The following is a 72,089-nucleotide window of genomic DNA, read 5'->3' as shown; positions in this document are numbered from 1 at the left end:
CTACACTTGCACATTTAGGAACTGGCATCACCGGAGCAAGCCATGACGAGCATCTATCAACCATTATATTCCAAGAGGAGAGGCTCTCTCTAAGGGTTTCTTTTAAAGGATTTTGAGATGGGTAAGCCTTTAATTCATGCTCATTATTTTTATTCTACAGGGTCATTTTGCCAGCTTCATCATTTGCACTCATTAAAAGTTTTCAAAGAACATTATTTCACCAGAAATTGTGTATCTGTAAGGACTTTTTAATCCACTGTCAGAAAACGTTTTTCTTTTTATTGAAAATTTTATATGTACATATGTTTTGTTCAAATCCAACTCTCATTCCCACTCTTCCTATTCCTTCACTGTTTCCCTATGTCACTTTCAACTTCACTCTCTCTCTCTCTCTCTCTCTCTCTCTCTCTCTCTCTCTCTCACACACACACACACACACACACACACACACACACACCTCTTGCTGTTGACACTGAGTTTGGAACCACAAAGCTCAAAGCCTACCCTTGTGTCACTTCTCAAAAGCCTAGTGTATGTGAAAAATGAGAAAGACATACCTACCTTCTAAACATAAGCATCACTGGGTGTTGCTCTTACAGCTCACGTTTCCAACACTTCATCATATTTAAACGATCTATCTGTCTACCTATCATTTATGTATCTCTATCTTTACACACATGAATGCACACACTCTCTCACTCACACACACACACACACACACACACACACACAACTACTCAGTATTAGTTGTATGTCTACGAGTGTAAATCGTCTGTTGGAATCACTGGTTACCTTTCAGGGGCAATACCCTGAGGAAAACTTACCCTTTGTTCTCCCAGCAACCATCAATTATCAATAGTTCCTCAACTAAGGAAGAATCCCAATGCCCCCAAAACCTATGCTTGGAATTTACCTGGCTGAATCTTGTGTGCATCTTATGCATGCAGTCACAACAAATGGAGTTCATGTGTGAAAGCCATATCATGTGCAGCAAATAATAAGTTATTGCAGACTTCCATTACTTCTGGAACTTGTATTCTCTCTGTACCATCTTCTGCAATGCTCCCTGAGCCTTGAAGGGAGTGTAGTAAAGATGTCTGATAAGCATTTCACAGTTTTGCATTTTCTGCATACTGACCAGTTGTGGGTCTCTATATTAATTGCCATCATTTGAAAAAGGAAACTTCTCTAATGAGAGTTGGGAGACCCAATAATCTATGGGTATAAAAATAAAAATTTAGAGAGCAGTTTGGTCTGAGTCCCTTTAGTAGAATTAAGTTCCATTCTAGGTCCTATTACCTAGCCAATCACAGGATTTTTGTAGTTAACATAATCAGATATGAGCTCTGTTTTTTTTAGACTGGGCTTTAAAGCCACACAGAAAGTGATTGCCTACTCCCATAGCATTCATATCTCAGAGGTCATATCTTGCCAGTCAACTCTTATTGTAGCTTGCAGGGTTCACACTTCTTGAGTAGCTTCTTCTCCATGTTCAATGACTCAAGTATGCTGGGCCTTCAGCAATATCATCTTACCATCAAATTCTGGAGGGTAATCAAGAACAATGAAAACAACATGGAATGCTTTCTGGAGACTATAGGATCACACCAGGTAATAGTTTAAAAGCAGGTATTCTACAGGCAATATTCTCTCTGCCCCATTATAGTGTAGCTCCATTTTAACTCCTTTCATACATGTTTATGTGCATGTATATATTTTAGAACACCTCTACAATAGTAGGTTTCTATATGACTTTTTCAAAGGTCTGTATTGTTAGCTAACTCTCCCCATATTTCCTACTCTATCCTACCCTTCCATTTTCTACCCTATTTAGTCTTTCCTGTGTTGTTGTTTTTCTTCCTCTCTTCATATCACCTTTGTTCCAGCCCTCTTTTCTCAGAATCCCCCCTTTCTAGGCTTCTGATTTATATGTGTATTCCAGTTCAAGTGCACACATCCAATGTTCCAAATTCGGATCCACATATGAAAGAGAACTTGCAGCATTTGCCTTTCTGCATTTCTGTTACCTCACTCAGGATGCATAACTTGCCTGGTAAATATGGCTTTATGTGAGTCTAATCTGACAAAACTTTTAAGAGGAAAGACTGCATCAGCATTCTTATCAGTCAAGTGAAATTCACATTCAAGTCTTTGACAAGGCAAGGATAACAAAAGTTTTATCTGCTTTGATTTCTGAAGGATATCTTTTTGCTTTATTGTGACTGGGTTAAGCCTGTCTAAAATTCAAATCCAAGTAAGGATGTGCCTGGTTTAGCCTCAGAAAGAGAGAGGTTGCTTCAGATACAAATTTGAGAGAGATATTAACAACCAACAGCTTTTCATGCAAACCACTGTTAGTATATCCTATGAAGAAGCCTCTACCAGGATCCCTATAAAATCAGAAATGAAATCTGAATACAAGAGGCTCTTTTCAAGTGTTTTATTGACAGTTACAAGAAAATCCATGTCTTTCCATGTTGTGTGATGACTTTCCAGAGAAAGTACCAATGACAGACCAAGGAGACAATTTCACTGAGGTATGCCCAGGTGAACAAATACGTTCATTGCGGTTATTTACTGTAGCATAGGTGAAAGATTCCTTACAGAAGCATGGGTATCCTAATAAATCTGCATCATAGAAAGCCAATTATAACACAGATGATGATTCAGAAAATCTGCATCCTAATGTTTTCTGTTCAAATTGAAGGCAACTGCATAGTAGCCTTGCCTACCCCACCAATGGCTGGTGATACATGTAACATTAAGGAGAGGCTTTGTGAATATTTTAATTTCTGCACTTCCTAAGTGTATTCATTTCTCTTTCTCTCTCCAGAAGGTAAAACTTCAATCCAGAGGAAACAGATACACAACAGATTATCTTTGTGATGGATGAAATCACTTTTTCCTTGGTCACATACATTCAAAGCAGAGATAATTGCCACAGGCTAGGGACCTCTACTTGGCAAAAGAGCTCTGCCCATCATATAAAACAATGACTGTACAATAGACTCTGTTTTAAGTCTTCCTCACCAAAGCATCTCATTTCATGCTCCAAGAAATAGCTGGTGTTAATGTATCATCCAGTCAGGAAGGAGTTAAATACTGTGCCAAGTCTGCATAGCATTTGAAGGATGATGTGAGAATCTGAACCCAGGAAATGAGACCCTCACTCTCCTATCCTGTGCATGCTATGTGCATGTCCTATATTTCAATGCAAGGCTATCTTATCTTTGACAGTGCTCAGAGAAAAGAGTAAATACTTTTAACCATGGAAACCTTTACCTTAAAGATGTTCTCTCCCCCCTCTCTGTCTCTCTCTCTCTCTGTCTCTCTATCTCTCTCTCTCTCTCTCTTCCCTTTGCTCCCAAATTAGAATTGTTCTGCCAATAGCAATGCTCCAGTTCATCTCTATCTGCTCCTCTAGTATGGCCATGTCTTACCCAAAGGCACGTTCTACCTGCTTCCTCACGTTCTTGAAGTGAACTAAGTTGGAAGGCAATCTTATCCTCTGCCAAGCTTCTACATGCTTTGCATAAGCAAATGAGCCACTGGAGGTCATTGAGGAACTAAGCAGTGCCAATTATCTCAACAGTCACTCATTCCTTCAATAAACAACTGCTGTTTAGTTAGAGGGATGGCTAAGTCATCACCGGTAGACTCTGTCAACTTTGATGATTCTGAACACTGACATTGTGTACTGTGAATATATCTTAGGTTATTACTTGTGTCAATTTGTGTGTGCACATAGGGGTCTAATATTTATTCATATACAAGAACATTTTGTGTCTCCTTGCTCTTAAGATTTATTATAGTCACCTTCACTTAGCTTAGTCATGGCATCCAGTACCCAGTTAGCAACTATACACATACAAGAAACTTTTAAAAAATACCTTTGTAAAGAAAATATCTTTGTTTTATGTGTGTTAGGATTTTGCTTATGTAGTAGTATATGTCTAGAGGTCAGACAACAACCTCTCTTTTCAGTCTTTGCTTTCGTCTTTGCAGGCTAGCTAGTTTAAGAACTTCCACGGGTTCCTCTGTGTCTACTTCCCATCTCATCACAGGAGTCCTGAGATTACAGATGTGTGATCTGTGTTCAGCTTTTGCATATGTTCTGGGGAACCAAAGCCCAGTCATCAGGCTGGTGTAGCATGCACTTTACTCATTAAACCATCTCCTTGGTCTTACAAGAAGATTTTTCTTTCTAGAAATTCCTAGATCAAATGGAGATCCATCTAACTTACATGATATGGTCACAACAAGGAGTATGATTTCTTCACAGTGTCTAGCCCATTAGTGACTAACTCCCTGGGACATTTGTTTAGGGTCAGATTCTGAGGGTACAATACCACCTGGATGAGAAGAAAGGACCAAGCTTGTTCTCCCCAGCAGCTATACCTTCAGACTTAATCAGTGTTTAGCACATACTAAGCTCTCAATAACAATTCTAGATAAGAATGATAAAGTAAACAGTAACATCTAAGAACCAGAACTGTCTCTGGTCATCAGAACAACTCTTGAGTCTGTGATCCCAGTACAGTTCCCAACATAGAATTACACTGATGGGAGATGTCATTCTGTATATGTTTCTCATACTGGTTAATAATAAAGCACTGTTGGCCAATAGGAAAGGAAGATAGGAGGGACTAGGAGACAAGGAGGAAATAGGAAGTAGTAAGGAGGAGTCAAGATGGAGAGTCTGGAGAGAGCTGGACGCCAGCCACCTCCCCGATAAGAGAAGGCCATGTGAAAATACATAGATCAGCAGAAATGGGTTAATAATTAAGACAGAGCTAGCCAATAAGAAACTAGTACCTGATCAACAGTATAATATCAAATACAGAGTCTCTGTGCATTATTTGGGGCTGGCAGTGTGGCAGCAGGACAAGACCAGGTGGCGGGCGGAAAAACCATACTCGTTACACTACACTACTCAAGGAACTAGCATTCTGGATACTTCCACATCCAAGTGTTTCAATTGCATAGCTCAGTGACTTCCCCAAAGGGCCCTCATCTCTTTGAAAGAAAGCATTAAATGGCAGCTCCCACCTGTAAATCTAGAGGAAACCTTCCTCCTGCCTAGAAAGGTTCCCTAATTGACTGTGATGGAATATATAACAACTGGAAGACTGGCAGGGGAAAAGTCACCCAAGTTTATTGTGACAATGAGCTACAAGGGAGACAGAGCACCCAGGTGGATGTGGAAGCTTGCACACCGTCTTTACTAGTAAGAGAAAGGCAATTTAGAGGAAGAGAAAGGCAGCTTGAGAAAGCTGGGATGGTGTTGGCTGTAATGACAACTACAGACCTACTTCCTGCAACTTAATCTTGCAAGTGTGTCTAAACTGTGGCCAAGAACAGCTATGAATGTTTTCCTACACAAATTATAAACTAATTCAAATAGTATAGTCTTTTTGAGGGGGGTGTTGCTAACTCAATTGAGTGACTGTTGAGTATGACCTTTATACATGATGATGTCATGTCACAAGTTTGACACAAGTATAAGTGGAACCAACATTTTGGTAGGTGAGTTGACTAGGGAGAGAGATCCTTTGTTGTTCTCTACAGGAGAAGGAAGTATGGAGGGCTTAAGAAGAGCCCAGTTTAGATAGATCCTGGCTTTTTCACTGACTAATATGCTCTCAGAATATCAAGGTGCCTTCCCCCACCCTGTTTAGTAATTCCAGATTAGTACACAGTGGTCTATAGCCAATCACAAACAAACTTCCTTGGGAAGACCAATCTAATAACAAACTTTAATACCAATAAGTATCTTTCTTCAGATGTATGTGTACATGTTTCTGTATCTGTCTGTGGTTGTAAGGTGCATCATAGAAGAAAACCCTCTCATGGAATCCCCATGTTCATGTCACTGCTCTCTGGACAGGAGTGAAAAGAAGTGAGAAATAACAGATAATTAGATATGAGTGAAAGGTATTAGGGGTTTGATGTTCAAGGGGGTTACTGAGGAAGGTTATCTCTTGGGGATAAGAAGTTTATTAATTAGAATAGCCATTAATGCCATAGACTGACAGACAGATATAGCATAGTGGGGGCTCTTAGGAAGAATCAGTACCACACAGTGAGAGTCTCTTCTTAAATCATATTTTTAGAGGAAGGAGAGAGGCCACAACACATAATTGACAGGTGGTTCATGGTGCTTGCTCAGTCAGGCTGTCTGATTGCAGAAACAATAATGAGGGTAGGGAGGGCAAGCCCCAGCAAAGAAAATTAATGGAGGAGTTTTACAAAATGTCACAGTCCTGCCTAACAACAGGGAGAGAGTTCACTGGGAAAGTGCTTACCTTGCAAGTATGAAGACCTGAGTTCACCACCAGCCCACATGCAAGAGTCAAGTGTGATAGCATGTGATTGTAATTCCAGGGTTGGGATGTGAAAATAAGTGCTTCCCTAGGGCTCTCAGAGCCTTCAGAATTGCACCCAAAGTTGCCCCTCTCTCCTGGCAAGAGCACACACACATATGAACACACACACACACACACACACACACAACAAGTATCTGTCGTGGCAATCACAGTGGGGCCAGCACTGCTGAAATGAAAATGGGATTGGCTGACATTTGTGACAACCAAGGATGTGGCCATAAACTCTAGCCCTTAACATGAGAAAAACTGACTGTCTCTTGAGAAACTGTGATTCTTATTCATAATGACACAGCCAAGGTTCAGGGTCACCCTCACTCCAAAGGAATCTTATGCCTGGCAAACAGAGAATCAATGGCTCGAAATGCCCAAGAATAGCATCCAGTCCTGTCCAAAGAATACTGTGTAGCCTGCTTGAAAAAGTAGCCTACAGTTTTCCATGCATTCCTGTTCATTTTAGAAATACTAGCATTTCAAGAAAGTCCTTTCAGATCTCACTGCCCTCCATGATCAGTAGAAAACAAGTTCCTCTTTGGAGGTAGAGGCTCACAAATATAATCATTAGAGATGCAAAGGGGACAGAAGAATGGGAGAACAGGAAACACATTTCTATTTTGGAAAGATTACAGGATGCTAAAATATCCAAATAATGATTAAAAGTTCCACTTTGCTTCAGTGTGGAGAACCCCCCCCCCAAGCCATCCTGCCTTGATAGCTACTGAACTTAATTTAGGGGGAAATGTCTACTAAGAACCCTCTATTGAGAAGGTCATAGGAGGAGCAGTGGGTGGTGTGTTCAAATGATAATGGAACACACCAGAACAGGGCAAGACTCACATTCCCTAATAGCTAGAGTTTGTACCACTAATAATAACTTTAAGAGTAAGAAAGTCTGAAAATGGGAATAAAAATGAAAAGACATTTTTTTTTGCCCTGAATTTCTTATGAGATGATCTTTTGTACAAAGCAGAGTGGAAGAGAGTGGAGAGACCTGGAGGCAGACCAAGAGACTCATCTCTTTCTTCCCTCATCTGCCCACTTCAAAATGTCACTTCGCTTCTCTTTTGATGGATTTAAAAGTAAAATCTTTATAAGCTATAAATCACTATGAGGAGCCATTCCACATCTAAACTATGGTGCCCAAAGGGGAAGAGAATAGCTTCAAGGAATGTGAAAGCTGCTGCAGTTTGCAGGTACTCTGTATTCAAGACACCTGGCTTCATCAGATTTCTCATTAGAAACACATGCCCCCATCAATGCAGGCTAAAGCATTCCTCTCACGCTGAGTGAATAGGAAATGTCAAAGTGATTAGCATAGACTGGCCCACGAGTGGCACATAACAGAAGCAACCTTGATAAGGTTCCTATCTCTGAATTGGAAGATGTGCACAGGGGAGATTTATCAACCGCCAAACACGTCTCCTGAATGCGTTGGGAGTACCAAATGTTGTTCCTGGAGAAAACAAGTGGGATATATGTTCTGACCTCTTACCACATGTCCCTGTCCCCCTACTGGGTATCTGCTCCAAGGCCACTTGAGAAAGGCAAATTCTACTTACTCTTCCCTCACTCCAATATCTCAAGCCTGCCCTTTGTAGAATGATGAAGCATTTAGGAAGTGCATTTGCTCAAAGCAATAACTGCTCTTGAGGAAACTAAAAACAAAATGAAACACATTTGTGCTTTGTTTTTATTTTATGCCTATGTCCTGAACTTTGGGTTAGACTCTTGCTTTGCATGGGCACGTTAATCGCTAAAGAGTGTCTACTGAAGCCATCTCATCCTTTTTCAAGGATGAAAGCACAGAGACAAGTCAATGTTCCAAAACAGCTATCAGCTTATATACTAGAAAGGGCAGAGCCACCCCCCCCCCAGATGAGAGCAATTATCTATGATGGCAAGGCTTCACCCTGGAGTAGGAGAAATCCTTCCTAAGAACCACCCAATTCTCCAAGGCCACTATTCTGGTTAATGTTTTGTCAACTTGACACAGCAGTGTCATTTTGGAAACACAATTGAGGAAAGTGTCCCAAAGATTAGCTTTTGGGACCATTTTCTTAAGTAATGCTTGATGGGCAAGGGTCCAGCCCATTGTGTATGGTACTGACTCTCAGCAGGTAGTCCAGAACTATGTAAGGAAGCAGACTGAACTAGTCTGGAGGATCAAGCTAATAGGAGGCTAAGCTCCATCATGGCTTCTGCATCAGCCCCTGCCTCCAGGCTCCTGCCTTGAATTACTGCCCTGACTGTCTTAAATGATAGAATGTAATTTGTGGGGTTAAATAAACCTGTTCCTTCCCAAGTTGCTTTTGGCCATAATCTCTATCACAATGCTAGAAAGCTAACTGGAACCAAATTGGAACCAAAAGTATTGCTTGTGACAGATCTGACTCTGTTACTTTTGAGAGAATTGTGGAAGGAATTTGGAAGTTTGGGCAGGGAAAGCCATTAGGTGCTTAGAGCTTAGTGTGTTATTCTGTGGGAGCTTGAAGTGAACAGTGAGAGCAACACAGACTATGAAGGCCTGGCTTGTCTGGATTTTGAAAGGGAAGCTGAAAAGTTCTCCAAAACCTCTATCATTTGGTGGTACTTTGAATCATGAATCTGGAGGTTTTGGTTCACTGGAGCTGAAGAATTGGCTGTGATTAACAAGAGACCAGCACCACTGAGGTGAAACTTTGCTTTAGGGGACAATCAATGCTGGTCAGCTGGGGCTGATCAATCAGCTGTGAGTGATTCCACTGAGGAGAATCTTCTGGGTGTATTTTCTTAGGGTCAGCACACAGAAGCTGTGATCCGGCGTGTTGTGGGGGGACCAGTGCTGCAGCTCATACTGACAGCCTAACTTGGTACTGTGTAAGAGTGTCCTGTATTGCTGGTTTTGGTGGGATGAGAACAGGAGACTTTAAAATGCTTATAGGAAACTGAGAGGCCAGGAGAGGCCATTGATGAAGGTGAAGCCTCAGTTGTAGTAGAAACCTCAGAAAAAAAGTTGAGCCTTATCACCATATAAAAGTGCCAGAATCACTGAAAAAAGCTCAGGGGAGGCTATCAGTGAGGTTTCAGCATAGATCCCAGGACACTGGAGATGCCAGGTGTATGAGATGACTACCAGGGCAAGCATCTGGTGTGAAGATGGAGCCAGAAATCATTTACATGTATCCATCTTCATTGTACCAATCTCATAGGTACCTAATAGGTAATCACGGGGTAATAGTGTTTGCCTCATATAACTCAAGTGTTGGAATTGTAATTCCCAAAGTCAACATGAATGGCATTTAGAAGCAAGACTTTGGGGAAAGTGATTGAGTCATAAAGGTCTTGCCCACGTGAAAAGATCAAACCATCCATGCTTTCATGAATTAATAGGCTGTCAAGGGAGGAGGTTCTCCTTGCCTTGACATCTCATGCTGTGATGCACTTTGCCTTTTCATGACACAGAAAGAGGTCTCTTACACACAGACAGTAGTATGAGAGATAATCTTGGTCTTCTCAACCTCCAGAACCATGAATGTGTGTATCCTTATAATTTGCTCATCCTTAGTCATTCTGCTACAGCAATAAGAAACTAAGATACCATTAGCTCAGCCCCACATGTTACCGGACAGCTTCCTAAACCAAAAGCAGCCCAGTGTGGTTCTACTGCAACAGAAGTGGATACTTTCCAGTTATTCTTTGAGTTTAGCCCAGCATCTTGACTATACTCATGGTAGACAGAAAAATGCCCCTATAGGTATCTGTGTCCTAATCCCAGAATCTGTGAATATTTTATGTACCAGTGCAAATAGGCCATGAAAGATGATTATTAGCTCATCCCACAACAAGGAGACTCGTGTGAGTTGGTAGAGGGGCATAAAAATTATAACATAGGTCCCTGAGAGTAACAGAGGGAGATGGGGGATAGCTGTCTCTGTTATTTGATATGTTAAGAACTCAACAAATTTTGAAGACAAAAATTGGCCACTAGGAAAGACAAAATAGGAGCTTGGAAAACAAGGAAAAACAAGAGATTGGCCTTTTCCTCACAAAAACTTTGGAAGGAAGGTAGCACTATGGCCATTTTAATTTTTACTTTTGGAGACAAAGTCAGACTTCTTACTTCTGAAACTATGAGATGATAATTGTGTTTGAAAAAGCCATCTTTTGATAAGGGTTACAATAGCAACAGCAAAGCTAAATCACATCTTGGGAACCCAAGAAAGACTGAACATGCTGCAACTCAGCCAGTGCATATTAAACTGTTTCTTGTCCACTTACCACCACATTGGTTTTGGTTCACTGGAGGTAGTGCTACCAAAGAGTCCCAGATACATAGTCATGCCTTACCCTTCACATCTCTACACTTAGTTTACTTCCAGTCCATGTAAACTGTGCCTAGCTGTGCCATCACATTCTTTCCTTCCTCACTCTGAGGAGAATTGGGATCTCCTCAGCACTCGCTGAATTAGTCAGGTGTATACTGCTGTGGAAAAAAGAAAAACAAGAAAATCAACTTAAAGATTTTTCTCAGTTTCCAAAATTTGGGTCCATAGTCACTAGACTAGTGTTTCTGAGCTGTGGGTATCCATAAAATCAGCAGGCAATGCAAGCAGATTGAAGCTGCTCTCTTCCTGTGGCAGGAAGGGAGGAATAATGAAAGATAGCACTCTTTAAAGGCCCATCTAAAGTCCTGCTTCCTCCAACCAGCTCTCATCTCCTATGGTTCTACAGCTGGCAAATAAGTTGTTCAAATTTGGAATCCAACAACAGATTAAACAATTTCTCAGGTCAGAGCACCCATGATCTCACTGCTTCTGGAAGCATCCTCACAAACACAAACATAGGCTTTATCAAACTTGTAAGTGGCTTTCAATGTGATCAATTCAACAGTCAAGATGCCTGGGCCATCACACACTTGACACATTCAACACTGTGTGTGTGGTTCTTTCTGTGTGGAATGAATAATTTATGCTGGCTAGAACTACCTTCTTTTAGTATGAAGATCCTCAGTTCTAGAAAATTTGGAATGACTGGTTACCCTACAGATTCTACTTTCAGCAGAAGCACAGAGCTTGGCATATAGTACATTCTTAATAAGAAAACAAAACACCCATACATAAACACTGAGTCGAAGTAGAACCCAGATGCAGATGGAGAGGTCAAGACCAGGCTGAAAAAACACATAGAGACAGCTTACCTGAACAAGGAGGAGCTAACGAGCCACCAGACTGATAGCTGGGAAGCCAGCATGGGACTGATTCAGGCCCCCCTGAATATGGGTATCATCCAGAAGGACTGAGCAGTCTAAGGGACCTCAGACAGTGGAGCCAGGATGTATCCCTGGTGCACAAAAGGACCTTGTGAACACATCCCCCATGGAGGGATAACTGCCTTAATCTAGAGACAGGAGAGAAGCCCTAGTCCCTCCTTCACATGACCTGTCAGATCTATATGACCCCAACTGGAAGGCATTCCCCTACATATGGAATTGGGGTGGGGGGATGGGAGGGGAGGGTGGTTAGAGTGTATGTGAGAGGGCAGAGAGGATAAAAGGGAGGGAAGGAGGGAGGGAGGGATGGAGGGAGGGAGAGAGGGACAGGGAACTGGGATCGACATGTAATATAATAAATTAAATTAAAAAAATACTTTGACTCCAAAATTTAAGTTCAAGGACAAGTTACTGGGAAAAGGATTTCTATTTTTGTTTCCACAGAAAATGAAAAGCTGTGGATTTCTTCCAGACTAATGTGGTTTGATCAAGCCAGACCGCCTGAAACAGAGTACCAGGTGATCCTACACTCAAAACAGCTGGACAAAGCAGACTTACAGACTACAGCCAGGATTTCTGCTTCCCCTTCTTAGAATCCCCATGACATCGCCCCTTACCAGCAGGAAGTAGTTTGGAAAGAACGACGCCCAAATTCCCAAATATTGTCTATAAATGTTTGTTTTCATTTAAATGGACTTGGTTATATAAAATAAATAAATAAATAAATAAAAACAAACTATGGAGGTAAGTCTCCATCTTTGCCACGAGGTCACAATTCTAATCAAATTGCTTCCATTTCTGACCCTTCCATTTAACCTCCTAAGCCTGCCCATGGCTCCTGCTCTCTGTGAGCTAACCAGTTCTATGATTATATTGGTTTCACTGACGGCCTTCCTTGGACCCTCATTCCTTCCCCTGGGTTATGAAGGTTGTGTGTTCCTTGTTCAGACATTCAGTGACAAAACCCTTGCTCACATATGTTACCTTGGCAGGAAGTTGGAAGCAGGTTTTGATAAATGCCTACAAGATTCAAAGTGTCCTCTGCTCTCCAAAGCAAGCACAAACAATATTACTTATCACAATTCTTAGATGTTGGACAGACATGCACTCCTTGGAGAAGAACAGACCTTCTCAGGTCTCTTGGGTACAATTGTAAGACTTAGAGAAGCAATGAATATGGAATTACACAGTCGGGCAGCCACACTGAGGGATTTGCAGCCTTGAATGCACTCTTTAAAAGAAAGCAAGGCTGTGTTCAGTTCAAGTGTTTCATGGGTATAAGGATTATTCTTTGCTTTAACTGTATTAAGCTTCAGTTCTCAAACATAAATATTAATACAAGTCAAGTAACATGCCTATAAGAATCAGATTCCCATACATGCACACCCCTGGATCTTCTTCCATCCTTTCCTTCATTTTTCTGAAGCATATATGAAAAGAGAGTACCTAGATCCACACTTCATTCCCAACATACACACTGAATGTCTCTCCAGACACCACTGCACACAACTCAGATCCTAGGTGAAAGCTGAATGGTAATTTCAGTTATTAACATGGAAAGGAGGCTGATAAACTTTAAAATTTGATAAGTTATCAAAAGAGTAACATTGTGTCTAAGATTTTGATATAACCCCTTCCAAAGCTTATAATAGTGGATCAAAGAGAACATGTGTATATTCGTGTGTTGAAATGGGAAGACATACAAAAAAAGTGTAGGAGAATCAAGATATCCATCACATATTATCTAAGCTATAGTAAGAAGTGACCCTATTGTCATTACCAGACAGTGTTAGTCAAAGATGTTTGATAATGGAATGTTGCATTCCACATACCATAGACCATTATTATCTAAATTACTTGGATAAAATTGCTTAAATTATTGTCTGTGTGTCAGGTAGCACAAAATCAGTGCCCAGAGCATTAATTTCTTGCTTTGTGGTTTTATGAATCTGCTATCCAGTTAAAGAGTTTGCATGAATTTGGACTGGAGGAAGGGAATGCAGGCTTACTTCCTGATTTTGACCAGTTGGTACCAAAGGAATACTTTCCCATGGTGTGATAAACAGCTTCTCAGAAGAATCTTGAAAAATAGAGAGGCTTCTTCTCAGTGTGGGACCATTTTTCTGTAGTGTCCAGTACTACAGTCATCATAATTGAAACATGATTTTGTTGTTGTTTATTTCTTCCAGATGTGGTCTTATACAGATGCATGGTATAAAAGCATTATTTAATCCTTCCTAAGATATTTACTAGAAATAAAAGAGCTAAGTGGCGCATGGTTTTCTACAGTAGCAGGTGTCTTTTAGCAGAGGTCCCATCTCTCATGGGATGTATGTAAGAAAACTGCACCCCTATATACAATCTCTCTGCTCAAATTTATGACTTGTCACCACACTGATATGTCAGCCCCTCTGCCATCCTTCCCATCTCAGTACCTACCATCTATTCATAGTTTTGTTCTGTCCTGACTGAGAGTTCTTGCTGGCACTGAGTAATTCATAAAGAAGTTTCTTTTAGCTTACAGTCTGGAGCTGGGAATTTGAGGAGCATCATGTAAGACCCACTCATTTTGTGAGGGCATGGTGATGCTTCACAATATGGCAGAAGGAGGGGCAGTTAAACAAATACAAGCAAAGAGAGATAGCAAAGGGCAGAGTTCCACTGGAGACCATCACAGTAAACTAAATAAGCCATAGCCAGAAAGACAAATGGCATGTTTCCTCTCATATGTGGAACTTAGATATGTAAAATATGCAACTCATATGTGCACATGTCACACACATATCACAACATGAAAATAGGAAATAGAAGAGGATTGCTTTCAAACAATAAGGGACAGTAAGTGGTAGGCAGGGGGGATGTATAGGCTACAGGGGGGAGTAGTGAGTGTGGTCAAAAATATCATTATGAAACCCATCAATTTGCAAATGAGTATACAATATTTTTTATTCTTTGTTTCTGTTCACTAACTTTCTTTAGAACTTTAGGGATCAGAAATGGGAGGAATCATATATAATGAGTATATAATCCATGAGAAGCATACAAGTTGAAAATATGAATAAGCAAAGTGCATTTATAAAAATCCCTGTGTATAGAAAGTGGTGAGCACTGAGTATGCTCTGACCCAGCAGGTTAAAACAAATGGGTCACATTGAAAACTGCTTGTCTCAATGGAATTTTAAGAGAACTTGTTGTGATTTTCCCTCAATCATAATGGAAAAGGAGGAACTGTGGTTAGTATGCAGTCACAGCTAGAGCAGGTAGGTAGCTGAGATTGAACCTAGGTCCTCGCACATGCTAGGCTACTTCCTCAGCCCCCACAGTAGATCCTCAGTGAGTAAAACTGAACATGAGGTAGCTTTGACTAGGCTCACAGCAGCTTTGCCACCATTCAGAGGAGACTGTCACCATACGTGGACTTCCCATGTCTCCTTTGACCTTTTAAAGCTATGCATTCAGCCCCGCACACAGCAATGGTTATTCTTTACAACCAGGACCCTGCTCTCCTGTAGACATTATTTCCACATCTGCCAAGTCAACAGTCAGCATCCCAGTTCTTTAGACAAATCTCAGCATGAAGAGCCTGAGATAGGGAAATTTGGGGGTATTAGAAGAGGAAGGTGGAACTGGGAGTCTGTTTGAGACACTAAATCCAATCCTGTGGGGACCACAAGCCTAGTCCTTACAGAGCACACAGTCTACTGGCTCTTTAGGAAGGAGATAAAGTTGCAACTCACCTCCTATTTCACAACACATGGGTTTTTGTTTCTCTGAGTCATGGCCTTTCTATCATCTAACAGAGCAGAGGTTTACTTGCTCATCACTGTCTGGTGAAGAAACAAAATCGCAGAGTGGTCCAGATACTTGTTTCAAAGATGGTGGCTTGACTCTGATGTCTCTGTGTCTTTTCCTCCAACAAAGACCCTCTCCAGTTCTACACGTAATGTTCAGTGTAAGTCCATGAAAACATGCAATACCCAAAACAAAACAAAGCAAAGAAAAATACAGTAAAGTCTCCATAAAATATCACAAGGCATGTAAGCTGTTCTTATATATCTTCCATTTTCTATGCAATCTGTCTTTTCACATTTTGCTACTTCTCTTATTCTGATTAATAGGGAATGTCAATTTCCCCAGGGGTATTTACCAAGACTGTATTTCTGCACCTTCCTCACCTCTCTTCTCTCATGTAACATATATTTAGAAGGAGTCAAGAATGATGCAGAGGTATAGAGCACAGAGATCTCCTGCCTGTAACCCCAAGATTCAAAAATTAGGATAGCCACCAGATTCTATCTTAACTCACTTTTTCTACTTTTGGCTTATGTTTAACAGTGAAATCTGCTGCAGAGTCCAATAGTATAAATGGACCGAACCCCATACAAACAGAATTTCCTAAATGAATTCACAAGGAAATTTTCCTACAATTAAACCATCATGTTGAAAGAAGTTGGTTAGATGTCTGGTAAGTGATGCCATCTGAATGCTAACTTCCTCCTGAGACTCTGAGATGACATTTTTCTCTCTTGTTTGACAATAACATGAAACTAATTCATGGAGATGTTTATTCACCCAGACAAGTACACAGTGTGTCCAGAAGAAAATGGCTCCCCCTCCATGATCACAAGGGAAAATGTCTTCCAGTCTAGAATGGAATGGAAGACTTCACTCCTCATTCTTTGATCCTACAAGACATTTCCAATCAATCACAACATGTGTCTGCTGAGCACAGATGAATCCCTCTCAACAGAACCACAGGAAGCCTTTACTAACCAGCCTTGTCAAACAAGGAAAATCCACTTGCTGCTTTCTGCCCAAAGCCTGATTTTTACCAAATCTAGTCACAGAAGTCCCTCTGACTCAGACTAGACACTCGGAATGGAGAGTGACTGAGCACAGGGGAGGCTAACCCTGCTTTTTCAATTCACAGGACCATTCTGGAATATTTAGTTGACTTTTAGTAGAATCCTTTTCTGCAGAGGCTGCTCAGTTGTCCTAATCTTCACTGATGCAGCTCACTCCTGTTTTTCAATGATCCTAAAGTAATACTCACCTCATTTCTGATGTCTTAAGTCTTTCTTTAATCAAAGCAAATTGGTTGAACTTCTAAGATCTCTCTTGGCAACCTCATCTGGGGGTCTAACCATAGTCCTCAAAACTACACCCTACTTCACTTTTCCCTTTAAACTTCAGAGTATGAGGGAGTGACTTCTTAACTCAGGGTCAGCAGATTGGGGGGGGGTCTTTCATCACATGATTTCAACTGGAGTAGCTAGAAAATAAGCTAGTGCTATGAAAAAAATCACTGTACTAGTAAATGATTAGCAAATATTATCAACAGCCTGTAGCAGCTTTTGGTAAAACTTCTATATGTTTGTGCAATGTATTTCCAAAACCAAGTTATAATACTCACAATACATGAATTTAAACATACTTAATCCTCTTTAGTTGTTTTATTAAGGTGGGGTGTCTGGTAGTGCAGGTTGTACTCAAATCCCTATGTAGCCAAGGATGACTTTGAACTCTTGATCTTCCTGCCTCTGCTTTTGAGTACTGATATTATAAGTGTACACCATCATGGCTGGGTTGTCTTCTTTTTTTTTAAGGCAAGATCTTAATATGTATACTAGGCTTAGTTTGAACTTGAGGTCTCTGTCTCATGAGTGCTGGGATTAGAGATGTTTACCACAGTGCCTGACTCTTACATCATGCATTTTCTTTGTTTTGTTTTGTTTTGTTTTTGTTGTTGTTGTTGTTTTTCGTTGTTGTTGTTGTTGTTGTTGTTTTACTAAATGCAACATAGAAAACTAGATATGTTCTCATCTCTGACTTTTGCTTTCTTAATTTAAAATGGTAGAAGATGTCCAGATACGTACGATTGGATGGCAAATAATCAAGGGATATTTAAATAAAAACAAAATAAAGGACAAATGTTAGGAATAAAACAATGAAAGTAACATATGCAAAAAAAGTAGCTTTAAATCAGACAAGAGTGGCAGCAAAGGCAACAGTAGGAGCATTGAACACAAGACCACTCAGGGATATTTTCAGTAAGAGCCTATTTGATGGGTGGGAAATCTATACCCACAAGTATAAACAAGTTGGTGAGAGAAAGATGCTATATATCCTGGTCTATCATTCACACATTCCCCTTGAGATAGAGTCTACCTCTGAAGGTGTAGCTCCAGATGCTATGGTCTCTATCTGTCCACAGTGCTGAACTTAGAGGTATACACTGCCATGCCTGGCTTTTACACAGGTTCTAGAATCTCAACTGAGATCCTCATGCTTGTGTAGCATGTGCTCTTATCCATCAAACTCATCTCCCCAGCCCTCAGTAAGATTTTAAATGACTGTTATGAACTATGAAGATGCTGCATCCTTGGGGAGGCACACCCAATGCATTCACCATGTGCCTGCTGCACCTTGGGAAGAAGGAGTCATGATCAGTAAAAGATCCATCTCTCTCTCTCTCTCTCTCACTCCCTCCCTCTCTCCCTCCCTCCCTCCCCCCTCTCTCTCAGCATATATGCCCTTTGGTGGATGCAATGATGAGTTGATGAGTGTGTGGATATCTGTATATATTCATTTACTTGTGGAAGCCAGTAGTGAACTTCAAGTGTTTCTCAGAGTGTCTTCCTTGATTTTTGAGACAGGATCTCTCACTTGTGTCTCGAACTCACCAGTGTCAATAGGCTAGCTAACCAGCAAGTTCCTACCTGTGAATCTAGCCAGAACTGTGTTTGCATGTTTCAGATACAGGTTCTGGAGATCACACACAACCTTATGCTTATGCAACAAGCACTTCCCCAACTGAACTGCATCCCCAACCTCAACATAGGATTTATCTTTACATGTTATTTCAACACCTATTAACTATTGTAAGCCATGTCATGGTTTATGCCAGCTTGGGTTTTAGTAAACATTCATTAAATGATTATATTTCTAGAAATCACATAACTACCTAATAGATGGTAAGAAATATTCAGATTTATTCCTGATATATCTAGCACTTTTGCCTGCTAAGGTGGCTTATAATTGCTGTTCAGCCTTTGTAATACTAGCTTGAAGAAGTCACATACTCTGACACATTGTTCTTCACCTTTAGTCTGTGGCCTTTTTGGTCTCTTCCCATCATTTTCCCTCAGTCGCTCTCTAAAACCTTGCATGGTGACAGGCATGTGAAACCCTCTGTAAATGCAGGTGGGTTGGATTAAAGTCACTCTGTTTTTCCTGTCATTGGGAGTCTCTTCATAGTGCTTTCATTTGCATAGCTGCTGAGTCAATCTTTCATCTGCAAACCTTCAACCAGGCAGGCCGCCTTCCTCCCAGGCAGCCACACATTCACAGGTTCTTCCTCCATCTTCCATTTACATCCAGCTAAACTAATTATTTTTCTGCTTCCTCACACCCTGTTGGTGTTACACAAACTGCTGAGATGGCCCCATCTCCTGCAGGCATCACTTGTATCTTTTCAGGATCCTGTTTGACACAGTGACAGAACTATTAAGAATGTCAGCCCTCAATGTGTGAGAAACTTGGGTAAAACAAATGGTGTCATTCAAGGTAACAGGGACAGCAGAAACAAAGTGGACCACCTTCAAGCTATGGGGAAGGGGAAACAGAAGGTGCCCTCTATCATATCCAAGGGTACACACAAAAACAAAAAGACAAAAAAAAAAAAAAAAAAAAAAAAAAAAAAAAAAAAGAAAGAAAGAAAGAAAGAAAAAAGGAAGAAACAAAATGTTATGATTATTTTAAGGCTATGAAAACTTAAAATTCTGGTACAGTGAATTGGCTCAACATTTGGATTTTGTGCACATTAAATGAGTGACAGAAAGGAAAATGACAGACATATAGTAAATATATAGAGATAGCCAGACAATTGATTGATAGATAGCAGGTAGATGATAAACAACAGATAGCTGAGAGACAACAGACAAGATAGATGATGGAAAGATTATAGATAATAAATTATAGATGATGGAGATAGACATGGATAGACAAGAAGTGATTATATGTGAGTATATCAATGATAAATAGATATAAATATATATGTGTGTGTTAATGAAAGCATTTGATTAGGCCCAAATAAATATACAAAGACCTACATTAATTTATAAAACTGCTTGGCTGATGGCTTAGGCTTCTTATTGGCTAGCTCTGTCTTAATTATTATCCCACTTCTATTCAGCTATGTATTGCCATGAGGCTGTGCCTTATCCATAATCCAGTTTGTTACTCCTTCAGCAGCATTGCATCTCCTGGTGGGTTCTCTCTCTTCTCTCCCCAACAATCTCCTCAACTGATAGCCCTGCCTATACTTCCTGCCTGGCTACTGGCCAATCAATGTTTTATTCATCAACCAATAAGAGAAACATATATACAGAATCATGTGTGTGTACATATGAATGTATGTATGTATGTGTGTGTGTGTGTGTATATATATACATGTAGATAGTTAGGTATATGAATGCACAGGCATATTTCATTCACTTCATTCCATAGGTACAACTCTGTCTTCAACTACTGTTATCCTTCCCTCAAAGACTGTCTTAATAATTGGTTAGACTATTCCCTCCCTCTAAGCATTCTTCACGCTTTAACCACAGTAATACTGCTGAAATGTAAATATAAACATGCTCTTTGGTTTTTTTTTTTCATATTCCTTGATGATTACTTTCAACAGGGTCCAATGTGAAATCTCTGCCCTGATGAATTCCTTCCCTGTAACTACTCCTCAGTTTCACTGTGACTCCCTTCCAGACTCCTGTTTGAAGAACACGTTCTCTGGTTTTCTTAAAACCATAAAACAACTTACCTCTCCTCAAAGCCTATTTCCTAGAATGCCTATATTCAATTATTACCATATTGATCACATATTAAACTATCATACTTCCAGCATCTTTGTGTGAGTTCCATGAATATGTAGTCATATATCTGCATATGATTATTAATCTAATATCTATGTACTCTGAAAGCCACATGTCCCATGAATCTAAGAAACATGCTTACTGTGTTCCTATGGAGTATTTCATGCCAGGCATAGGAGAACATTCTGCACTTATGCTGAATTAGTGAAGCCTTAGGGTTACCTGTTCAAAATAGCCAGACATCAACTACTATAAGGAAAAGCTGAGGTGGAATATCACAGGCCAAAGTGGAGAGACATTTTTGATTTATTGCCTTTTACCATTTCTGATCAAAGCTCTTAGAGAGGGCTAGAGGGTTTGATAAGTCCCACCAGTGCCTTTGAATTCAGCACTAGGACAACCATTAAGACTGTACTACAAGCTGGCCGTTGGTGGCACAGGCCTTTAATCCCAGCACTCAGAAGGCAGACTGCAGATGCACATAACTTCTTAGGGGGTCTTCACAGGCTCTTCAAAGCATAGTGCTTTGTGTGTGGATTGAACCTGAAGTCAGGTATTGGAAACCAACTATGGCTCCCACATGTGGTGACAAGACCATTTGCTTTTAATAAAACTTTTTTTCTTTTTATGTTTAATAAAATGTTATAAACCTTTCATTTCCCTACCTTTACAATTTTGCACTAAATTATTTGGATATTAATAATACTAATTTACATGTATGTATGTATATATTTACATGTTCATTACAGACACAGAAACATATACAGAAAGACACCTATATTATAGTGCAATGTACTTCAAACTCCTTATTATTATTATTATTATTATTATTATTATTATTATTATTATTTGCAGAGGCCAGGAAAAGATACAGTAGAAGTCTATTTTAAAAATATCACACTAATCATCTACTTCATCTCCCTCTTTGAGAAGTGGAGTTATATATATGACCCAGGATAAGCCAAGGGCTTAGAAAAGAAAATCCCAACTCCACAACCCACTGAAGCCCAAATCCATCTTCAATGGAGATATAACATGACTCATAACCATCCATACTCTGTCTCAGTACAAGTAACATGTTCAGAAAACAACTTAGAGATTGCAGATTCTAGAAAAGAAAATACTGCAGTTCAAATTCATCTCCATTGTTATCTCTGCCATTTTTCCACCATCCTCTCCCTAATTTCCTTTATTGTTTCCATCATCACCCTCACCTTCATACCCATCATCATCCCCATAAATAAAACTATGAGGATTCCATATAACCTCTCCAACTTTCTATTTTCTTGTCTATACAACAGAAATTATAAATTGAACATACCCACTAGGTCAAAATGAAAACAAAGTGAGGTGCTACGTGGAATTAGACAGCAATTCAACACTCAACCAAACTTTCATAAAATATTCACTTGTAGAACAATTTAATCATAAGAGTTTTGAGGGAATATATTAAGTTGGTTGGGGGTGTAAATTGCCATTGAGAAGGTTGAGAGAAAAGCTACAAAACAAATAAGACTTTGGAGTGAATGTAGATAACCTCCAATGGTTTCCTTGGGTTTCATATCCTTCAAAGGCCACCAGCACCTGTTTGCTGACTGGGTCCTCTTCTTGCCTCATCAGAAGTAGCAAGGTGTTTACTAACTTAAGCATAAGAGTTTGCACCATCCTCTCTTGTTGAACTGACCACTGTCAAAGCTCTATTCTTGGGGTCTAACTCTTCCTTAAAGCTTTTGTTAACATACATCCTTCTTATGCACCAAAAGAATTTATATCCCATGCACACACATACACACACACACACAGAGAGAGAGAGAGAGAAATAAAGAGAGATAGAGAGAAAGAGAGATAGAGAGAAAGAGAGAGAGTAGCCTGTTAGCATCAATATAATAGAAGAAACTAGTTCTAAAAAGGGTTAAGAAATAGGCTTGAGGGATAGTTCAGTTGAGAAAACTATTTTTCTAGCATGGTTAAAGTCCTGGGTTCAACCCTAGTAGTACACACAAGTTAGATGCTCTGAAGAACACCTATAATCCCAACCCTTGGGAGATAGAGACAGCATGACTAGAAAATTAAGGCTGCTTTGGGAAGATAATAAATTCAAGGCCAGCTTAGGCAATGCCACTGTAGTTCAACTTGCCATTCTTTCCCAAACAAATAGAACAATCTCAGATATGGTACTCAGAAAGCCAATACTTGAGTTTCCTTGTGTTTGTCTCAAAGTCAGCACTTGACCCTTGAGGACTACTGCCTCCATTTTTAGACTCCAAATGAACTGAAAGATAGACCCTATTTGTCTACTCTGCCAAAATAATCACAGTTCACAGCTTATTTGACCTTGCACTGCCCAGCTCTGAAAATCCCCCTGGCAGAATTTCTTGAGGCCATTATGGAAGTGCATGGTCTGTGAAGCTGTTCTGAGAACACAGTACATATAACAGCCTTTCCATATGAGAGCCCATGGCTACAGCATTGACCTGGACTTCACAGGACACCAGCAGACATCTGAGTACCAGAGTCTACTAGCTATTGCCAAGGAATAACAAGGCATCAAACATAGATTACACACGGAAGAAGAACCTGTCTTGGAAGCATGTCTAAAGGAAGCTGGGGAGGTAGCTCAGATAGCTATGAAAGCATGGGTACAATTCCCAGCACTTATATAAAAGGCCAGGTATGGCTCAAGTACTTGAAGTCTCAGCACTGAGGGGGTAGAGACAGGAGGATCTTTTTGAAGCACCTTCAATGTTTGGATATTAATCTATGACAGAGTAGTAGGTGATCTTATGATGTGGTTTCCCTCTTTTTTTCTGAGTTCCTTAAAAGTAAATTTTCAACAAAGGATTTGCTTCCATTTTCTTAAGAGATGGGTAAGAGTCAAAAATGTTTGAAGTCCAGATTACAATGAATTGATTATGTACCAGAGTCATCCACTTAAAAACTAGCTAGCAATGCATAGCCAAAGTTCACAAAGATTTATATCCTACTAATACTAACTACTACTAATCTTGACTATCAACTTGATGAAACAGATGAATGGTGTGCAGAAACTAACAAAGCATAGTCGTGGTGTGTCTGGGGGTGGTTATTTTTGTGCAAGAATAAGGACATGTGCTGGGGCACTGTGCTGTGAATGTTTGTGGCACCATCCCATAGATACTGAGGGAGGGTGGAAAGGTGAAAGATAGCAGGAACAGGTATAGAGGCATATATTCATTCATTCATTAATTAATTCAATCAATCATTCACTCATTCTATCTCTGTTCTTCACCTCATTCTCATATTTTCTATCTCTGTGTATGCGCATGTGTGTGTGTGGTGTGTGTGTGTGTGTTCACGTGCCACTGTGTGCTACTATGTGCATGTGGAGGTCATAGAACAACCAACCTTTGGGACTTAGTTCTCTCTATCTACTATGTAGGACATGGGAATCTAAGTCAGGTCCTCATTCTTGGCAGCAAGTGTCTTTCTTACCCTCTGAGCCATCTTACCAGCCCAATTTACTTGTTGAATCAGGGTCTATCACTGCATCTGAAGATGACTATTTTAGCTAGGATGCTGGTCACCCAGCCACTGATATCCACTGGTCTCTAATCCCCAGCAGTGTGGTTACAGGTACATGCTGCTTGCCAGGATTTTATGTGGGTGGTGGGGATCTGAATTGAGGAACTCAGGTTTGCACAGCAAGCATTTTACCACCAGAGCCATTCTCCCAGGCCCACAATGATTCTAGGTGATAGAAAAAGTAATGGGGCAAAATCTTAATGCTGGAAGTATATAGCAGCCTCAGCTCTGGGCAATGGATTTGGATAGTGTTTACAAGGGGCTGCAGGATAGCCATGTGTGTGGACTAATTCAGACACAGTGAAAACTCATTTCCTCATCATCTTCAGGGAATTGCTTGTGCATCAAGTTCAAAACCCCACAAAGAAGGTCAGTGAGAGCTCGGATTCTGAAAAGTTCTTAAATGCAAAACTGAAGCACTTGGAGCAAAGCTCCAGGGTTAGAAAGCTCAGTTTGCATGCAAGACATGGAGGTTCCCCAGCCTGGAGCCAGACCCACACCGGCTGAGGCGAGCAATTACGTGCTCTGGCCATCTGCTCAGGGGTTGTGAAGGCAGCCATGTGTCCTCCTGCATGGACGCCGGGGAGGACACTGATCGCTAGTCAATCTGCTTGAAATTGCCTCCTATGATCGGTGGGTAATGACTCAGGTAGGTCATGGCCAGGGACGTTTTTGTTATTAATGTGTTAGCAGCTGTAAGTGGGCATTGATTCTGCAGGGCCTGCAGGTTTATGGAGTGGTGAGGAGAGTCTGCCCCTGTGAAGCACAAATGGTCACTGCTGAAGGAGGAGGCAACCCTGTGATGGCCATGACCTTCAGGAAGTATGAGGGAGACCCAGGGGAAAGCTCAGCTAGCTCTGAAAGGAGAAAACCAGGACCTAGTGAGGAGATAAAAGGCTATGCATGTGTTAGAGAACCACTTTGGCTATCTCCCACAGCTAAGATCAAGCTGCACACATCCTCAAGTTCATTGGCTTTGCACCACTGTAATAACTGCACAAAAGATGCCACTTAAGGAGAGAAAAGTCCATTTTATTTCACAGTTCCAGAGGTCTTGACCCACAGTCACTTGAACCCATTGTGATAAGCCTATGTCAAGGCAGAATGCTATGGTAGGGAGGACACGAGGAAGAAACCTTCCCACTTTACAGTAACCCAAAAGGGAACAGAGGAAAGGGTGGGACCAATCAGTGCCCCTCCTCTACCCAAAGGCATTATTCACCTCCATTGCTTCTACATCCTGGGTTTCCATGATCTCCTAAAAGGTAGATAGCATCATGAACCCAAGAGCACAACACACTACAGAGGTCAAAGGCTTCCCAAAAGCCTCACTGTGACTGTTGCTCCACTGAGGACCAAGTATTCAACGGGAGAATAACATTTCAAATCAAAACTGCAAAGCTCATGGGCTGTCAATACATATGACAGGGAAGCCAATGGATTATTTGATTTGTTTTAAAATTTTACCCTATAATCCCATCATGGCTGAAAACCGTTTTTCTTCATGTCCATTCCTTGTAAAACTCCACAGTGTTCAACAAGAATACAACACTAAATTACTTTATCTATTTTAGAAGGAAGAAAGGAAGAAGTGGATGAAAGCATTGTCAGAATGTGACCATCAACACACACATACCTAGGGTCTTAGCAAGCTGGTATGTATAACAATAGAGTTTAGTAACTTTGCCAAGATAATTTATTTTCTTTGATATGGAAAGACTGAGATGTAATTAGAGCTAGCCACCCTGGTGGGAAGACAGCTCAGTGGTAAATCATTGTCTGTGCAAGCATGAGGATCTGAGTTCAACTCCTCAGAATCCACAGCAAAGTCAGGTGTCAATGCCTGATGGTGGAGACAGAGGCAAGTTTAGCCAAACAGCAAGTTTAAGGTTTAGTGAGAGACCCTAGCTCAACAAAATGAGGGGGGTTAGAAATGGTAGAGGAAGACACATATTGCTTCTACGCAAATGTGTGCACATATGAGCATGTACACACACATCATACACATACCAAGAAGCAACCAACTTGGTAAATTAATGCTCACCTATGTATGCGCACATATAAACACATGTATACATATATCACTTGACAGGACAGGGGGTTGTCTGTCAGTGATCATGTTTCAGCCAGGAATAACAACAACTTTTGTTATCCTTGGCTAAATAGCAAGTTCAAGTGCAGCCTAGGCTAGCAACACCCCCTCAACTCCCCCCCTACCCCATGCAGAGAATAGGATTCTCTTAGTCATAGTAAATGGGAATCAATAGTTGTTTCCCAATGTGTGTCTATACTTGCCCCCAGAAGTTGGGGTATTAACACTTTAAGAGGCAAGAACACACAAGTAATTGTCTACCAGAGAGAAAAATTTCAAGAGATCTGTAACCTTCCACTATTAAAAATTAGTCCTTGTTGTCATGACTTATTAACCAGCTTAACACCCAGTTGTTGTTTGGTCCTTTGCAATTTTCACAGATGCCTACAGATTTACTGGTGTTTTAAATAAATAACCAACAGTGCCATGTTGACTGGAAGAAGCAAGTGACCTTATCTTTAGATTAAGTGAAGGGATTTAGCAAAAATATTGAGCTGACATTTTCCCTGGGTCCTCCGATTGGGAACTGATAAATGGTGAAGATAAAGAGAAAGGTTGTACTTATCCTCTGTGGTTGAAGATTCAGGACTGGCTTCCATTCTTGTAACTCTTCTAATGCAGTGAGTAGGAACAAAACACACAAATGTTAGTGTATTAAAATAGCAGAGAGCACACAGAGTGCCCGTGCTGAATGGGTTATAGACCTATCCACTCTATCTTCTTGTCCAGGAGAAAAGGGGCTCATTTCAGCAGCAATGCAGGTCCAGGGGGACAGAGGATGGCCACTCAATGATGTTCCCCTTCAATCTCTTCTGTGGCCTACTTTTTGTTCCTTGTTTATTTTCTGAATTGTGAGTAGGTTCTTAGTTAAAGATCACTGAGCTCTAATCCCTTCTTTGTATTATTAAGCTGAAGACCTGTTAGTCTGGGGTGATGCTAAGGGACATGTAGCTTGCAGATCCACTACCCAAGACTAACTTGTTTAATATTTTAAAGGTTGGCATGGACTGGGGGGTAGGGTTGTGGACATTGTGAACAGCACTTAAGATACTAAACAAACTAGGGAGATGACTCTATTGGTAAAGTTCATGCTGTGCAAGCAAGAGAACCTGGGTTGGAAATCCCTGGTGCCTACATAAGAAGCCAGGCATGGTGACAAACACCAGTACTCTGGTGGATGTGATCAGAACAATGCAGATCCCTGAATCTTGATGGCCAAATAGTTTAGTCACATTGGTTAGCTCCAGTTTAAATGAGAGACTCAGATGCAAAGGAACAGAGAAAGATACCCAATGTTGACCTCTGTCTTCTATCCATCGAGCCATGCTCTATAACCACACACACACACACACACACACACACACACACACACACACACACACACACACCTCTAAGATGAAGTATGAGTAACAAGGCAGAGTTATAATGAATGAAATGATGGAAATTTAGTAAGACAAACCATGAGTTGCCAGTTCAGGCTTTGCTCCTCCCTAAAACTAGTCTTAAAATTGACTCTGCTATAATCCTGCTGTCTAAGATACTTTTCATCTCACTGTTACCAAATATCTGACAAGATGTGATTTTAAAAAGAAAGAATTCATTTTAGACGATGATTTATAGAAAATCACTTTTCTATTCGTTTAGTCCATGCTTCTATGCAAATGCCTGCTTAACCCTCCTCAGATGTACTCTCCAGTTGTGTGTCTGTTACAGGTAAACTGAAAGCAATATTAAGTTGGTTTTCAGGGTTTGAACCCATGGTTAAACTTTATGATGAGCAAGAATACAACCATTTAAAAAAGCTTTTATGTAAGAAAGTCTGAGTGTTGGCTCAGACTAGACAGTCAGATTTAATACCCACCATGGTGGAGAAAGTATGGTGGTAGATGTCTTCATGGAAGTGGAAACATACAGCATTTTGCTCACATTTTAGTACACCAGGAAGCAAAGACAAAGAATTAAGCTACAAACAGGCATGGCTATGTCCTTCAAAAACTACCTCCAATTAACCCACTTGGTTTAACTAGACTTCCATATTACAAAGGCCCACACCTCCCCAAACAGTTAAGTGTTGAAACATACAAGCCTGTCTGGGACACTTAAGTTTCAAACAGGACACCTTCCTATTACTTTCTCTTTCCTCATACCTTTTCCTTTCCTGATGAAATTTATGTAAAATAGTTGCTTTTATTCCTACTTTCCTGTCTTCCTTCTCATTTTCTATTCTCAAATACACATCCAATCAAAAAGGACTTTGAGTGCTCCATGCATGTTCACCAGTAGCAGAAGAAAGAACTTGAGAGAAGTCTACCTGTGCAGTAGCTTCAAAGAAACAAAATAGGCCCTTGGGGAACTGTGAAGAACTGGAGACTAGTTGCTACAGAGTCAGCATTAACTTATGGGGTGATCAAGATGAGGGCATTGTTTTGTGTGTTACTCCAGAAACCATAGGACTTCTGCAGTTGAAATCAATTCAACCCTCTGTTCAGCCATCAATTAAAGGAATGTCTTTCTTTTGTTGTATTCTCTCTCCTTCTCCTTCCCCTTTCTACCTCTTTCTTTCCTCTCTCTATTAGTCTCTTCCTCTTCTTTTCCTTTCTCCTTTCCATCTTCCTTTACCCTTTCTCATGACAAATGATGGATTCCGACTTTTTCTATTTTCATCCAACTTACCCAGTTTTAAAATTCCTAGATGGAATTTACTGTTGTTTCTCAACCTATCTACATACATTCTTCGATTCTTGCCAAGTTCATTAAAAATCTCACTCTAAAGTACAATCAAGGGCTAGCCTTGAATTCTGAAAATCTACTTAAAAGAATCTCTTTCACTACATACAACAGCCAAGAAACTGAAGGATTCATTAGAAGTATGAACACAAACAATAAAGAAGTGTATCTGAGATGGTTAGTGCTAGGAACTTAGGATAAACCCCCTTGGTTGGAATACAAGGAATTTTAGTACTTCACGGAGAGATGGTAAACTATGCAAAACAATTAGCTTTTTGAACAACTAAGTAGGTAAGGGTGGGTAGTTCCATCCAAAGGCACAGAAAGTACCTAGGAAGCCTTTTCCGACAGGTAACTTTGACTGCTTAATCAATATAGCAACATAAAGCTTGTAAATGAAGCTACTAAGATGCTCTGAGTAAAGGCTCTCTCATCTCCTAGATGCAGGATGAAGAACAAGACAATGTTCATCACTGAAGCATGAGACAAATGAACCTGTGGAGAAAGTTGTGTCTTGGGTTAATAAATAGAGTTTTATTTTGTTTCAACTATTATCTGGAGCCAGAAGTGACAGACTGAATGTATTAGTCACTGTCCTGTTGCTGTGACAGAAAACTGAGAAAAACAACTATGAAAGATAAAATGGTTGGCTTACTCTTTCAGGTGTTCTAGTCCATTATGGTACAGAACATCTACTTGAGAGAGAGAGAGAGAGGAGGGGGGAGAGGGAGAGAAAGAGAAGAGAGGGCACTGTAATGGACTTTTCTTCTTTTCTGTTTCATTCTGTCTGAATAACCAGCCTAAAGAGGCTGCCACCTACCTCAGGTGGGTCTTCTCCTTTAGTTAATTCCAATACCAGAAACATCCTCAAGGACAGCCAGAGACTTCCTTTACAAATCTCCTGTGCACTTCTCCATCCAATCAAGTTGACAATCACGAGAGGGAAACGTTAAAATAATTTTTCCCCATTAATTAATTCATGGATTAATAACTATGACACAGCACACATGAAAGCATTATCTGACAGGTGGGAGAGGTCAAGGAAACCTTCTGTTAGATATTAAATTTACAAGTTGTAGGAAATTGCTTTGAGGCCTAAGTTCAACCAATGAGCCTGTTAACATGCTTTTCCTGTGACATGTGTTTAGCAAACACATCACCCAGGGATGTGAAAAGCCAGAAAATAGACATTGGCTCATAGGAACTAGCTCTGTACACCATGGGCATTGGCCAATTGTATTCAAAGGACTAAGTCCCAAAGAGGTAAACTGAGAAAAGTTATAGGGCAAAGGATAACCACATGCTGGAAGACACTGTCCCTGGTGAGATTTCAGAAGTTACTGAGGCAGTTTCCTAGCCAGTTATGATCCCGTGTTAGCACAGAAAAGCATCCAAGGGCACAGGGACATGGGGCTACAGGGCTACTCTGACTACAAGAGGGCCTGCTCCCCGGGTATGACACTAATTCAAATTCAATAGAATCTGGAATCACCTCAGAGACAAACCTCTCCGGTCACATGTGTGAGGGAATTTCCAGGTTATATTAACTGAGGTATAAAAAGTCACTCTAAATGTAGGTGACACCATTCCATGAACCAGGGTCCCAGAATGAATAAGGAGAGAAATCAAGTAGAGCCCTTGTGTTTATCATTGCTCTCCTCTTCCTTTCTTTCTGGTCACTTCTGGTAACTTCCCTTTGAACCAGAACAAGTACTTCTTTCCTTCAGCTGCTCTTCTGAGCTGTGTATTAGAGCAACCAGAAAAGTAAATAGTCCACCCAGGAACTAAGTAACCTCCCAGAACTCAGCTCCTCTTAATCAAGTGATTCCCTGGCCTGGATTGAAGTTTCTAACACCACAGGTACTCTAGTCTCAAGAAATGTAACTTAGATGAATAGCAGCTAGGTGCCAGTCCTCGGCCTCTGTCCACGATGAGACATTATTCCTGCCTCTTGACTTTTCAATGTTCTCAGAAATTATCATGTCTGCTTGCTAATATATAGTATGGAACATCAAATGAATACTTTCTTTCTCTCATTAGACTGTGGCTGTAGGTAGGATACACCATCTCCATAGACAGATAATGTGAGCTCCCATTCACCACTATACTGATTATCTCTGTGACCCTCTAGGTCCCCAGCACATGGCCTAAGCGTGAATTCATTTCTGAGAGGCGACAATTTGTATCATGTTCTGAAGGCAGAGCCAGGGAGTGCCATGTTTCTTCTAAAACTCCATGAATGAACGCTTCAAGTCCTTATCTTTTGCTTGTTGTCCCAGCACACGGAAGGGAATGGGAGAATGATGCCACTTGGAAAGAAGATAAAGTAATAGGCATGCTTAACTTTATACTCTATAGCTCTGAACAGACTAAATACCAAATAGCTCTGGCTCCTTTTTACTTACAAAACCTCTCACAGTTTTGAGGAAATACTGAAAGGGGAACTTCAAATGCATGACAAGATAGATGTGGCAGCTAGGGAATAGAGATGGAAGCTCCTTTATGATTAGAAACAAAAGGCTGGCTCTAATCCCCTGTGTGATACAAGCTTTAGCTGATCAGGGCAACACAGAGACATTCTGCTGGAGTAAAGAGCTAAAGCTGTCAGAGGCTTGCTTCTTCTTGTCTCCTCCTCATCTACATTTGCATATGCAAATTCCACAGCAGCCAGTCAATTCTACCCAGAGCAAAGGTGTCTGGAAATCAGCTAACTTCTCACCTGTTCCAAGTTCAATGACCTCCAGTTCCACAGTTCCACCTGCTCACTCCAACATGGGGGGGGGGGTTGATGCATGAACTATCATAGCTTCTACCACCCTGGGAAGCAAGACATGCTAAGTAATTCCAAAGCCTATGAAAGAAGCTACAGCTAGAAAAATAAATAGTTCTTGAGTCACTCTTCTGAAACTTTGATAGTTTTGAAGCTTTCCTTAAATGATAACTACCTCAGAGGAAAACCCAAGTCAGATCTCAGGGGTCCTAGCTGCTGATGGTAGTGGATATTAAAAAATTATGTGAGAGAAATTGGAAAAAGAAAAATACCACTAGCCTCACCAAAACTAAGTTCTTAAATGCAATGGTAAAGAAAGACAGTGGGAAAATAATCAATGGGTAAAACTAAATGAAATTTCTAAAATATTACCCTGTATCTTAAAAAACAGATTTTCTTCTATAGAAGTTTTGTAGATGTGGTCACATGTTCTGGCTCTAAAAGAACAAAGCTAGTTTGTTTAAAAGTTTCTGGAGTTATGTGATCACCAGCAGATCTGTATGCTGGGTTTTCTTTCTACACTGCAAGATCACTTGACCAGAGAAGAATGGCACATTCTCCCCTTATGAGCAGACCATAGGATACAGAAGGAAGCAAAGTGCATTTTTCATGAAGTTTCCATTTCCTCCAGTGGAGGCTAACACAATGACATGCACATCTTGCCCCAAATTCACTGGAGGGCTTGGAGGCAGAGCTGGGAGGATGCTTTACAAAGCAAGCTCCATTCTTCACTCTGAGACCAACACAGTAAGGCCAGTCAGAGAGACCAGGCACCCAGCAAGGTTTCTGTGGGAACTGTGAGGCATGCAGAAGACAGTCTGCTAAAGAGGAAACCAAAGATAGAGACACATTGACACAGTGAAGAGGGCTGCACTTACTGAATGCTGAGCCTGATCAAGGAAGCGGCAAGTCCCACTTTCATGAGGTCTTTGAGCAATTTCCTAGAGAGGAAGAGAGGAAGGGGACATGAGAAAGGATCCATATGCATGCGCTGGGTTTGCATGCATTGCTGTTATCCTGTGTATGCCACTTCAGTCATACTAGCACTAGTTCTTCTAAAACAGATCCTGGGTGCATTATAAATCTCTATGGTAAAAACAAGAAGGAAACAAAGACTAAGTTCTTCAACATGTGTGCTAAATCTTTTCATCCTCCACCATGTATGGTGTGACTATTTTGTCTGTTTCAGGAGAGGCCACTGGGCTCAGAGTGTGAGTGGATATATCATAGAAAGACTGGAACTTGATCACTAAATCTGGAGGCATCCTCTGCCCTGCTGTTCTCTTACATTCTTATTTCTTGGTCCTCCACGATCCTAGGGAAGGGTGAGGAGTTGATATTCAGGGGTAATGTTATAGATTTCATTCATGGAGCTAAATTTTTCAATGAAGCAAGTTCTAAATATCCTTTTAACTCTGAACCTGCAGTGTACTCTATGGGGAGCAACTGCATGATGGCCAGGGGTTTAGGAGTGATGATCTAGGAGTGTAGCTAAGCAAGTAGATCACTTGCTTAATGTGCATTGAAAAGGGGGCCACTTCCAAATGAGAATGACTAGGATTCACTATCAGACTTAGAATTCTTCCAGGGTACCCGAGAGCAGGTTGGCTATGACCTGCTTCTTCCTTGTAGAAGAAACAGAAGTGCCAGAAGGAGAACTGGTTTTCAGGGTTCTGGAATCCTGGGTAATTCAGGGATTACTCAATTACTAGGAAACAGTATCATAATTTGCATTTCAGACTTAATTTTAAACATTATTTTCAGCCACATTAAGAAATATATCTATATGTGCTTATACATATGATGGAAACAGGTATAGAAAATTTTCTAATTGGTGAGTTCATGAGTGTTGATAAATGAGAGTGATTAAGATCATCAGATGGTTTCAAACTGTTTGGATGTAAGGAGAAATGTGGAGATACATGAGAATATACAGAGCTCTGAAGTGATTGGGTGAGTAACCTTTATGTTTTTATTTAGGTAACATCTTTTAGTCAGTGCAAAAATCTCAAGAACCAATGAACAAATGTCCATTTATCCATTCATCCACCTACCTATCCACTCACCTACACATATACATATCCACTCACTTATCTACTCATTTATCCACCTATCCATGTACTATTATAACTCAATATATTTATTTACCATCCACCCATCTATCCACTTATCCATCAACTCATGGACTATTCCTCCATCTGTCTGTCTTCCATTCATCTATCCATATACCTCTCCACCACAGCATATACACATCTCTCCAATCTTCCATCCATGCATGCATCTATCTGTTCACCTACCCACACTCCCCTCCATGTGTTTATACCTATTCATCTATCCAACCACCCACTCATTCACTCATCCATCCACTTCCTAGTCCTCCATATGCCTAACTGCTTATTGCCCTATTCAACCATGAATCTATCTTTATATTCATATTCACTCACCCAACCACATACCCATCCACTAATCCATTCATCAATTCATTTACCTGATATACCAATCCATCCACCTACCCCAACACAATCCGTTCCATGTATTCACACCATGTGAACACCCAGCCACACATTTATCCATTCATCAATCCAACCACACACACACACACACACACACACACACACAGTTTAATATACTGTTTCTCTACCCCCTGCTGTCCCTGCTGCCACTCAGCAGTTCAGAACATTTATTGCTCTTGCAGAAGACACTCACTCAGTTCCTAGAACACATGTAGTAGCTTATATCATCCCTAACTTGAGTTCAAAGTATACAGTGCCATACCCTGACATCTGTGGGCACCAGGAAAGCACACAATCCACATAATATACTTAGGCAAAACATTTATATGCATAGAATAACTAAATCTAAAAGTAAAAATTAAAATAGTAAGTTGGCATGAAGCTGAGATCTGGAAGATAATAGTGACTAGGGGAACATGATCCTGGAAGAACAGTTGAGACAGTTCAGGAATGAGCAGCCAACTCCCAACATTCTTTGAACTAAAGACAGTCTGATTTCTAGGAAGAATAGAACTACCTTGAACCCTTTGTATCTCCCATCTCCCTATGCAAATTTGTACGCATCCCCCTACTTATTAAAAACAATTGACTTCTATAGTCAGTATCAATCTTTCCATATGCCCCATCTTCCTATCATTTCCTCTGTCCTGTAGTATACTCATTCACCCTAATACCCTGCTATGTCCAACTACCAAAAAGATATAAGGCTTCATTCCCCTTCTGGCCCTTTGATCACATCTTGTATTCTGAGCTGCCTCCATCTGGTCCAACGTGAATTCATTCTTCATTGATCACCCAAGAGTGCTCTCTGGAGATTCCACTGGCCCTTTATGCTGTATTAAATCTTTGGGAGGTTATTGTGTCTGCTTACATGTTCCTTTTTCAGAACATGATCACATAATCTGTCTAACCCTTTGTGGACTTGAACCACTTACAGTGGGAAAACTGAGGTAGGTTTTAATTTCATACTATAGCTTTGTCATCTGGTCCAGTGTCCAGGCACTTAGCAGCTTTTCACCATATTGTATAGTCTAAGAAGCAATTTCTCACTGGCCCAAAGCATTACAGCACCAAGGAAGGAAAGTGACCTCCATTCCAGGAAAAGGTTTCCTCTGAGCATCATGGCCTCCTATTGTGTTCTGGAGCGTGGTACCCAGGTAACAGCAATTAATTTTATATCTACATATGCCTTCTGCCCACACCTCACTGTCAGTTTTTAAACTCATCCTGAAATTAAAATTAATCTTTTTGCTAATAAGAATGTTTCCAATCCTCTAGGTAGGCTACTATATAAAAGCAAGGACAGAGTCTACTGTAATGAGTTGAGACTAGAAATGGTCATTTGATGGGAGATGTCATTCTGTAAATATGTTTCTCATAGCATTATATCAGTGTGTTAATTGGGGCTGGCGCAGTGGTGGGACAAGACCAGCGGCAGGCGGAAAAACCTTAATCCTTACAGTCATTTACAAAGACACAGACAGCACAAAGAATCAAAATGATCTCAACAGTTCCAGTAGAAAGATACCGATTATAGTGTATGTGTGTGTATGTTTGTGTGTGTGTGTACAGATGCATGTATGTGCATGCATGTAGAGGCCAGGTGTCATTCCTCATCTGTGCTCCACTTGGTTTTTGGAGACAAGTTCTTTTCATTGGCCTGGATGTTACCAATTTGACTAGGTTGGCTGGCCAGGAAGCCCAGGGGATTCGCCTATCTCTACCCACTTGTGCAGAGATTACAAACCCATGCCACTATGCCCAGCTTTTTATGTGAGTTCCAGTGACAAAGCTCAAGTCCTCATGCCTATACAATATATGCTTTCCTAATTCAGCAGTTTTCATAGCACTGCTTTATTAACTAATGATTTTGCACACTCCCTAAAGAGTAGTGGAAGTCCAGGGAGAACCTTAAGCATCAGAGGAGCTGGCTGGATTTTCATCCTTTTGAGACTGCACCAGGGATAATGAGCTAATGTGAGGAAACCTTGAAATACTCACCAGGCATATCAGAGGAGAGTGAACATTCATGCATTAGTCACTTCTCCTCTGCACTCCATCCAAATATGAAGACAAAGCAGAGGCATGATTACTTCTGAGACACTGGTGTTGGTGACCCCTGTGCTGCCAGTAGGTACTTTAATGTCTAACAGGGCTGCTTCCTGTAATGTTTTATGCTTTCATAGATATATTTCCTCCTGTCTCCAGGCTTGCACTCCTAGTTCTGTGCAGTGCATCCTGACAATCCTCACCAAACACACAGATATTACTGGATCATTTGGATCTTTTACCCATCACTTATTCTGTATTCCACATTATTTTATGACATGGATTTACATCTTGCATAATGTACCCCTGGACCTCCATTCTTAGGCATTTATTTATCTGAGAGGACTTCGTCTCATTTTTGTGCATCCATTAATTCTGGAAGAGACTTCACCTGTCACAGGAAGGTCACAAATGTCTCAACTTTGAACTGGAGTGCTGGTCACACCTAGTCAGCTCCCACATGTCACCACCTCCTTATGAAATCACCCTGCACAGTGGTCTCAAGAGCCCATTATCTTTCCTTCATAGTACATTGGAAGCTTTCATTTTATATTTAATTTTAAAAGCACACCTGTCCACCACCGTACAAGCTGAATGATAACAAGGGCAGCCTGGTTTCTATACACAATCTCAATTCTTGCTCTGATGAGAATGTCAAAGATATGAGGGGCATTTGCCAGCATTCATCCAAGGAAGGAAAGTCAGAAACAGAAAGAAACTGAGGAAGGGAAGAGGGAGAGATGGGCTTAGTCACCAGAGATAGTCAGTCTTTGTGTGAGTGTGTACATGTGTAATGTGCATGTGTGTGGGGGGGGGTACACGGTACATGTGAAGTGCATGTGCAGGCCAGAGGTTAATCTCGAGTGCTGTTTCTCAAAATACTGTCTGCCTTGGTGTTTGTTTGTTTGTAGCTGTGGTCTCTCACTGTTCTGGAACATGCTAGTTCAACCAGGCTGGCTGAGCAACACACCCCAGGGATCTGCCTGAATTTATTTCTCTAGTACTGAGATTGCAAATGAGCAATCCCACAGCTGCTATTTTACATAGGTTCCAGGTAGCAAACACAGGTCTCCATGCTTATAGCTTACTTAGTCTTCTCAGCCCTGAAATGGCTCATCTTAATTATCAAATTGATTGAATTGAGAAACCATAAGGCACTTCTGCCCATGCCTGTGACACATGTAATAAGTAGACCATAATGGCTGTGCCCCAGTGAATGGGTTAGTCTTTGGTAGATGCATAATCTGGTGGCATAATTTGGAGGTGTTAAAAGTAGGGGGTAGGGTCTGGTTGTGAAGAAGATAAGTGGAGGCTGTCCTGGTAGTCAAATCTTGTCCTGGTCTCACCCTGTATGCCGTTTCTCCTTTACTTCTAATATTTAGGGGCAAAGTTTTTCTACCATGCACTATCACCACCACTGTACTCCACTATGCCACACACCTCACAGCCCAGAGCTACCACACACCATCACGCTCCACCCCACAGGGGGCCCAGAGTCTATACAAGTAATCAGTCCATTCCTGTGTTTTGCTCAGGATTCGGTCACAATTCATCTCATCACTTGTGCCACTGTAAAAAAAAGTACTTTAAATAAACAACTCAAAAGAGAAAGGGTTTATTTTGGCTCAAGTTGTCCAGTGTCCCATTCTTGCTTGGTAGGGCAGTGAAGCTGAGACCATGATGAGGAAGTGTCAGGCTGTCTAGCTTAGCCTAGATTGTAACTGATATTGACACCTTGACTCTGTTACTCAGGGATGAGCTAAGCAGGGCTAGAATCTGGCCAAAGCAAGGTTCATTTTTCTCCCAGGAATTTGAACAGTATTAGTAATTTTATTCATCTTCTATAACAGATAGCTCAAAAATCATGGGGTCACTCTCTGACATTTGTGCAAAAGAAAAGAGGAATCAGGTGAACCAGAGCCGTGAGCAGAAGCAGAAAGAGGAGAGTGCGGAGTGTGGGAGCAGGATGGCCTTCCTGCCCCATCAGTATCCACGTTCTCAGGGATTAGAGCCACCTCCCACCTTTGGTAGTGCTGACACTCCCTCCAATGCTACAGAAACACAAAGGCACTACATACGTGATCAAATGTTTGAGGGCAACCAGAAACTGCACAAGATTCTCTATCTACTCAGCATTCAGGTAAACTTAACGGGTCTTAAACACAGCAATGATATGCTTGCTAGTTGTTCCTTCTCCTTGTTTCACAGCAGCTCCAGTTTACACTCAGGTGTGTACAAGTGAACTGTTTGAATGCACCAGAAGCTGTACCAATAGGTGCACAGGGTCACAAAGTATTCCCACCTAGCAGTTTGTGATAGGCATCTTGGGATGACAGAACCTGAATTCTGATGAGATCAGCACTGATCAGATTTGGGAAGAGAGAAAGGTACTTCAGCATCCTTAGAATGATGCCCAGTACACTTAGCATGGAGCCAACAAAAAGGAAAGCTGATGACTCCCAGACACATAGCATGAGGCTACTTCCCAGTGACACCAGCTTACTGTTACTGTCTGCCCTGCTGAAGCCAGCTGTGTGATCAGAGCACCCTGAACTTCAGACTCAGACCCAAGGTAGCATTTTCCTATTAATTGTTTTTTAAAAGGAGCCATGTACAAAAGAAGGTGACTGTTGTGTGGCTTGGGCAGTCTGTGTGCCCACAGACAGTGGGACCAGGATTTATCCCCAGTGCTTGAACTGATTTTTTAAAGCCCATTCTTTTTGGAGGGATACATTGATCAGTCTAGATATAGAGGGGAGGACTTGGTCCTGACTCAAAGAGATGTGCCAGACTTTGTTGACTCCCCATGGGAGGCCTTACCCTTTCTAAAGAGTGGAGGGAACGGGGTAGGGGAGGTGGAACAGGAGGAAGGGAGGGAGTGGGAACTGGGATGGATATGTAAAACAAGAAAGGATTGTTTTAAAATAAGAAGTGATTTAAAATAGAAGCCTCTCCCACTGCTGCAGTGTCAAGCATTGCACAGAGTTGGGGGCAGCATTAGGATGGCCTTGGACTTCAGTAGTGACTTCTTCCAATCAACTCTCAAGACTTTCTCACACAGATGTATGGCCTTTGGACTGAGTGTGCCCCAAGGAATTGTTCTCCTCTGATTTTTATTTGCTGAAGTTAAGAATAAAACTCAAGAGCCAATTGTTCTAAACAAAAACAGAATGCCCACACCTGCCTCATGTCACCTTGACTTCAAAATCTCCCATCACTGATCCTACCCTGGATCCCTCTGTTTGGTGGATATAAAGTTGAATTCTATATCTTCAGGGAACTCCTGATGACCTCCATCACCTTACTTAGAAACCAACATGCATCTCAAAATTCTCTCCATCATAGACATCCATCTCTGTGTCTGTCTCCTCATACATCAGGTGCACCTCAAATCCCCAGGATATGGCTGGGCAGGGAGCTGACTCAGGTAGCAATGAGTGTGAAAGTCCTGAATTTGATTATAGAACTCGTGTAAAGCTGGATACAATGGTGCTCACTTGTAATCCCAGTGCTGGGAAGAAAGAGGCACAAAGATCTCTGGGATTCACTAGCCAGTTAGACATCTGATGAGTCCCAAGACAGTGAGAACCCATCTAAAAAATAGTGAAAATGCTGTATGACTACATAGAAATAATATCTAACATTGACTTCTGTCAGGTACACACACACTCACACACACACACACACACACACACATGTTGATATGTGCACTCCACACACATAAAAAGAGAGAGATCCTGTCTCAAAAAAAAAAAAAAAGTAGATGAGAGACTTGAGCACAGCACTCAAAATTGAGCTCTGATTTCTACATGCATGCACATGCTCACACATTCACATTTTCTCATAAACAAACATACATGTGATTATATATATACATCACACACACACACATTACACATGCATACGTGTGTGTGTGTGTGTGTGTGTGTGTGTGTGTGCTCCTCAGGTTGTTTTACAGTACTCATGAGTGACATCATTGTAAGGTACTGTACAGATGGTTTCAAAATTTCTCCATGCAATGGTCCTTGAGCAAGGTGTATACTCAGTTTCCTCTCATGTAAGAGTCAACACAAGGATTCTACTACATAATTATCTGGCGATGCTGCCAAGTATGTGCCAGTTCAGGTCATGCAACTGAATACAGTCAAGAGCTATGTCATCTCCCTCAAGTCTTCACAGTAAACAAGATGTGTGTGCATGTGCATGTGTTCATATATGCGCAGGTGTGTGTGCACGCATGTGGAGGCCAGAAGTAAACTTTGGAAGTCGTTCTCTAGTGTTATCTATTTTGCCTTTTGAGATAGAACCTCACATATTGACCTTGGGATTCACAAATTCAGCTAGGTTGCCTAGCCAGTGAACCCCAGGAATTCTCTCTCTGCCCCTCCATTACTAGAATTAAAAATGTGCACACCACACCTGGATTTTTGGTGTGGGTTTTTGAGGATCCAGCTCAGGGCTTCACTCTTTCACAGCAAGAACACTGCAAGCAGAGCCACTCCCAAATCAGTAAATAAAGTTGTAATATGACAAGCCTGTGTTAGTGTTCAACACAACACCTAGCAGATACTAGGTGCTCATGAAAAAATTCTGAAAATAGAAAGCCCATGGGGGACCCTTCTTATTGATGTAATACCATGGTAGCTCCTGGCTCAAGGTGGATGTGACATGTCATCTGTTTCAATGTAATAAATGTCAATTAGTCTGTCTGCTGCATATAATACAGTGGTGCTCACTCACTTAAAAGGGACATAGAACTATCTCTAGGTGCTTATTCAAAGGTCGCCCCATTTTACTTTCTAAGGAAGCAAACCTCCACCCAAAGCTCTAAGGGACCCTAGAGCCTGGCAATATAAAATACTCCATGCGAACCCCATTCTGAGCCTCGTGTTGTGGTGTTTAATTTCCTGCCTTGGTCTTACAGGAGATTTCCACTGTTTGGGCTGTAGGGTATGTCCTGATTAAAAAGAATCCTCCCAATTACAGTTTGGCATGAGACTCTTGTCACACATTCTCTGCCACCAGCCTCATCTTCCCTGTCAGCCATGAGTATTTGTACTGCCTAACTGTAAATGAAAACCCAAGAGGGTGAGTTTGGGTCCCCAGCTCCTGGGCCATGCCAGATCTTTTAATTTGCACTGTCTGTCAAAAAGATGTGGTTGTGTGCATACTCCAAAGAATTCCTCAGACTGGATTCAAGGCCAGAAAGAACTAACATATCAAAGCCATCTCTAAGAAACTTCATTTAAGCCCACCTGAGAAGACAGAATTCCAAGAAGGCAAAGGCCCTTTTTAGTCAGCTCCAAACTTGAGTGAGCCCCACTACAAAAAGGGAGCTGAACTCCAGGGAAATTTCAAGACATCTTGATATTATTTTTCTATCAGACACATAAGACAGAACTCTGATTCAAAGGAAGCCACCAAAACACTATGAAAGGAAATATGCACACTAGTTCTGATTATTTCAGACTCTGAAACTCAAACTTTCTGGGTATGGGGTAGAGGGTAAGAGACATGGTTTAGTCTAGGAAGTGAAATGTAGGTTGTTTCCTTTAATCAGAAAGGTATTATGGCTCAGCTCTGGCAATGCACGAAAATGCTCATCCGGTTGAAGAGTGTCACTCACAAAAGGCTGCTGAGAAGAAGTGATTCAGTAACCAAAATGACAAAAACTATGGTGTGCTCTGTGCCTTCTGTCTGCTTTTCACTTGCTTATTTTATGTATGCACATATACTTTCATCTGTGTGTTTATACATATGTGAACAAGTGCCTTTGAAAACACCTGTTTTCATGTGAGGACCGAAGGTTGGCATTGGACTCCTTCCTCAAATATTTCTACCTTTTTCTTTCTCTTTATTTTCTTTTTGCATAGGAACCTTAACCTAATCTCAAGCTGGCTGATTGGACTAGGCTGTTTGTCCAATGAGCCCCAGGGATTCCCCTGTTTCTGCTCCTCAGCCCTGGGATTGCAGACACACACTGCCTTCTTGGCTTAACTGGTTCTGGGGCTTGAACTTGGGTCCTGATGCCTCCACAGTGAGTACTTCACTGGCTGAGTTATCTCTCCAGATCCCCACATACCTGTCTGCCTAGGAGTGATGCTTGTCATCCCACCATTCAAAAGTACTTGATCATACTTTTAGGCTCCAAAGCATTAACCAAAGAAAGTGAAACTAGCTGAGCCAAGCTCCATGGGCTTCTTTGACTATTGACATCTATGGAATACATCAACTAGGTAAGAAGAAATCAGAGTTAGGCAGTTCCTACAATTATGCCCACTGTGTGTGTGTGTGTGTGTGTGTGTGTGTGTGTGTGTGTGTGCATAAGACAAGGGATTTACAGGTTTCCTCCACTCATCTTTATTGGGATTTGGGCATTTATTATGGTAATTTCCCTTCTACAACATCATATTCTCTATAGCCCACATGTACAATAACACCCTTCACATAGCTCTTTGTAAACAGTGTCTGCCAAACTCATGTATGGAGGTTTAGATATACTCAAGAATCATACAATCAGCTTTTAAAAAGAAAATTCCTACCCTAAACCAAAGAATGAATAAATAAAATGTGGTACATTTACACAATGGAGTTTACTCATATGTTAAAAACAATGGTGTCATGAAATTTGCAGGTAAATGGCTGCAACTAGAAGAAATCATCCTGCCTGAGGCAACCCAGACCCAGAAAGATAAATATGGTAAGTGGATATTAGCTGTTAAGTAAAAGTTAAAATTCACAGGCCCAGAGAAGCTAAGGAAGGCTCAAGGGGGAGATGTTTGAATCTTTCTGGGAGGGAAGCTTTTGTGGGGTGGATTGGGGATGGGTGGGGATGGGAATAGGAGGGATCAGTTGGGGGAAATGGTGGGGAGAGTAATAGAAGAAATAATTAGATAGACTGGGGGGACATGCCAGGATAGAGTAAAAACCTAGTGCAATGGAAACTCCCAGAAATCTACAATGGTGACTCTAGCCAAGAGTCTTAGCACTAGTGGATATGCACCCTGAACTGGCCATCTCCTATGACCACACAATACTTCCAGTGGAGGGACTGGGACACCAACCCAGACACATAACCTTCTACCTACAATTTGTCCTGCCTATAAGATGTGCTGGAATAAAGGTAGCACAGAAATTGTGGGAATATCCAATCAATGACTGGTCCAAACTGAGACCCATCCCTGTCAATGCTTGGAGTCCTAGGACCCAGAAAAGAGATAGCTGAGAGATCTAGGATAGAACCAAACATAACTAGCCAAAATAAAGTCAATGTAAAGATGCCTAATGATATTCTGATATACTCATATATTGGTGCCTAGCCCAATAGTTATCATAAAATCTTTATTCAGAAACTGATGGGAACAAATGCAGGAAGCCAAACTTGGGGAATCCTTCAGAAGAAGGGGGAAGAAGGATTGTAGAAGCCAGGGGTTCAAGGGCCCCACAAGAAACACCACACACAGAAACAACTAACATGGACTAATAGGGGCTCACAAAGACCGAAACAACACCAGGGGGCCTATCAGATATGTAACAGTGGTGTAGATTGGTCTTCCTGTAGGACTCCAACAGTGGGAGCAGTGGTTATTTCTGACTCTTTTGCCAGCTTTTGTGAGCCTATTCCTCATATTGGGTTGCCTTGTCCAGCTTTAATATGAGATGAGATGCCTAGTTTACTGCAACTTCATAGGCTATTTTTGGTTGACCTTTTCTGTATAGAAATAGAGGAAAAGTATGGGGGGGTATGAGAAAGGTGGGGGAGGGACTTTGGAGGAGAGGAGGGAGGAAAAACTGAAGTTGAGATGTAAAAATAATAGTAATAAAATAATTTTTAAAAACTCCAAAGTTTCTCATAATATCGTACGGGCATATACAGTTTTGTGTTAGGTCCCACTCATGGCTAAGACCAGCCACATGAGACCCAGGGTCCATGGGTTGAACATACCTTGAATAGTTAGAATGCTAATAGCCTAAATTGGGTTTAGAGGCTCCCATATGTAATTTTAGTACTCAGAGTCTGCCATTGGAGAATTGCCATGAATTTAAGGCCAATATAGACTACAGAGTGAGTTTCATCCCAACTTAGACTATAGATCTAGGGGAAGGGGGAGGGGAGACCTCACAGGAGCTGAAGAAAGGGTGGGAAATGATCAAAATGCATTGTATATACATGTGACATTCTCAAAGAATAGATATAAAATAAGTTTAAAATCCAAAATGTATAGAATATTATTTTCTTTGAATATACATATGCTTATTCAGGTGATTACTGATTTATTTATATTATGAAGTAAAACTAATATATTGTAAAGTTATAATTGCTCAATAAAATATCATATAATAATCACTATTATTTATACCTTTAAAGAATTGTAAATTATAATCTAATTAGTATTGTGTTATCATAGCTCCATTATTGAGATATAAGTAGTATAAATTACTCAGTATTGTCCAGTAAATATTGGACAATAATAAATCAGTAGCCAACCACTTGTCACTTAACATACAGAAGGCCACACTGGTGACTGTTCTGGTCCCAGCTAAAAAATATTTGGCAGGAAGTAACCTGAGGATGATGGGATCATTTTGACTCGCAGTGTCATGATGGAGGAGGCATGGCTCTGAGGAGCCAATAGCAAGTCCTGTTGCTTCACAATGGATAAGGAAGGAGAGATCTGTGACCGGAGCAGATGGCTAGAATATATCTAGCTCCACCTCCAAGGTCCTATGCCTGAAAGCTAGATTCAGACCCAAAAGGTCCCACAAACTTCTAAAATAATGCCTGTGGGAGACATTTCATCTTCCAAACATGACAAGGATGTTGAACTTAGCCTTTTAAGATCTGAAATAACTTGCCCCGGGTCTTACACCTTGGAAGCAACACAGCAGTGATCAAAACACAGCAGCAAGCGGCTCTCAAGTTCATGTCTTTAACCGATATTTAGTCTGTCTCTCTAAAAACCAGCTCTGCTGTCCAGAGTGGCTCTGTGGTATGGCCCCAGGCCTTATTTCTCATATCGACTGACTTCATATAGCAGTGTCCTTGCAATGCCCTACCCAAGACTCACTGGGAACACAATGTCACAATTCCTGACTCTAAAGGGGAGTCTTAGAAAGGCTTTTGACTCCCTATTGGGAGAAACTGGACTAGCACACATCAGAGAAAGGGATTAGTAAATTCCTTCAGGCAGAGTCTGAGGTTGAGTAAGAGATTAGATAACCAATCTGGGCTAGCCATGCACCTTACACATGATCATTAGGAGATGAACATGCTCCTTGCCTGGACCACAAGAAGGGCAGACATATCTCCAGTGAAAGACTGGAGACTCCCATGAAAACACTCATGTGGCATGAGCGGACAGAATCCAGCACTGTGTGCCACTGGTGACATGTGCATTCAAGACAACCAATGTATCTCCTTTGTAAAAAAAAAAAACTACCTAAAAGACAAATGTAAACCTCTGCAAACATGTTAACATGTGGTACAAAGAGTTACCCTCCTTGAAACACATGAGTGATAATGAACAGACAGAGGCCCTTCCAACTCAGTGATCTCCCAGAAATGATCCTGAAGGGGAAGGGGAAGGAGTGTGCTAGGTCCTGTCCACTCCTTATCCCTCAGCTCCCACACCCCCTCCTTATCACAGCTTGCCCTCATCCATCCCCACTACAAGTCTAAGAACAAGCCCAATCACAGTGCTATGGCCCAGCAAGACAGAGGCATCTTGTTCTCTGTCCTGACAGACTGAATGCTCCACAAAGACTTGAACTCAGAGGGCCTCTTTCCCTCCAAATTGCACTGCACCAAACACAGCTCTTGAAATATGTCCCATGTCCACCACACACTGCCCCCACGATTTATGAATGAGTGAACAACTCTAAGACTAACCCATGTCTCCTACTGCATCCCACAACATCTCTACTGTCTGTTCCTCTTTAGCAACTCTTCCTTTAAGCCTAGCTTCTATGTGCAGCTTGCAGAGGTCAGTGAGAGCACAACCCATGACTTTAAAGATGTGAACAGATTCCAGGAGGCAGAGTCTGGCCTTGGAAGTCATAGCCACTGGAATGAAAACCTTCTTGAAAACACTTGCTAGCTATGTGGCTTTAGGTGACATAGGTCTCTGTGCCTTAGTCTTTTCACACATAACAAATGAAGATGACTGGTAACATTCCTACATTGCTTAGATGATATACTACAAACTGTGATTGAATATGGCTGCCCAATTGCTAAAACTTTATCTAATCAAGTTGTATCTAAGTTCTCCTCCTGACCAGAAATTAGTCTTAATAAGCAATAAAGGGCCAACTGGATGGATCAGCAGGTAAAGACACCTGCAGCAAAGTATGACAAGACCTAAGTTCAATACCCAGGACCCATATGTTGACGGAGAGAACCAACTCTTGTAATTTTTTCTCTGAACTCAAGACTTGCACCATGACCATGCATGAAACTCTTTCTCCCTCTCTCTCTCTCTCTCTCTCTCTCTCTCTCTCTCTCTCACACACACACACACACACACACACACACACACACACACACACACACACATACTTTTTAAAAGCAAGTTAAAATGATGGGAAATCCAGTGACCTAAAGGAGCTCAGTAAATATCAAAAATGAGAAAATAAAAACAAAACAAAACAAAATAACAAGGAGACAAAAGCCACCCATTGCTATCTGCTGTAATCTCACTTTGTCTCTGTGCCGTGGGCCTCACCTCAGAGTTTCTAACAAAGTGTCATACTCTCAGGATATTAAGGATTGGGGCAGATCCCACTTTAAGTAGAACTTATCCCTTTAGCTAGCTAGAACTGTCCCCAGGCTGGGCAAGTTTAATGATAGAAAATTTTCATTGTAAGTAACTATCTTTTGCTGTCTCAGGAAGAACCTGGGACAACTTAAGAGAAACTTGAGCATGTCTGCATGTGGGAGGAGTTAAGACATACCAGGACACGATTATGAGTGTTTAGCATGAGAGAAATTGTCATATGGATAATCATTTGTTCCTAACCAGACTTTTATGATTTCCCAGTATCCCCTGCATTTATGTTTATGTATGGTAATGATAGTGACCAAAGGCAAGCATTAGCCACCACTATACACAGCCAGCTCCCCCAACCTATGATACCCTGTGTCAGACCCAAGACTCCATGTAAAGTAGTTGTCCCTGAAACCTTCACCATCACCTTCTTTCATTCACAACTTTGGGTATGTTGGGGGCTGAGCTATCATATACTCAGCAAGGTGAAATGGAGAATGATAGAGTAATCAGAAATCTCGCAAGAGGGAAAGTCACAGACAGATTTACAGAGCTTGGGTAGAGAACGCATCATGGGAGCATAAGGCACCTTGGTTCATTAATCATCTTTTACTTCAAATCTATTTCTCAATGAAAAGTAGCTTTCTTCTTCTATTATCAAGATGAATGTGTCAACAATACACAGTTGCATAAACCAGACTATTGGGAGGAGGGAAGAAAGAGACAAGAGTTTTTTAAAGGAAAAAAGAAAAGCCTGGGTACATAGTGTGATGTATTTGCTCAGATTACAGCTTTATTTACACCACTGAGAACATTTTATTTTTGAGCTTCATAACTCATTGCTCCAGGAAGAAAAAGAAACTAACCGCTGTCTGCATCAACAGGAAGAGAGAAGACATGCGTGAAGACAAGCCCATCCTCCACCTTGTTGGTTTCAATATTTTTATAGAAAAACAACTAATATGTGTTATACTCCAGAGTGCCTTATTACCTCATTAAATTCAGACCTGGGAAAATGGCTCAGAATAAAACTGTCTCTAAAATGATGGGTTTTAAGCTACAATAAGTGAACATCATTTTTTTTTTCTCCAGAGAGAGAATCAGTTTATCAGAATTCAGAGTTAGGAAGGGATCTCCCAACTACACTTGAAAATTCAAGCGGGTCTCATCATCCCAAGAATGTAACCTCAAGGAAATTGTAACTATCCAAGCAAGCTTGGTGCAGTGATTGTTATGGACACAGTGGGAAGCACCATGTCCTAGTGGCATCAGTATGGCCAGAATTACTCCCTTACACGGGAGACACCCAGCTCCGTCATATACATTTCTGCATGCTATCCCCAATAGTCATATTTTTCAAAAACACATTATTGCATTTTTTTTCTTTTTACATCTAAAACTTTCCTAACTTTGTTGCTCAGGAAACTAGAAGGCTTCATTTTTTTTCTAAGTTAATCACTCAAAGAGACATGAGCTTTTATCCATTTTCTGATATAACCTAATCACACACACACACACACACACACACACACATATATGTACATATATATGTATATATGAAGTTGTGGGGAAGCTGGAGAGGGTCCAGCAGTTAAGAATGCAAAGAACTGGAGTTTGGTTCTCTGCACCCAAGCCAGTTCCAGGAAGTCTGATGCCCTCTTTGGGCCTCTAGGGACAATTACATTCATATACACATGTAGAGACAGAAAGACAGACACAAATACACATAATTACAAGGAAAAGAAAAAAAAGAATCTGAAACTTCTTATATTAAAAAATGTCTTTCCTTGTTGGGAATTGTGGCCCACATCTATGACTCCTAACACTCGCAAAACTGAGACATTAACATTGCCATGACTTCCAGGCCAGCTGTCACTACACAAAGAATTTTGACATCTCTGAGTGTAAGATTCTGGCTCAAAAAAAAAACAAAAAAAAACAAAAAAAAACAAAAAAAAAAACCACCTAGCAATGAATAATCTTTTTCCTTTGGCCTTTACAGATTATCTTTCTAAGAGGGACAAGAGTTAATAATAAGCATGAATAAAGCCCACCTGTGTCCATTTTAGCCAAAATCAAATCTATACCATGAGAGACAAGAGTCATGTACTCTTAGGATGAATTCTTCTGCCCTTCCACACCACCACCCCCATCCCAATAACTAATCAAAAGTACAAAAGTCCCATTTGATTCAATGAGAATGCTTTTAATGAAAACTATAATAAAATTTGGAGATAAAATACAAGGCTTGGTAAACAATCCTTTATGTTCTGCAAAGAAAAAACAAGCCATTTGGTACAACATTCCAGAAGAGTAGACAATGGGATTAAGTGATCAGGGTTACTTCAGGAAACCATCAGAAGTTAAGTTTGGGGACTGAGGAGATGGATGGCTCAATGGATCAGAGTATTGCTGGACAAGCATGAAGAATTACATCTGAATCCCCATCACCAGTGATGCCAGCATGGGGGGGGCACAGAAGCAAGATCTGCATTCCCATGCAGAGCTCAGCTCTCTGGCTGCATGGCCTACCTGAAATGGAGTACTTCATGTTGAATGCCTCAAAGGAATAAGGCTGACGGCAATGGAAGACAGAAGAAGACACTCAGTGTCCTGCTTTGGTCTTTTCTTGTGCACACAAATGCATACTTGCTAACCACACACACACACACACACACACACACACACACACACACTGAGGGGGTGATTGGTGTCTAATGTGGCATGCCACATGTTCTTTTAAAATATACTGTGGGATGCTATGTGATGCTGACATACATAGCCTCACATAGAGATCTGACATGCCGACATTTATAATCTATTCTCACTATACTCAGGGTTTTTCATTTCTAACGGGGGCCACCAAAAGCTACAGTAGATGGTTAGGGACCCAATACTTCTCCCTGAAATTTTGTAACTATTGATCAACATACCTCCAAATGCCCATCTCAACGGCAATCCCATGACTAAGCCTCTCTAAGGACAACTTTTGTAGATTTTCCACCTGTCGTCATCTTTCAATTTATTTCAATCACACAATGAAGTCATCTGCCTTCATCCATGTTGCTTCAAATGTCAGGATCTCTTTCTTTTTCAAGCTATAACAGCTCATTGTACCTGCACATGGGGCTGGGGGTTGGGGTGGGGGGGTGTGGTACCTCCTTGGTAAAACAGAGTGGGCTTCAGTTAGAGAGTCTCAGTATGTAGCTTAGACTTGGCTCAAGATCAAAATCATCTTGTTTAGTGCTGAGATTCCAGGCCTATGCTGTGCTTGATTTGAAGCTGTTTATTTATTTCTAGACAGAAACGTATGCATCCTAGGCTGGCCTTAAACTCATCATGTAGCTGAGAATGACCTTGAAATCCTAACCTTCCTGCCTCTACCTCCCCACGTCCCGGAGTTATACCAACTACCATACCTGATTTCTGCCATGCTAGGGATGAAACCCAGGCCTTTGTGCATGCCATGCAAACTACCATCTCAGCTACATCCCCTATCCTTTGATTCCATTTTTCTATAGAGGAAACTGAGCTCAGAGAGGCTGGCTCCCTGAAGACATGTGAGCAGTGACCTTAACTGACATCATTACCCACACTCCCAAATCACACTTTCAGCCTCTCCCAGTGAGTGAGTTTCAGCTTGGTCAGACAGCCATTAATGGTGCATTAAGGGGGTCTGAGCAGAGCAGCAACCTGTTCTGACCTGGATATTAGGAGAAAATCTGACTGGGGAGCAGGGAATGGCCGGAGGCCAGCACTGGAATCAGAGGCCAGGAAAGGCACTATCAAATGCAGCCAGACTCTCTGCTTGGTTTATTTGACTTTCTTACTCTGCTGGCTTAGAGACTTTGGACAAGTTTCTTGACCTCTCTGAGTCCCAGTCATGAGAGCTGTAATGGGGAAATATGAATACCTACACTAACATCAAGTTCTGCCAAGAATTATATGAAAAGAATTAGAATAGACTAGTGAATCAGTCACTTCACAAGGATGTTGGCTTTTTTATCACTCCCTAAGGTAAACATGCTAAGAAGCAAACAAAAGGCCAGGCTATTTGTTCAGAGGTGTCCTGGACCCACAGTTGGGCTCCAGGAGCCTGTGCTTTCCTTGTCTTCATAGTACTCTGCCTGTGGTATACCTCTGGGTGATTTGGGCTGTAGTGGTGAACATGCTGCCCAAGGCATACAGAGCATCATTAAGGACAGACACAGCATAGGGGGTGGTGTAGATAGAGTTTCTGTCCCACCTGGTCCTGAAAATGTTTAGCCCCAAATAAACACACGCAGGCTATATTAGTTATAAACTGTTTGGCTGATGGCCTAGGCTTCTTACTGGCTAGCTCTCTCTTAAGTATTAACCCATAACTATAAATCTATGTGTTTCTACATGGCCTTATCTTATCAGAGAATGTCATGCATCCTGTCTTCCTGGTAGCTACATGACATCTCCCTGGGGGCTCACTCTCCCTATCCTCTCCCATTCTCATATCTCTCCTCTCTTGTCACCTTGGTGTCTATGGACAAGTCTCTCCCCTGGGTTCTGAATCTCTGTATTCCTACAGGGAGAATTCTGGGGAATTCATTAATCCAAACCAGACTTCAGTGCCAATAGCCCAGTAACACCCTTCAGAGAAATGGCATGTGCAAATGCTAAATTACACTGACATCTGTACCCAGTGAATGTACAGATTCTTTAGTATTTGTTTCCTTTTGAAAACAACCCTAGGACACCTTTTCTTGACAGTTGGTTATTGCTGCACATTGTTTGGTAAATTAATGCTAAGGTTCTTAATGCTTTGCAGTAAGTACTGCTGCAATGTAGAGAGCACGCCTTGGGGGACTGCTTGTGCCCAGTGCTAACTGAAGCATAGTCATCAGCTAAAGACAAAGCTGGAAGCATCATAGCTGCATCACTTGCAATGGCCAAGACTTCCTCAGCTCTCACACTCTGATTTTCCTGAAAGCTTAAGCAAAATAATCCTTTGTCAAGCAAATGAACAGAGCTGAGGAATTTGTTGTGTACCCGTGGTACATGTTAGCAGAATGGACCCTGAATGTTCAGGAGATTCCTAATACCAAGATGCAAATCTGTGAGAGATCCCAGACATGGTGCAGACTGAATGATAAGCAAACTCACCTTGAGTTCCACCTCACCCCAGCCAGAATTCTTATCAACAAGAAAACAAATAACAAGAAATGCTTGAAAGAATGTGTGGACAGGAACCCTCACAGATTGCTGATGTGGTGGTAACCTCAAGTGAGCACCATGGGAATCAGATTGTGGTTTCCCCCACAGGGAAACCCCCCAGGAAGCTAAAGATAGAATTACCATGTGGTCTTGTCATACCACTCCTTAGAATATAGCCAAAGAATCAAAGTCAGCATACATACAACAGAGACACCCATAGATCACTTTTCTACTACCAAATAGCTACAAATCAGTCTTGACATTCATTAAAAGATGAATGATCAAAAAAATATAGACTTTGTATATAGAATGGAGTACTATACAGCCATAAAAAGGAAAGAAAGCATGTCATTTGCAGGAAAAGTGATGGGCATGGTGATGTCATGCTAAAAATGTAGTTACACTAAAAAGACAAATGTTTTATGTTTTCTTTCTCATGGAATTTAGATTTTAGACATACACATACTCATTCATGACCTGAAAGTAGAAGAGGGACTATTAGGGCAGAGGAAACAGAAGCAGCAGTGTGAGAGGAAGGGAAGCATAAGAGGAGAATATGGTCAGAGAACATGATATACCTGAAAGAAAATGTCAGTATGAAACCCACCACAATTTACTCAAAGTATACACTGGTGAAAACTTTAAAATGAAAAGAACCAGGCTAATAAATATGATTATGATTCTCATTCCCCAGATGAAGCTGAGGTTCAGTGTGCCGGTATAACACCAGAGGACACCGACTCGCTAAACTGAAGGCTGAGGAGTCAAGCCACAACATGGTAGCAGATCTACAGGAATCTATCTTGTGCTTTCATCATGGTCTCTCTCACATACATGCCTGAACACTCTCTTTATGTATCACCTTATGCAGCCCCAGTCAGCAACATGGATTGCTGAATAGTACATTATATATTCTTGAAATTGACCCTGAGTCAAAGCAACAACCTATAAGGTAGGAACTTCTCTTATACCCATTTTCTCAATATGCTAATTAAGGCACCAGAAGAGTTCCTTTAATTTTCGGGGATACCACCAGGGCATTGCCTTCCAAACAAAATGTTAATCTCCATCTTCTGCAGACAATTAGCATGGACATCAGAAACAAAGGACAGCAACCCATTAGGAGAGGGACAATTTGGGCATAACTGAACCCAAAGATACGGTTTCTTTGTTTTGTTTTGTTTTCTAACACGGGGTCTCATGTATACCAGGGTGGCCTCAAAACTCTCTAGTAGCTACAGATAACCTTCAATTTCTGACTATCTTGCCTCTGCCTCCCCAATGCTCAGATTACAGACCTGCACCACCAACTCTGGCTTATCCAATGCAATCAATCAAACCCATGGTTTCATCAAGCTAGACAAGCACTGTTCTGAGGGAGGTACCTCCCCAGCCCTACAGATGGGATTTTGTGACATCAATACCATAAACAGTAATACACATTGCTGGATGCAGCTTCATGGCAAGCACAGTGCCTCCCCTACTGAATGAGCAAAGACCCTGGGCTCTGATTCCTCCATAGAGAGGGGCTGTCTTGATGCTTATCACCTCTGCCTTTTCCTTTTCACAGTATCCTTGCTCTCTATGAGAAATGCACAGAACTGTTAGAGGAAATGGCTGTGTTAATGCCATGTCCTGCTGGATTAGCTTTTGACCCAGGGGAACTTTATCAGAGCTCACAACCATAATCCTGATCTCAACATCTCTGCAAACAAAACTGACGAAATGATCCCCAAACTCTCTGAAGTAACCTTCATGTGTGTGGACAGCTAGTCCTACCTATTGCTCCTTGTGAGAAGGAGCCCAGCTGTAGGTAATATTACCTCCCATACCACATGCACATCAGCAGCTTCACAGGGATAAATGAGTCTCCTTAGCCAATAAATACTATGCTGGAAGCTTTAGGGATACAGATGGGACCTCCTTGTTACTGCAAATCTCGTACCAGTGTATTAGAGGCTGAAACTTAATATTCAAGCCCAATAGCAACCTTGATCCACAGAGGACAGAATTCAGTGAGAGCACACAAAGCTGTATACTGACAGGCTAAGCACACAAACCCCAGGTGAAAAGACTCACTTAAGAGCTTCAGCCACAAGGAGAGGTGAGTGGGAAGGGAGAGGAAGGGTGGGAGGAATACAGGAGAAAAAGAATTTCAGGGGAGATGGATAAGAGAGGAGATAGTAAGAAAAAGAGAAGAGGGAGGAAAGAGGGAGCCAGAGAAGGAAGAGATGGGGAGGCAATGCAGGGGACAGACACAGAGAATGCGGGATGAAGGAGATTGCTAGAGACAGAAAAGAAGGGATGGAGGCACAAGGAGTTAGGGAGACAAATAAGATGGAAGGGTGAGAAGGGATTGGTAGAAGAAGGAAAAGCAAGAGAAGTGAACCAGAACAGGAATACAGCAGGAGAGACTGGAATGGACATGGACATAGAGCTGGACAAAGACAACATGCAGAGAGACTCCAAGGCAAGAAAAACAAGAGAGGAGAGAAAAGAAGAGGGGGAAGGCACAGAGATAAGAGAAGAGAAATTGAAGAAGAGGGACAGAGGTGGGTAGCAGAAGGCAGGGAATGAAGTCACTGTGCAAGCAACAACAATGGTCACATGCAGATTCTACCTGAAAAGTCCTCAAACATAATCCAGGAATTTGGTGGCATCAGTGTCATAAGAATTTGAGAGAAAACATACTGGATGTACATCTTGATCTGGACTCCATTACTCAGAGATGACTACATGGAGCAAATCATACTAGCACGTTTCTTGCCTTTGGATTTACTGCTCAAAATAGGAGACATATTACCGGAAGCACATATAACAACAGGGAGAGATGACCTATACCACTCCAGCCAGATATAGAAGCACAATTTCCTAAATATACATTCACCCCAGAGCCAGGGACTGTATCCTCTGACTTCCACTGTGCAACTTTAGAATTTCGTGTAGAGCTTGGAACAAAGTACATGCTCAATACACCCTGATAAGTAAACAGTTGGTCTATGAAATGACACTTGCTTTTGTCTTTCAGAAACTTGTAGCTTAGACTGTTTGGTCTAAATTTAACAGCAGCAGGAGGGAAGGGACATTTGAATGACCCATATACAAAGAATATGTGAAATACTAAAATTAAGGACTTATGAAGAAGTTAGCAATCTGTAAAACTCACTTCAAACATCTACCATTGTGTATATTCTTGACAAGATACAGTCTTTGACCACAGTGGGACTGTGGCTCTGCACAGCCCAATTTGATGATTACAGAAGGTAGAAGCTCCCTAGCACCCAACTGTCCCTATTGACTTAGCCATTATATTAACATTGCTTTATGTCACATTAAAATACTTAGCCTTGCATGGTAGTGCACACCTGTCATCTCATCACTTGGGCTATAGGCAGGAGGATAGCCTCCAGTGGACTGCCTAACAAGGTGTTATTTTATAGCCACATCCTCAGTGTTGAAGTATCCCATCCTGGAGGAAGGCTCCTTTAGAATCAGAAGTAAACAACTCAGAAGACTCAGGAAGTTCCTAAAAAATGTGAGACTCAAACAATCCTCACTCTTCAAGGTTATATAGATCTCAGGCTGCTGAGGGGAGGAAACTCTTTTCTACCTGCTGTGATGCCTGTACATCCTTCAGAGAGTTCCAGGGCTGTAGCTTTAAAGAGTTATCAACAATGCTAGGGTGGGCTTTCCAATAAAGCCTCTTGTAAGTAACAAACAACTTGATTCACAAAACTGGACTTTGGTATTGTCCTTACACTATTTGGTTGAATAGATATGTGTCCATGTCTTCCCAGAAAGAGTCATATAATAGATATTATCTCAAAAAGTAAGGACAGCATGCTTGGATAGCAGCTGCATGGGCTTATGCTTATCCCCATCACTGCATATGCACAAATAAACAAGTAAGTAAATAAAAAGACAAAGGATTCCTTGACTTTATTCACTAAAACAATTTTACTTTATTCTTAGAGTAAATATCCATGCAACCCTTTCCTTTGGCCTTTGGAATTTTGATAGAAGCCCTTGCAAGATTATGGACCTCAGAAAGATATGACATTTCAACTCTGGTGGAAGTCTATGTTGACAAAGTAATCCATTCAATTTTGACTGCAACTATGGAAATATTCTCAAGAAGGGAATGAGCCTAATCATATACTACAGTGGCTCCATGCTGCCTGTAATGAGCCAGTAAGCACCTATGTGTTCCATCTTAAACTAGCAAAGTGACTCCCAATGGACCTCTGATTGAAGCATGGTACCCAGCACCATTCAGAAGATGCCTCATCTCAGTGTGTGCTGGTGTATCTCTCCTCGGTGTGTGGGGCTTTCTTGAACTTCCTGCTTCCTTTGGATGGCATGCATTTCTGGTGTCCACACAATAAAATCATATGCATGCCCCAAGGCTTTACCTGAAGGCCTTACCTAGAAGGTGCTCCAAACCCACATGGACTGGACTGGCATATTTTTTAAAGTTATATTTATGTTTATTTGTATATGTGTATATATGTTTGAACATGAGTGTGTGTGTACTGAATGCACATGTGTGTGTTCAGGTGCACATGTCCATGCATGCATTTCCAGAGCTCAAAGGAAAGACCTTCAAGTGCCCTCCTTGTCATTCTTCACCTTACTTCTTTGAGACAGAGTCTCCGATTGAACCTAGAGCTAGGCTGGCAGACAGTAAGTTCCATAGTCCTCCAGTCTTAACCCATCTTATACCCACCCCAGCTTTTGTTTATACTTGTGTACTGGGGATCTGAACTCAGGTCCTTATACTTGCACAGCAATTGCTCTTACCCACTGAGCCCTACCCACTTGCCCAATTACCCAATTAGCACATTTCCCTGGTTTTCTATGGCCTTCCATTTACCAGCCTCTTTAATACATGAAGACACAGTGTACTGAAGGTAAGCCTTGGCCACCCACCTCCTATGAGTAATCCACAGATATGTCTCACATGCCTCTATGAAAACCAAGACAACCTTCCTAAACGGAGGATATCTTCCACCTTTGTTGAGGAGACAAGCCAGCAATGCAGTCAGACAATGTGTATTTAATGAATAAATTTACAACAGAGATGCAAAACAGAAAATGATAAAGAGAGAACCAGAGTGATAGTGACAATGGGAAGGGAAGGGCAGTTCCAGTCTTATTGAGCAGGATCAAGAGTGGCTGCCTGTCCTATTTGTTGGAGCTGATTTTCATACAAAAAGAAGCCAAGTTAGCAAATCACAGAGATAATGGTACACCCATGTTTACTGCAGTGCTATTCACAATAGTTAAGATATAGAACCAACTTAGATGTCTAACAGCAGGGGAATGGACACAGAAAATACAGTTTATGTATACATTAAATGTTGGGTACAGAAATGAATGTAAGTGGAAATGATTATATTATATGAATTAACTGAGTTTCAGAAAGTTTCACATTTCCCTCAAACCAAAATCTTGAATGTATAGATGGCATGAAAGTAGAAGACAAACAAGGGGGCTAGAGGGAGGGGTAGAAGCGAGGAAAGAGGAGAGTTCCCGGGTATAGGGAGTACTCAAAATGCATTACATGCAGGCAAGAAAATGGCTTTATTAACACCAGATAGTCAACTAAAATAGTAAGTGTAATAAAGACTAGAAGGAACTGCAAGGCAGTGTATATTGGAGGGGGCAGCTGCGGACACAGATTTTAAAGGCAGAATGCATGGCTTCAGGCCTCAGAACTCATGCACCCTAGCTGTGATTAGGTATAAGCTATTCACCCCCTTTGGGTGTTAATTTCCCCACATGCAAGATATTATTATTCATGTGTGTCTATTAATTGGGATTTAGTGAAATTAATAGTTTTCTACCTATACAAATGTTAGAGTAGATGCATTTAAATATCAGTAATAATTATTTGAAATTGACTATGAAGGAAAGGCAGGGTTTGGAGTTAAAGTGGGGTATATATGACCTAAATATGGGGGGCAGCATAAGCAGAGTGAAGAGAATGAAGGTGCCCAGAGGCAAGAACACCAGGACCTGTGGTATGTCCCCATACAGTGGAAGTCCGTGTTGAAACAGGCTAGAATCAGATCAAAACGTGTCAGATCTGCACTGTGGATGCAAGTGTAAGGGTTTTGAAGTGCATTTTCTAAGAAGCAGAGGACTGAGGTGTTCAGGGATTCAGTCCCAGCTCTGGTCTATTGAACTATTTATTTCAGGAAATTCTTTTTATATCCAAACCTGGAATGGGAGTAAGAGGGAAACATAGAATCCCAAGAAATACAGATTTTACTTTTCAGCATGTGCAAAAAGGACAAATAAATGGTGCATCTGTGGGGGCAAGAATCCGTGGAAGGATGTGCAGAAACTTCTGGGGTTGCAAAACAAATTACTAGTTATTTGCCTCTAGACATCAAGTAAAGCTCAGAAGACAACGTAGGACTGGGGCCAAGACAAACATGGATATTAATAAGCTGGATGCAGTACTGGAATGAATCGTTGACAGTGGATTATTGCAGAAGTTTAATTTCTGGGTAAGCTCTCAGGGATACATCTCACCAGGGAAAAATCACATGTAATTATTTCTTTTTAAAAACCTCGGTGGAACTGCTTCTTCCAATGAAAAGCCATTGGGTATATTTCTACAAGTCTGCTGACATACTTGACCAGAATAAATAAATAAATAAACAAATAATAAACAAATAAAAGCCCAATTTCTCTGTCTTTTCTCTTCTTTCTTTCTTCCTCTATCACTCCTTTCCTTCTTCCTCCTTTTCTTGCTATGTGTGTATGTGGGTGCATTGTTTATGCATGCAGGTGGACGTCAGAAGTCATCCTTGGGTATCATTCCCCAGAATCCATCCACTAGGAACTTTTAGAAAAGGTATCTCAATGGCCTCAAACTTGCTGCTTCTACTCCTGGCTGTCTAGCCAGAAAGTCCCAGGAACCCTCCACTTCCCTGGTGTTGAGATTTCAATTTTGAACCACCATCCCCAGCTCCTTAACAGCAAGTTATGTGAGTCACACTCAGGTTCTCAAGCTTAAGAAAGCATGTACTTTACCAATGGAGCCATTTCCTTTCCCCAGTTTCTTTATTCACTATTATCTTTTTCAGTCAATTCTGAAGACAAAGCAGGACTTACCAATAATGGTAACAATGAAAAAGTTTAATTCTGCATGACACAATCCTGAACACATGCATAAGTATCACACACACACACACACACACACACACACACACACACACACACACACACACCAATGGGAAGTGCATGAGTTTTGATACATTTTAAGGAAGAATGAAAGTAGATTAGAAATGTTGGGAAAAACAATTGCTCCTTGTAAGCCTACTTCCTTCTCCAGTTAAATCTTCAGAAGTAAATGCATAACCCTCAATTAGAAAACTTAGTTCCACATACTCTGAAGTATAAATATGCTTTTTGTAGTTAAACACTCTATGCAACCAAACCAGAGTCATCACCAACATGGCCAGCCAGCGTTTACTGAGCACCTGGTGTATACTAAAGGATGCTGAATTGCTATTAGCCACAGAGGAAGAGCATTACTACATGGTCCTTCCTTTTCTTTCCAGATTTTATGTATACTGCTGCTTATAACAGCCCTCAGAGGCACTTATTACCCATGTGACTAATTATTACTTTTAAGCAAAGGAATAGACCAGAGGAAAAGCAGCTTCTAAATACAAGGCTAAGAAACCACAGCTCCCTACCTGTCTGGAATGCTGCAGCCACTGTACTCTGCAGCTCTCAACCTCTCCCCATAGCTTTGCTTAAAAGTGCTGGTTCCTGCTTCCTCTCCTTCTGCCTCCTGTCCTGGCCCTCTCTGTATTCTACTCATTTGCCTGCTATATAGCATCCTTAACCATCAAAGGTGTCAGCTCTCTCAATTCCCCCTTCTCTTCCTCCACTGCTTTAAAATGGGCTCTTCTCTGATTGTGAGACAACTTTCAGAGCAGTCATTCAGGTTGCTCTCTTTCACAGAGGGCCTCAACCCCACACTGCTTTCAAAAGACATTGCATTATTTCATTCCTTCAAATTGCCTGGGAAAGCATTTTCCCCTCCATGATGCATTTGCCTTTACCTTTCCATTTTATAATTCTTAATACATCTTGCACTGCAGAGCTAGCTATGTTGTGAGTCAAAATGTGTCTTGCTTATTATGGATTCGACAGAGAGACTGGACAGCTAACGAGAGAAAGACATTCAATGAAAAGGACCCAAGAGACAGACCCCAGCCTCTACCAGTGAACAGCCTCAGTCTAATAACTGAAGCATCAGCCTATGCATGAATGTCTTTCTTCCTATGACTGCTGCGATTAAAATAGGGGCTGATTATGAGGGCACCTGCCAGCATCCCTGTCAATGAGTGGCTTCTCATACCCTATTGATTACACACAAGGTATATCTGCAGGGTTTTATTCTTTGAAGCACCAATCACAGATGGAAGGGCAACTTATTCCATCAATCTATATCCACTCTTCCTAACAAATCAATGGAACAATGCTTCTGTGCCATCCACAAAGAAAAGATGCCATTGTTCAATGGTGTCATTTGGAGGGAAGATGATCCCCACTGATATATACACTGGCACATCTCCTTGTGATCTGACAATAAACTCCCAAACTTATTCTGTAAATCAAGTACAAATCAAGAATAAAGTTGAGGAAAAGAACCAAAGGGATTAAAGCTCCTGCTGTTAAAGTCTGTGTCCCTGTGTGGTCATAGCTTATTCATCTTACTTGACTAGAGAATAGCAATCGGCCTCCACTGTACTGGGACAGGGTGGGGGTGGGCAACTCAAAAAGCTTCACCTTGGAAAGTAATGTCCAAAGACAGCTGAGGGATCCAGGAGTGCTGAATCTTCTGGGACTACAATCCAAATACCTCACTCTCCATTGACCCTAGCCCAGAGGCAGACATTAGGTCACCTGCTTGTAATACAAGACTTTATGTGAAGGTTGGTACTGACTGTAGAGCAAGAGGATCTAGACTCACCTAGGAGATAAAGCTTGGGCAAGTCAGTAGGGGATTTTTTAGGTGGGAAGATCTACCCTAAATGTGAGTCTTCATCCTTCTGTCACAGCACTGTTCTGTCACAGAGTGATGGTGTAAGCTATATAATAAGTAAGTGATGTCTTTATAGTAAAATAGTGTTGGGTATGGTGGTCAGGTGGAGGCATAGTGTAAGCAGGAGGACCTGAGTTTAACTCCCCCAAACCATGCATATGTATGTATGTATATATATATATATATATATATATATATATATATAGTGTGTGTGTGTGTGTGTGTGTGTTAGTGCTCACTTGTAATTACAGCAGCAATGGAATGGTAGGGACAGAGGGGTCCCTGGGACACCCTAGCCAGGCAGCCTACCCTACCTGGAGATTTCCAGACTAGTGAGAAACCCTGTAAAGAAAATAAATAAAAGCACAGTAGACAACGCCTAAGAATAACACATGTCCATCTACACACATGCACACACACACATACATGCACACATCTCTAACAATTTAAAAAGGTGCAAATATGTCCCGTTGTTAGGCAATATCCCAGCCATGAGGTCCACTGGAAATGCAGGAGCTCAACTCTAAGCCAGATCTGTCAAGTAGGTATTTGTATTTGAACATGGTCTCTGAGGTGATTCATCAGCTCAGTACAGCTTGAGCTACACTGCTGTAACTTTCACCACCATCCAGATAAGCACCATTGACCACAAACATTTTGACTGTAAATTTCTACAACATGGAGATGAGTTTTTACGGTTGATTTGTTTTTATTAGTGTATATTCATTGTACACAGTACTGGGTTACATAAAGACTTGTTCATACAAGAACATAATATACTTTGGGCATACTCTTCTAGCTTCCCCTACTCTCTGTTTGCCCCCACCACCACATACACACACATGTTCCCCATCAGTCCCCTTTCCTCCTGGAGATAAATAGCTTCTGATTTTATGTTATATAGAGCTACATGGCTTTATGGATTCACATAAAATCTAAGAACAACACATGAAAGAAAGCATATGACATTTGTCTCTTTAGGTCTAAGTTGATTCACTTTTGTGGTTATCTCCAGTTACATCCATTTTCCAGCAAATGACATAATTTCCTTGTTCTTTATGGCTGGAAAGTTTCCTACTGCTCATATACCACATTTAGCTTATCCAGTTCTCTCTGATAGGCATCTGGGTTGCTTTCAACTTTGGAGTAACATTGAACGCTGACAAACAAATGTCTCTCTGATGTGTTATGCAGGAGTCTTGATGGTAAACACCCAAGAGTGGTACAACTGAGTCCTATGGAAGATGTGCTTTTAGGTTGTTGAGAAATCCCCATGCCAGCTTTATAATGACAGGCTGGTTTAGATTGCAAGTAGCAGAATATAAGTGTTTCCCTTCATCCATACCCTTACCAGTATTAGCTATTATTTGTTTTAATGACTGACACTCTGACTGGGGTATGATGGAATGTAATGTAGTTTTGATTCACATTTCACTATGACTAGTGATGTTCAAAGATTTTATGTTGATTGCCCATTTGTATCTCCTCTTTTGAGAACACTTTGCTCATTTCATTTCCCTATACTGGACTGTATGATTTCTTGCTGCACAGATTTTTTTAGTCCCTTCTATATTTTTTAAAAAAAGAAGTTTTATTAATTCTTGGAGAATTTCATACAATGTGTTTTGATTATCTTCATCCAAACTCCCTTTAACTCATCTTGGATCCAGCCCCACCTCCATAACTCTCCAAAAGTAAATTAACAAATGGACTCCAATTTGTATTGCTCATGCCAAAACACGCCCATGTTTTGGGGGGATGAGATCATCCACTGAAACATGAAATACCTATGATGAGGCACATCCTTAAAGAAAATTAACTCTTTTTGCCCCAGGTGCCATCAACTATCCATAGCTCCCCAGTTAGGGATGGGGTCTTGTGAGCTCTTTGTCCTGTGCAAATAAATATATTGTCTGGCTTGATCTTGTGTAGGTGTGGTACACAATCAACCATGATTGCTGTGAATCCATGAGTTTATCAGTACTGTGTATTGTATCCAAAAGACACAGTTTTGCTTTAGTCCTTCCTCTGACCCTTACAACGTTCTTATCTTTCTTGTGCAATATTTTTGAAGCCTACAAGGAGGGATGAGCTGTAGACTTCGCATCTGTGGCTGAGAACACAATAGTCATTAATTCTCTGCAGTGGTGAACTTCTGTGTTAACCACATACACTGCACCAAGAAACATCACTAAAGAGGTCTAAGGACTGTACTTATCTATGGGTATAGAGATATTAATTTAAAGGGAAGTTTGAGTCTATGTCCATTTAGCAATTAGTATTAATGGTAGGTTTACTCCTGGGGTCCATGAGCTCCTAATACACAGGTTCTTGACCAGATTTACAGTACCAGTCATGTACTTCCTCCTGTGGAGAAGGCATTAAATCCAATAAGAAGTGATTAGTTACCCCCATAGCATTAATGCCATGACTGCATATCTTATCACAATGGTCATTACTTCAGTTTATGGAGTTCACAACTGTGTAAGAGTGCTGGTTATTTCATACCCTCCCAGCAACCTGGGATCATTCACTGCATTCAAGGTGGCTTCATTCTAGAAATACAAATATTTTTTAATACACACAAATTAATAATGTAATACACCACACAAATGAACTCAGGGTAAGAGATCATATGACCATCTCAGTGGATGCAGAAATAGCTTTTGCAAAATCTAGAATTCCTGTGCAAAAGTGATAGGGACAGATGGAACATATCAACTTGGTCACAAATAAAAAATACCTTAACATTTCCACTAACATCAAGAAAAAAAATGACAGGTGTCTTCACTTTCCTAATTCTTATTTAATATAGTACTTGAAGTTTTGACAAGAGAAGGAAATAAAAGGGACACAGATAGGAAGGACAGAAGTTAACAAGTCTTTATTTACATGAGACCCTAAAGACTATACCAAAAATTCTCATATCTGATAAACACTTTAAGAAAAGAGCACATGAGTTTTTAAGTTTTGGGAGAATTCAATTGGGATGAATTAGAGCATGTAAATGTCATATATCTTCCCACATAGTTGAAGGACATCAAATGGTAACACTGTCAACAGTAAAATGTGTGCTTGTTTATACATAGAGAAGCTTGGAACATGCAAATTTCACCAACTTTCAATGTTTCTAATCTTTCTTCACATAGAAACCAAAGTTGAGAAATTTCTTAAAAAGGAAAACATGTGTAGGGCACTGTAGAAAATCCTGATGGTTTCTAACATCTACCAACATTTCTAGCTCCAGAGCAAGAGCTGGGTGATTTCAGGGTCTCTCTACATGTAAGTAAATATTCTTAATTATAAACAGATAGGTTATGAAAGATGGAGAATTTTCTATATCCTAGTGTCATTTCTGTTGCTGTAATATAAAACCTCAACAAAAAGCAACTTGAAAGAGGAGACGGTATATTTATTTGGTTTACCAATCCAGGTTAGAGTCCATCATGTTAGGAAGTTGAGGCAGGAGCTCAAGCAGCTAATCACACTATACACAACAGTCAAGAACAGAGAAAACAGGATTGCACACATATTACCTGTTGTCTTGAGACTCAGCTAACCTTCTCTGCTTGTATACAGTCTAGGCCCCCAAACCAGAGAATTATGGTGCCTACAATGGGCTAGTTCTTCCTACATCAATTAACAATCAAGATAATCATCCACAGACATGAGGATTGGGGCGTCTAGGAATTCCTCAGTAGCAATTACCTTCCTATGTGATTGTTCCACATTAATAGCTAAGGTTAAACAGCAGTCTATGTCCTTTTATGTGTAATATATGTGCAGAGTTAAGGCTGTTCACATGTGTGTGCATGCATGCATGCATGCTCATCTATGCATGCATAAACATTTGAGCCAACAACCTACAAGATTTTCAGCTCTGCCTTTCCAATTACACATGTATCCCTTCATCCAGTGTTTGTTTCTAAGTACAGATCAGGCTGTGTACCATGATAGATCTTTTGAGATTGGAGCTGAATGACTCCAGGCAACTCTAAATTCTCTAGCATTTGTTCTTGTAGCCCAAAGCCACTGTATTAGAGACACATTGAGTCTTCAAGAACACATCCATTGGCTAACTTGGTGATTCCCACAGTAACATAAACCCATTATAAGATTGGACTGTAAGCATGTTTGTTTTCAACTGAAAATACAACCAGCAGAATTTCAAGGCTGAGCAGATGGATGAGGCAGAACAAGCAACACCACTGCTATTTTTGGTGACTCTACTGTTGGCCATTTCAAATACTGATTAGTCACTTTATTCCTATAACCCTCTACTTCAGCTTGAGATTTAACTCCACACAGTTAATTTTCTGAGTCTGAATCCTCAGGTGAATGTGTTTTCCTGCCTGTCGTTGATGACCATCCAGTGACTTGAAAAGCCTCTGGGTAAAGTGTGCTTTCTTAGTTTTCTCTGAGCTTTGTCATCACCCCCTTGTCATTTTACACTTAAGCCAACTCAAAATGTCAAGATCTCTGATAGTATTGAGCTCAGCACCACAGGATTCAATTGTCCAATTTATTTAGTGCTCTTAGAGACTCTATTTCATGTGCATGTGTGTATTGTGTGTGTATGTTTGCATGTGTATGGATACAACAGTGTGTTTGATGTATGTACTAATGTGTTCGTGTGTGTTGAGGCCAGATGTTGGCATTGGCTGTCTTAATTTATTGATTCAGGATCTCTTATCTATGCCCAGAACTCACTGATTTGGCTACTTGCATTAGCCAGCTTGCTCCAGGGATCCATTTTTCTGTCTCCATATTCTGGGGTTATAGCCAGAGCAGCAAACCCAGTCAGTATTGACACTAGTCTTCATGCTTCCTTAGCCAGCACTTTATCTGATCTCCCCAACTTGAATTTGTTTAAAAATTTATTGATTCTTTTAGATAAATCCTTCAACTCCACTCTGTGCCAGGTACTTCCTTGGTTTCTGAGTAGGTATTTTCATGTGTAAGGAAAACAAGATACACATTCTCACAGACCTTGAATAGGACACAAGTAAGTGAGCATCATTTGTACGTGTCATTAAGTCCCTCCAACTCTGATCATCCATGCTTAATGACCTGGCCAAGAGGCATCAGAAGATCCCTGTCACTCAAGTCATATGGCCCTAGAGGAATTTCCTGTCATGCAACTTACCATGAGGAGTCACTAGTCATCTTCAGAGGCCTTCAGCTGCATTTCTAGCTCCATTGGTTAAATGAAAGGACTCTTAACAAGAAGTACAACATAATCTCTACAAACTCAAACTCACACTGACCTACAGTGGAGCCAGGACTGAAATAGCTATTTGAAATCATACTGCTGTTTAAGTAAACAACTATTATTTCCTAAAAATGAAGGAATCATAAATCCACATTATGTGAATTATTCACATCATTCTATTACTTTTTGAGCTCAGTCTGGCACCTAATTGTGATCCTTGTGCCTCATCTTTCAAGTGCTAGGATTACAGGAGGCACATGCCACCATCAGGCTATCTGTTTCACTTTTGTTTTGTATCTATTTCCTCTCTGTTGCTATGCTAAAGTACAACAACAAACCTGGGAAAGAAGCCATTTATTCAGCTTATAATTTCAAGTTACAGCCCGTCATCAAGGGGAAAATCAAGGTAGAAATTCAAAACAGCAAGTCACATAATAGCTACAGTTAAGAGCAGAGAGAAGCAATTGCAATCCTGCTTGGCTGCTCTCATCTATTTTCTCCTGACTTATGTAGTGAAGGAATCCCTGCTGAGGAAGTGGTACCAGCACACCAAGCGGAGTTCTCCTCCATCAATACTCAAGACAATCCCCCTCAGCCATGCCCACAGGCCAATCTGATAGAGACAAACTTCTCAGCTCAGGCTCTTTGCTCAGGAAAGTCTAGGTTGTGGTAATTTGATGACTAATTGTACTTTGCACATTTGTTCTGTATCTGTGTGCTTGTGTGTGTGTGTGTGTGTGTGTAGATTTATGTGTGCATGACAGGGTGTGTGTGTGTCGTGTGTGAGGTCAGAGGATGACTTACAATAATAGGTTTTCTTCTTTCAACATGGGGGTCCTGGGCCTTGAACTCAGAGTTAACAAATGCATGTAATTTACTGAGCCATTTCATAGGGCCACAAGTTGGCAATTAAATCCCACTACCACACTATTTAATGCTGTATAATTAACAGTCTGTCTTCATCTTGATAACTCCAATGTCTCCTACAGGCTATCACATTATATGTAGTAAATGTATTATTTATAGTCCTTGAAACAATCTTGAAAGCCAAGTAATTTCATCTTCTAATACTAAGAAAGAAAAGGCACCTCTGTGACTTGAAGGGGATCACTCAAGGCACCAGCCACAGGAGCCAGGGCTGGCTTTAAACCAAGGTTGCAATATGAGAGAACTTCTCACACATCTGGGTCAAGATCTCTGAACTTTTCCCAAGCTGTTGACACTGCACTTGTCCCTGGAGGGGAACACGCCTTAATGATACATTGAAGTCACAGGGAGCACTGACATTCAGAGCTGTTTGCAGAAGAAACAAAATCGGATGAGAATTAAAAGTGGATGCCCATGACTTTGATGTTGGTAGAGGCTGCCCACTGTGACTAAGGCTCTTTTGAATTATTTAGCCTTTTGCTTTTCAACCCATTTCAGCCATACCCTGGTAAAGAAGGCTGCACAGGAGCATTTGTGATCAGTGCCAAGATGGTGTATAACTAATATTTTGATGCAGCATGCTCACCTGCCTGAATGTTGAATGGAAAGACATTAGCTTGGTGTGAAATAAACAACACTGTGCTGACTGTCTTAGCATGTTTTTAGAAAAGAAACCACAATTTACTTAATAATAGAACTGGTGATTTATTGCCAGGTGGCATGTTGTGTTAGTGGATCATTTATGTGGATAAAGGCTTCTTGATAGGATTCAATGTCTACAGTGTAAGGAAAGTGCAAAGGACCAACAGAAAAAGAGAATGGAGTCTACTTGCATCACCCTCTCCCTCCATGCTGCCAGCAGGCTCTGTCTTCTTTTCTTGGCTGTGGAGACTGTGGAATGGACAAAGATTAATGAGCTAGTACTTGGGAACCAGAAAAACAGAATGGAGATTCAATTCAAAGTCATGGCCATTTGCATCCTAAAAAGAAACCTCTCAGCAGTAAGAAAAAAAAGTGGAGCGACTTTGCATTTTAGAACACAGACAGGTGGCAAAGAACCAACTAGATTCTTCAGTATGTATACAAATAGCAGGTAGCATCATCTAGGAGCATGTGGTGCTGTAAATGTAAACTGTATGTAGAGATTGGTGGTTCCAATTGCTTGACTTCTGAGCATTACCAATGTGAAGACTATTATCCCCTGAACCAAGCTAAGTGGCTCCTGCTCTTCCTGTCTTCCTCACAGGCACTGTGCATTGGAACACCTAGTCATAATCTGAGGCTTTCTCTCTGGGGTTCTGCTTACACATCACTTTCAATAGTTTTGTCATAATCAGTGATATGGAATTTGTTTAAAGACTATTGCTATCTTTTATTTGTTCTCTCTCTCTCTCTCTCTCTCTCTCTCTGTGTGTGTGTGTGTGTGTGTGTGCATGTACGCATGTGTGTGTGTGTGTGTGTGTGTGTGTGTGTGTGTGTGTGTGTATACAGTGTATACAGTGTGTACAGTGCCTTTGGAAGCCTGAGCAGAGAGTCAGATTCTTTGCATCTGAAGTTACAGGTAGTTGTGTGGGCCTGCCATGGGTATGTTCTGGTCCTCTCACGAGCAGCAAGCACTCTTGATCTCTGAGACCTCTCTCCAGCATCAAATTCCTTCCATAGTGTCCCTTATATTTAGTACTGCTTCAGTTTCTATTGCTCCAATTGCTTAGAACCTCAAGGGATGTTTGGAGTCTTGCAATATAAGCTTTTATATAGCTGGTGCCTATAGGTAATATGTAGTATATGCTTTTCTATACTATTTACAGTTCTATGATATATATCTTTATTAAGAATGTATCTTGGATGGATGCTTGGTCTAGATACAACATTCATTCATGTTTCTACATACTTACACATACAGCCTGAAGTTAATGGTACACATATTTTCGATGCACCTGCATTTTGACTGCAGCCCATTGTTGGAGGAATATCCACCTGTGTATCATGGCAGTACTCAAAACAGTTCTGCTTTGGCTGAGCTTCAGACTTTGGATTTGGGGGTTGGAGACATTCGAACAATATCTGGCATTCCTCCCCCACTGCTTTCTTTCAATTTCCTCCTTTCTTGGCTCCCTGCTCCAAGGTCAGAGAAAGAAGTACCACAGAAATTAGAAGCTCCTGAGGCTGCCTCACCTCTCTCAGGCACAGGCTACATGGCCACATATTTCTTTTTAAGTCCTTGATTCTGAAACATCTCCCTAGGTCCTGAGTTTATGTATCAGGCAGGAGGGTAATAAACACACAAGCCATTTGGGAGTATATTTGTTTTCACCCCATTTCACAAAGTGCAGTTAATAAGCCTTTAATGAAGGAACGGTGTGTTCTCCATGCCTCTGTATAAAATTCAAACAGAATCACAACACCTCCACAATGACCCAGCGTAAGCGCTGCACAACTGAATACTGATGACTGAGCCAGGAAAAGCATCTCCATTCCCAGCAGAGCCTCCAAGGTCAGGACCATTGTGCACCATGACTAACCAGCTGCTCTGAATCATGGAGTGGTAGGAAGGAAGAAATGGACACATCAACTTTTAGGATTACAATTCACGTGTTCCAACTCGAAAGCAAAACCACTGGGCTAGGAAAATACCTTGGTAGGGAATGTCCGGCCACAAGAGCATGAAAAATTGGAATCAATCCCCAGAACTCAGATAAAAATTTGGACAGGTGACATGTGCAGCCGGTGCAGAGACAGGAAGACCCCCAGGGCTTGCTGGCTTGCCAGTCTAAGCAAATCAGTAAGTCCAAAATTCTAGGGAGAAACACTGTCTCAAAAACAAACCAACAAAGACAAATATGGATGGCTCCCAAGGAAACACATTTGATGTTGACCTCTGGCCTCTCCATATATGAATGTCCACATATAGACCTGTACAGGCATGAACAATCAACCACATACATGCACAGTACGACAGCACACCCTCTGCCATGATATGAGAAGCTATGAAGTATCATCACTTTGGTTTCCTGTAACTTAGGTGGAAGAGTACCACTCAGTAAATTGAAGAATGTCCCAATTCTGTCACATACCCACCTGTTGTTGTGTGAGCCAAACATCCATCAGTACTGAATGTCATGTTTCATTGAGGCAGATAATGTATGTTAGGGTCTCATTACCACTGTGACTCATACAAATATTGGCAGTGTACCAGCAAGCATATCTGGTGTTTGTTTTAGGTACAGGTGTAAACTGATGGAAAATTGATTTCTGAACAAGGCCCTGAGCTGTCCCAAAGGCATAAGCAGAGAGAGCTTGGAAACTGATTAATGTCAGTGCCATTAGCTAAGCTAAAGAATGAAAAGAGATAAAAATCACAAGAGGAAGTACGTTTTCTAGTTGCTAAATAGATAATATAAATAATGAGGCCAAGTGAATACCCACCAACCATTTGCACACTAGCAGGGTCAATGGTGCACAAGTCTAATTTGAAGCCAATACTCTTTACAGAATGTCAAGTAAAACAAGCCAGACAGGAGGAGCTCACTCCCTCCCTCCAGCCCAGAACCATGCACACAAGGCCCACTGTGATCACAGGGATTAGCCTTGCAGTCAGGAGCAAACCCTCACTTTCTCTTTCCCTCCAAGTGAGGATTCCAGGAACAGAGCTAGCTTTGCCCTAGACATGGAATTTGACAAATAAATTCAAAACACCATTCCAGGTAACTTGGCAATATCTATGCCACTCACTGTCAAACTATGGGGCCCATCAGGCATTTGCAACTTCTAATTAGATGGTTTGGGAAAAATACAGGAAGACAGAGAGGGAAGAGAGGAGGGTGGAGGGTGCAAGCAGGGTCTAAGCACTCTAGAAAGCTCTCTGTCACTCTGAATGAAGCTAGGTGAGACTTATTGAATTCCTCATCCTTTTTTGTTTGATCCATCTAACTTTTAGAAGGGATCTTTACTGCTTTGTCACACTTTTGACATACAGTAATGTACATGTTATGTCTGAGGCTCAGCCAGTGCAACCAAACAAGAAAATGGACTTCTGATCATTATGTCTCCATCCACTGCAGACTGTATTTGAGAACTGAGATGATGCAGGAAATAGAACATTTAATCTATTCGCTAGTAGAATACAATACTTCACAGTATGGATTTTTAGAGTTGGTCAGACATCCTTGCTCTCTGTGTGTGTGTGTATGCAGGAGCACATGTGTGCACATTCACACAGATGTTAAAAGTTAATCTCAGGTGTCTTTACTCAGGAGTCATTCCCTTATTTTCTCAGACAGCATCTCCTACTGGCCTAGAAATATCTAAACTGATGGGCCAGTGAGTGCTAGGGATCCACCTGTTTCTGCCTCCCCAATGTTGAGATTGTAAACACACTAGTAGATTTAGGAGCCAAAGCCAGGTCTTCGTGCTTGCATGGCAAATTCTTCCAAATTGAGGCATTCTTCCGTTTCTTCAGTGGTGTATATATGCATATGTGAAAGTGTGTGCAGTTGTGCACACGTGTGTGCTTAAGCCAATAGTCAACATAGGCATCCATGCTACTTTGTAAGAGATGGTCTCTCAGTGGCCTAGAACTCACCAAGTAGCTCAGCTGGCTGAATAGTGAACTGTGCCTGTCTCTGCCTCTCCAGGTCTGGGATTACAAGTACATACCCCAGTTCTGGGATTACAAATACACATCCCAGTGATGCTCAAGGATGGGAGAGCATCC

This window comes from Phodopus roborovskii, unplaced genomic scaffold, assembly GCF_943737965.1.
Source record: "Phodopus roborovskii unplaced genomic scaffold, PHOROB, whole genome shotgun sequence".
NCBI classification, from domain to species: domain Eukaryota; kingdom Metazoa; phylum Chordata; class Mammalia; order Rodentia; family Cricetidae; genus Phodopus; species Phodopus roborovskii.
This window is presented reverse-complemented; position numbering follows the sequence as displayed.